Source organism: Budorcas taxicolor, chromosome 14 (genome assembly GCF_023091745.1).
Source record: "Budorcas taxicolor isolate Tak-1 chromosome 14, Takin1.1, whole genome shotgun sequence".
In the NCBI taxonomy this organism is placed as follows: domain Eukaryota; kingdom Metazoa; phylum Chordata; class Mammalia; order Artiodactyla; family Bovidae; genus Budorcas; species Budorcas taxicolor.
In genome coordinates this window covers 51,174,209-51,246,297 of record NC_068923.1, presented here as the reverse complement: position 1 = coordinate 51,246,297, position 72,089 = coordinate 51,174,209, and positions in this window count along the sequence as shown.

The following is a 72,089-nucleotide window of genomic DNA, read 5'->3' as shown; positions in this document are numbered from 1 at the left end:
TAAAGAGAAATTTTGAAAAATACAGAAATGAGACTAGAGAGAGCCCTGAGAAACAAAGTTATTCATGAAAAGTAAAGATATCAGGATAAAAGAGAGCATGGGAAGATTAAAGTTCACCCCAACATCTCTCTTTATTCAGCAAACATTTATTAAGCATATATTAAGTTCTAACCTCTGGCTAGAGGCTGAAGTTGTAAAGATGAACAAGATACAACTTCTACATTAAGGAAAATAAGATTTGGTACCTATACTGAGTACAGCCTCAAAAATATTGCTAAGATAGAATTGAGAAGCCCGAAAGAAAGGCAACCACTGTCGATCTTTTTGGACACAGAAGAAAAATCCGGATACTTATAGATTTAAGAACTGAAGATTGACTTCTGAGTAGAATTGGCAGAGTGAATCTGGGTCACAGAAACTCCTCCCAAGAGCTACTGAAAACTAAAACAAAGCTGTCAAAATCCACAAGCAGTTTCTAAACAGTGAGAAGGTCAGAGTCATAGTCTTTGGAGAGTCATAGTCTTTGGAGAGAGATGAAAGAGCTTCAGCTCCTTACCCAGCACCTATCACTTTGAAGAAACATTGGAGAGAGAAAGTGAGTTGACAAGATTGAGAAGTTTCACCCATCCCCTCTATCTGAAAGAAAACTAACGGTTTGAGTAGAGAGCAGCAATGTTGGGAAGAAATATTGAAAAAACATCATGAGAATAGAAATATCTATGAATCATTCTGGAATCTCAGCAAAGGCAGGAAGGGTACAATGCCTGAATTTCATTTTCCAGGGCGCTATATTAAACTGAGAGAATTTGTCAAAGCCAGTGAGAGTGGGTTATACCCCACCTTCAGGGAGTGGATCTTGAATATAAAACATTTGAAAGGACCCCATGAGTGATCAGACAGGGACCTTCTCAGTGGGCTCACTCCACACCCCCAGAGATGTGATATGTATAGTCTCGATCCCTAGTGCACCCTGGTGTACCTTGACTTCCTTGAGAGCAGAGATTTTGCCTCTACTTTTTGTTGTACTTGTATTCAGTTAGCCTGTTGAATATCACCCCTAGAGTCAAGAAATAGTTACCTACACTATGTTGAAACAAATAGTTGGTCTGGAGAATTCCCATTCTTAAAATATGGTGGATTTTTTTAAGTGATGTATATTTTATGCACGGAAAAGAAAAGAAATGAAAGAAAAGAATAGGAATCAGAATAGGAATAAGGAAAAGGCATAGAAATAAAGGGAAACACTGCACCGTGCAGAAAAATTACCCAAGAAATAGAAGAAACTTGCCCTTGAGAAGTTCAAGCTATAAATAAACTTAATGAAAGTGAATTCAATAAATCTGAACTCAGATATATTATTTTTAAAATGATAGGATGATAAATTGAGTATTTAAAAGTACCATTATGTATCAAGTAAATCAATTAGAACAGCAAAGAGCAAGATATCCCATAAAAACTTAAATTACTGCCTTGGATAATAGGTGAAAGATGGTAATTGTGAATGTGGAGAAAAAACACAAAATGATCAAAATCATTAGAGAAAAATGATAGACATAAAATGCCAAGAAAGATTATCTGGCAGTACAATTGATGTTTTTATGGTATAGAGCCCAGTTGCTAGATAAGAAAAAAGATTCAATGATAAAACACATAGTTAGTTCTCTTAAAGTTATATGCACCAGTTTTGAAGCCAAAGAAGATAAAAAAGTAATTTAAAATGTTAGGCAATTCAGTAAAAGCACAAAATTTAAATCGTTGGAGCACCTATTTCAATCCTCTATTTCACTTTGAAGAAAATAGGAAATTATTTGTTTAGGCGTATCCAACGCTTTCGCGACCCCATGGACTGTAGCCCACCAAGGTCCTCTGTCCATGGCATTTCCCAGGTAAGAATATTGGAGTGGGTTACCATTTTCTTCTCCAAGGGATCTTCGTGACCCAGGGATCCAACCCATGTCTCCTGCATTGGCAAGGAGATTACCACTATCCACCCGGGAAGCCCAATTATTTTTTAGGATGTCTCAAATTAGAACAAAAAATTAGATGATAAAGATTGAAGACCAACTATCTAAAACTACTGTCTCCATCAACAAAATGTAAATATCTAAAATTCAGTGACTAACCAATACATACTTAATCACAGGCTGGAACTACTGAATCGATCTGACCAATAGATTTTTTTTTAAACCTTCAAAACCAGATCAAATCCTGTTAATGGCTTGAAAATCAGATCACTGCCATCAAGTCTCTATCCCTCACCTCTTTCCACTCAGCCTAGTGTCCCATATAGATGAGAAACATAGTCATTGCTGCTAACCTAAGCACATGTCCTTTCTCTTCATGAATGTTAAGGAATTGTTTTGTGCTTAAAATAAATGAACACAAAATAATATTATTAATCATCATTTTATTTCTTACAGCTCTTGAATACTAAACTGAGATTAATGGCTTTCTACAGTACTATGTAGAATTCATATAGTGAAAGTGAAAGTCTCTCAGTCGTGTCTGACTCTTTGCAACCCCATGGACTATACAGTCCATGGACTTCCCCAGGCCAGAAGACTGGAGTGGGTAGCCTTTCCCTTCTCCAGGGGACCTTCCCAACCCAGGGGTCAAGCACAGGTCTCCCACATTGGAGGTGGATTCTTTACCAGCTGAGCCACAAGGGAAGCCCAAGAAAACTGAAGTGGGTAGCCTATCCCTTCTCCAGGGGATCCTCCTGACCCTGAAATCAAACTGGAATCTCCTGAAGTGTAGGCAGATTCTTTACCACCTGAGCTATCAGGGAAGTCATATAATACCAGTTATTAAAAAGTTGCTTAAGTGTATTGTGAGACCCAGGAGAAATACAGTTGCTATATTTGAAGATCTCAGTCTCCCGTCCTTCAAATATCAAACTAACAGTTTCCATCTAAGCTTTCACAGACCTCTGAACTGAACTTTTACTCAAGAAACCAGCCATAGCCTGTTTCATCAGCAGTGGTCTCCTTTGGCTCCCTTTTCTGAGATTTTGCCATCTGATTCCAACAGCTGTTTGTCCTTTATGAGACTTTCCTTCCCACACAGCTCAGCTGGCTCCCAGATCTTTCCAACCTTCTGCCCCGGCTCTGAATCTTTCTCTTGGCTCTCCACTGGATCCAAAGTCTGCACCTGTGTCTTTGGACCTTGGGATCTCACAGGAACTGAAGGGGAACATTTTATTTTTAATAAATACATCTTAAATTATTTTCCTGCTTCTTTTATTCCATTGCATGGGAAAAAATAACAAAGCCATGTCAAGAGAAATATGTTTTAATACCTCGAAATGACTCAATACTTAGGTAGAACTAATAATTAGATCATTTAGACAAACCGTTTCTTTTCCAAACTTTCTAAAGGGCAAAGAGGTTAAGAAGAAATGCTTCTCTTTTCTTTTATGGCTAGCCAGAGCGTCATTCATGCTTACAACTGCATGTTAGATTTTCCAGACCAATTTATGTATTATATGTATATAATACATATATCACCTAGTAGTGAGCATGGCCTGTGTCCACATAGAAGGTAATTAATTAGAGGAGATCACTCATCTACCCAACTACCCAATTCTCAAAACCCAAGCTAAGGTGTTTCAGCTCACCATTAGAACCCCAGCCCTCTCTCTTCAGAGTAAGCTTAGACAGGAATGGCAGAGCCAAAGGCAATAAAATGCAGCGATAGGAGAAATGCTGAAACAGACACCTCAAGAAATATCTTCTATTGGCTGTCAAAATTAGTTGAAAGTCCATCAACCACTTCCTAAATTTTCCTAGTTTTTGATGATTCTATCAAAACAGCATATATGAAAATATGAATGCACAATTTTTAATTTTACTGATTTGAGAAACCCAAGACTGGTGAACTGATTTTGAATCAAATTTTATCAGGCATAAGAACTACCTGGAAGGATTTTTTTTCCTTTCTTACACTTCTATTGAGATATAACTGACAAACATTGGCATGTTTAAAGTGTGCAATGATGCTCATGTATGTGTAGATTTACACATATATGAATACATGTACATATATATATATACACACACACTTACATATATGTGTCTATGCTGTGTTGTGCTTTGCCTGACTCTGTGGACTCAGCCCAGCATAGACATATATACACATATATATGGAGTGCTCTATAAGTGTCAATTAGGTTGACCTGCTTGATAATATCATTAAGACTCTGTATTCTTACAGATTTCCTTTTGTCTCTTTATTCCATGAAAATAAAGAAGAATCAAATCCCTAAAAGAAATTGTGAATTTGCCTGTCTCCTTGCTATTCTGTCAACTATGGCTTTCTATATTTTGAAATTCTGTTATTAGGCACATAAATATTTAGGATTATTATGCCCTCCTGAAGAATTTACTCTCTTTATCATTGTTATATAGTGATCTTATCCCTGGTATTATTCTTATGCTCTGAGTCTTCTTTGTCTGACATTAATATAGCCACTCCAGCTTTCTTTTTATTAGTGTTAACAGGATAAACATTTTTCCCTTTTAATCTACTTTGATCATGATAATTAAAGAAATCATGATAGACTGTATATAATTGAGTTTTGCTTTTTTTATCCATTTTTTTTGCCTTTAATTGGGATTTTTAGGCCATTTACTTTTACTGAAATTATTGAAGTTCAGTTCAGTTCAGCCTCTTAGTCATATCCAACCCATAGACTGCAGTACACCAGGCTTCCCTATCCATCACCGTCTCCCAGAGCTACTCAAACTCATGTCCATCGCGTCAGTGACGCATCCAACCGTCTCATCCTGTCATTCCCTTTGATCAAGTTTAAATACATCCTTTCACTATTTGTTTTCTTATTGTCCCATCTGTTGTTAATTTTTCCTATTTTTCACTTTCTTTAGGATTGATTGAGGATTTTCTTTTTAATGATTTTATTGAATCTCTCTTTTGTTCCAAGTAGCTATATTCTTTGTAATTTCAGGGGTTGCTTTAGAATTTATGATATAAATTTTTAACTTATCACAGTGTACCTTCAAGGGATATTATACTAATTCACATATAACGTAAGAACCTTATAATAGCATTCTTTCACTGTTCCCCTTTTGACCTCTGTGCTTGTTGTCACACATTTTATTACTATATCTTTTATGAGTAGCACAATACACTAATACAATTTATTCAAGCAATCGATTATCCTTAAATGGATATAAATATTTAAAAAGTAACTTTATATAATTTACTCTCATTGCTACAATTTTCAGAGCTCTTTTCTTTGAGTGAGTCCAGCTTGTGATTCATTCAAATCTTAGTTTTTGACTCTTAAAAATGTTTTTTGTTGTTGTTGTTGGAGCTCTCTTTTGGTACAAATTACTTAATTATTTACAAAGTACTAAAATATTTTCTTCCAAAGTCATGTTGCAGTTATTTTCTTCAGCATGGCTTCCCCAAAACAAAGATGTTATTTTCAAACTGTCTTATTTCCAATTGTTTTCTTCTCAAATAGCCCTACTTTAGATTTCCTTATAAAATTCATGGAGAAATCATACTTATAAAATTAGAGGGGAAACTCTTAAATAGGAAACTCACAAGCCTATTTCTCTCCCAAATGTCACAAGACCACAACAAATGGGAAATGTTTCAATGATTCATTGTGAAATGCCCTAAGGAATCAAAGCAGTAAGCAGTGATGTTATGCATTCCCCTGCTTAGCTCCAGGTTAACTCCCATCTTTCTTCTGAGTCTGTATTTTGCCAATAATTTTGAAGTGAAGCTCTTGTTTCAGATTACAGGTTTCCTCCCTCAGCAAACTTTGCTGCGTCTGTGCCGTATCATCAGTAGTTAATATTAAAATCCTGTCTGATTGTATAGTATCTAGTCAATTAAAAATAGTATATGTCATGGTAACTGAAAATGTAGACTATGTATCTCTAGAGAGTAGAGAAATAAGGTCCTAAGGGACCCAAAAGGAAGAGTTGTCCTCAAGAGCAATAAAATTAGGATGCAACAAGTGTTTCATGTGAGTGAAGATCAGGAGAATCAGAATGTGGGTAGTAAGTCAAGGTGACCAAAAAGACAAACTGGTTTCAAATGTGAACTGATGAAAAGGTACAAAAGCAAAAGTTTCAAAATACAGGTATTCATTTGTGATCAATCTGCTTTTTACATAGTTAGTGGATGAGAATATGCTGAGATTTATTCATTTAAATATGATTAATAATGCTCCTGAGGAATACAAGAGAAGTCAGTCAGAACCAAGTCAGAGTTCATATAGCCAGCTAATGCCAGGTTGCAACCAAATCACACATTAAACATATGCTTTCTTCGGCATTTTGCTATGTCCCAAGGGACACAGAAATTATAGTTGAGCTTAGTAGATTTAAAAAAAAAAAGGTCTTATGCATATTGTTGTTGTTCAGTTACCCAATCATGTCCGGCTCTTTGCAACCCCATGGACTGTAGCATGCCAGGCCTCCCTGTCTCTCACCATCTCCTGAAGTTTGCCCAATTCATGTCCATTGCATCGGTGATGCCATCCAGCCATCTCATCCTCTGATGCCGTCTTCTCCTTCTGCCCTCTATCTTTCCCAGCATCAGGGCCTTTTCCAATGAGTCAGCTGTTCACATCAGATAACCAAAATACTGGAGTTTCAGCTTCAGTATCGGCCCTTTCAATAACTATTCAGGGTTGCTTTCCCTTAAGACTGACTGATTTGATCGCCTTACTGTCCAAGGGAATTTCAGGAGCCTTTTCCAGCACAACTCAAAGGCATCAGTTCTTTGACATTCTGCCTTCTTTACAGTCCAGCTCTCGCATTGGTACATGACCACTGGGAAAACCATACAGACCTTTGTCAGCAAAGCAATGTTTCTGCCTTTCAACACACTGTCTAGGTTTGTCATAGTTTTCCTGCCAAGAACCAATTGTCTTCTGATTTCAAGGCTGCAGTCATCATCCACAGTGATTTTAGAGCCCAAGAAGAGGAAATCTGTCTCTACTTCCACCTTTTCCCCTTCTATTTGCCAGGAAAATATAGCAGGAGTTAAATGCTTGTCAAAAACTTTAATCAATGTTAGCCAATTTTAGTGTAATATAAATTTTGATCAATATCATATCAGAAGATTTATGGGGAAAAAGAAGTAATAGAGATTTTTTTCCAATTGAAAGCACTAAAGTGAATTTCCTGAAGGATATTGAAATGTGGGGTGATTTCACATGTGTCAAAATAGATGAGGCAGTAGGAGAAAGGCAGATGCCTACCCTTCACAGCCAACATTGTGTCATGGGCTCTCTCTACTGTATAGAACAGGAAGAACAATGGCTCCAAAATGAGAACAGGAAGAACAGTTTCCAGGAATGTGGAAATCACAGTTGGAATCCTTTGAGACATTATAAAGTTAATAAAGCTCGAATGATTGATTACAGTTGAACAGTAGTAGATTATGAATTTAAGATGAAAAGATTGAGCCTCTACTCTAAAGAAGCTTCAGTTCAGCTCAGTCACTCAGTTGTGTCCAACTCTTTGCGACCCCATGAATCACAGCATGCCAGGCCTTCCTGTCCACAACAACTCCCGGAGTTCACTCAAACTCATGTCCATCGAATTGGTGATGCCATCCAGCCATCTCATCCTCGGTCGTCCCCTTCTCCTCCTGCCCCCAATCCCTCCCAGCATCAGAGTCTTCTCCAATGAGTCAACTCTTCACATGAGGTGGCCAAAGTATTGGAGTTTCAGCTTTAGCATCAATCCTTCCAGTGAACACCCATGACTGATCTCCTTCAGAATGGACTGGTTGGATCTCCTTGCAGTCCAAGGGACTCTCAAGAGTCTTCTCCAACACCACAGTTCAAAAGCATCAATTCTTTAGTGCTCAGCTTTCTTCACAGTCCAACTCTAACATCCATACATGACCACTGGAAAAACCATAGCCTTGACTAGACAGACCTTTGTTGGCAAAGTAATGTCTCTGCTTTTTAATATGCTATCTAGGTTGGTCATAAGTTTCCTTCCAAGGAGTAAGCATCTTTTAATTTCATGGCTCCAGTCACCATCTGCAGTGATTTTGGAGCCCAAAAAAATAAAGTCTGCCACTGTTTCCACCCAGATGCCATGATCTTCGTTTTCTGAATGTTGAGATTTAAGCCAACTTTTTCACTCTCCTCTTTCACTTTCATCAAGAGGCTTTTTAGTTCCTCTTCATTTTCTGCCATAAGGGTGGTGTCATCTGCATATCTGAGGTTATTGATATTTCTCCTGGCAATCTTGATTCCAGCTTGTGTTTCTTCCAGCCCAGCGTTTCTCATGATGTACTCTGCATAGAAGTTAAATAAGAAGAGTGACAATATACAGCCTTGACGTACTCCTTTTCCTATTTGGAACCAGTCAGTTGTTCCATGTCCAGTTCTAACTGTTGCTTCGTGACCTGCATATAGGTTTCTCTAGAGGCAGGTCAGGTGGTCTGGTATTCCCATGTCTGAAGAATTTTCCACAGTTTTGCCTAGACTAAATGCTATTCTGGCTCTCATTATCAAACTTTAAAAGGAAGACCCATGAGGACCAGATCATTTCTAAGTAGCCTAACTATATATGTATGTATGCTAAGTCACTTCAGTCATGTCTGACTCTTTGTGACCCCATGGACTGTAACATGCCAGGCACCTCTGTCCATGGGACTCTCCAGGCAAGAATACTGGAGTAGGTTGCCATGCCGTCCTCTGAGGGTCTACCTGACCTAGGGATAGAACCCATCTCTTAAATATCTCCTGCATTGGCAGGCACATTTTTTTACCACTAGTGCCACGTGGGAAGCCCCAGGTATTTAGAGCAAAGCTTGGGATATATGTAAGAATACAAAAGTATCTAGCACCCAGAAAGATATTAATAAAACTCATAGTATGAATAAAATCAGAGATTATCATGTTTATTCTTAATTTTTTTTTTGATGTTCAAGCTGGTTTTATTTTTTTATGTCTTTTTTTTTAATTTTAAAATCTTTAATTCTTACATGTGTTCCCAATCAAAAAATGGGCCAAAGAACTAAATAGACATTTCTCCAAAGAAGACATACGGATGGCTAACAAACACATGAAAAGATGCTCAACATCACTCATTATCAGAGAAATGCAAATCAAAACCACAATGAGGTACCACTTCACACCAGTCAGAATGGCTGTGATCCAAAAATCTGCAAGCAATAAATGCTGGAGAGGGTGTGGAGAAAAGGGAACCCTCCTACACTGTTGGTGGGAATGCAAACTAGTACAGCCACTATGGAGAACAGTGTGGAGATTCCTTAAAAAATTGCAAATAGAACTCCCTTATGACCCAGCAATCCCACTGCTGGGCATACACACCGGGGAAACCAGAATTGAAAGAGACACATGTACCCCAATGTTCATCGCAGCACTGTTTATAATAGCCAGGACATGGAAACAACCTAGATGTCCATCAGCAGGTGAATGGATAAGAAAGCTGTGGTACATATACACAATGGAGTATTACTCAGCCGTTAAAAAGTATTCTTAATTTTTTAATGAAATTGCTGTTTTTGATAATTACCATTCATATGAATTTTATGTTGTGCTGACCTCATCTTAAAATGTGTTTAAAGTCTTAAACTTTCTGAAATTAGTGATAGTTTTTTTTAATAATTCTCATCTCTCCTTTTCTTTATGATGTCTTTCATTGCTCTATAGTTCTTTTGTCCAAAAATTCCTCTTTAGAGGTATCCATTACTTTGCAAGTGTTTTTAAAAATTTTGTTTCTATCAATAACATTGCCTGTCTTACTAACTTCATACAATAACTTCTTATTATTTAGTTGTCTAAATCACAGAATGATATAGTAGAAGCTATAACAATCTCATGCTCACATCAAACACAAATTCCATTCTTAAGCAATTGACCCACCACAGTGGTTCCCAAACTGGACTGCACACTAGAATCACTTGGAGAACCTCTTACAATATGCAGATATTGACACTCTACTCCAGATCAATTAAATCTGAATATTTTGGAGTAATTGTGTCATATTTTTTTAAAGTTCCAAGGCAATGTCCAATTCTGATTAAGATTCCTGAGCCCTAATTCTCTAGTTCTCATTTCAGAATAATAGAAGTGATAATACCTGTTCACTTTTTCCTAAGGATCAAAAGATAGAATATATGTCATGCCTCAAAACATTTAAAAGCATTTCTCATGACGAGTTTCTTGAAAAAGAGAAAACCTTTGGGAATAAGTCATTCCTCTGTTTGACAAAAGACATGAATTTTCCTCTTGTCTCCTAAAAAACATTCAAATATGTCTAAGAATAGCCAAAGCAGGGATTAATCCTTGAGAGGTGGCAGAAAATTGATAGATTGGACAGGCAGTAAGCAGTTTGGACAGCAGAGATCCAGTTGAGAATCTGAGAAAACCTTTGGATGTTTTTTCAGAAAAAATACATGGACACACACAGCAAACCTTGGCCTATGCTTCTGGGGTGTTCACATATGCCCTGAAGCCCAGCTACGGTGCAGAGCAAAAAACTTTATCCTGGATTCCAAAGTTGTGATAGCAAATCTTGTTTTGATCTTTTTGCTTCCTGAAGGCCTGAACACCGAAGGCAAATATTAAGACTTCAGGGAATTTTTCACACTTCTTTTATGGTTATTGGAATGTTGCTCAAACTAAGCTATTCATAGAATGCCTCTTTGTCTGGTAAACAAGCTCATTCCTAATGAAAAGAATTAATAAAGCATTCCTTCTCATCAGCCAGAAGGAACAAGAAATGACCTACAGAACACAGCGCTTTGCTTCTAGGGATTCCCTCAAGCTCTAGTCTTGCAATCTGTGCTGTTTTAAGTATGAGCTCTAGTCCGTGAGGAGAGTGAGCAATTCATCATACAGAAGCTTGCCCTCTGCCTTCTCTAGTCATAAAGCACACCATGCAGGCAGTTCTTTCAGCAGAAGCAACTAACAGTAGCTCATTCCCTCTCCCCCAAGACTAGCAGCAATGTGAACTATGTGTTGGCAGACCTATAGGCTTTTATGACAAGCTGTTCATGTACCACAATAACTACTGCTCTTTACTCATGGTTAAAACTTGTCATATGCTCCTTAGTAAGATTTTTCTATCATGTCGATGTATGCCACACCACCAGTGTTAACCTCTTTTCAATTTTGTGTTTAGTGCAATAGAAGACCCTTTATGACTTTTATCTCACCTAATAAAATGTTCTTATTTTCAACCAACTTGAGAAGGCAATGGCACCCCAATCCAGTACTCTTGCCTGGAAAATCCCAGGGATGGAGGAGCCTGGTGGGCTACAGTCCAAGGGGTCGCTAAGAGTCAGACACGACTGAGCAACTTCACTTTCGCTTTTCACTCTCATGCATTGGAGAAGGAAATGGCAACCCACTCCAGTGTTCTTGCCTGGAGAATCCCAGGGACGGGGGAGCCTGGTGAGCTGCCGTCTATGGGGTCGCACAGAGTCAGACACAACTGAAGTGACTTAGTAGTAGTAGTAGTGTGTCTAATTAAGTATTTTCTTTCTAAAAGAGTCTCCTTCAAAAGAGTAAAAGCTGTATCAACACCTAATGACATAAAATGAATAATGCTGAGCATCTGGTATTCAAGGCCAGATGGATCTAGCAGTATGTTGGCAAATGTTTAACAACCAGCTTTCTGGACGAACCATCTCTAGCCCTGACTTGTAGCACTTGACAATTTCCATGGTGTAAATACTCCCCTCCATCGTGGCTGAGTTTAAGCCACCAAAATGATGTCAGCTGTTTAATAAAATTTTCAAAAATTCAACAGCTCTCTCAAGCCAATACCAGCCAACTCTAGCACATCATTGTATTAATCGAATCCAATGTCCTACCTCATCTTCCCATATTTGCTTGAAGAATTTTTCCATTTCCCCCCCACCCTGGAGAATTCCATGAAATTCTTTTGCCAATTCTGCTTTGCCCATTCCACTTATGCAACTAGAAATCCTACTTGTCTCATCATCAAGACATTGTTTTATGCTTCCAGGTGAATTGAAATCCTCTCTGTTCTGATGTCACCTTACATTTTATGTTACATTTCATTATCCATTTGCATTAATTTTATTGGTACAAATCTTATTTTCCCTAAACGCTGTGTACACTTTGACAGCAGGATCCATGTCTAATTAATCTGCAGAGTTCTTAAAATACCTAGAAAATTGTCTTGTTCATAATAGATGCAACACATATCTTTGTGGTTTTTTTAAATTTACTGTGTATTTTATTTTATTTTTTTAGTCTCATTTTGTATTAGGATATAGCCAACTAACAATGCTGTGGTAGTTTCAGGTTAACAGCCAACATATACATGTATCCATTCTCCCCCTAATTCGCCTCCCATCCAGGCTGGCACATAACATTAGGTAGAGCTCCCTGTGATATACAAAAGATCACTATTGGTCATCCATTTTGAATATAGCAGTGTGTACGTGACCTTCCCAAACTCCCTAACTATCCCTTCCCCCTAGCAAACATAAGTTTGTTTTCTAAGTCTGTGAGTCTCTTTCTGTTTCATAAGTTCATTTGTATTATTTCTTTTTAGGTTCCACATATAAAGGAAATAATATGATATTTCTCCTTTTCTGTCTAACTTAATGACACTCTCTGGGTCCATTCATGTCGCTGCAAATGGCATTATTTAATTCTCTTTAATGGCTGAGCAATATCCCACCGTGTATCTGTACCATATCTTCTTTATCCAGGCCTCTTTCAATGGACATTTAGGTTGCTTCCATGTCTTAGCCATTGTAAACCATGCTGCAATGATAACTGGGGTGCATGTATCCTTTCGGATCATGTGCTTTTCCAGATATATGCCCAGGAGTGGTATTGCAGGGTCATATGGTAGCTCTATTTTTAATTTTTTAAGGAACCTCCATACTTTTCTCATGGTGACTGTACCAATTTACATTCCCACCAAGAGTGTAGGAGGGTTCCCTTCTCTCCGCAGCCTCTTAAGCATTTGTTGGTGGATTTTTTTGATGATAACCATTCTGACCTGTGTGAGGTGATATCCTACTGTAGTTTTCATTTGCATTTCTCTAATAACTAGAGATGTTGAACATCTTTTCATGTGCCTATTGGCCATCTGTATATCCCCTTTGGAGAAATGTCAGTTCAGGTCTTCTGCCCATTTTTGAGTGAGCTGTTTGTTCTAAGGCTGTTAAGCATCATAAGCTGTTTATAAATTTTGGAGACTAATCCTTTATTGGTCACATCATTTGCAAATATTTTCTCCCAGTCCATATGTTGTCTTTTAATTTTGTTTATTGTTTCCTTTGCTGAGTTTAGGTAGGTCCCATTTGTTTATTTTTGTTTTTATTTCCATTATTCTGGGAGATAGATTAAAAAAAAACCACATATATTTCTTAAACAAGCATAAGTATGCAAACTTTTCCTGGAGGAGGGCATGACACCTATTCTGATATTCTTGCCTGGAGAATCCCGATGGACAGAGGAGCCTGGTGGGCTACAGTCCATGGGGTTGCAAAGAGTCAAATATGACTGAGCAATTAAGCAGAGCACATGCAAAATTTTAACTACTGTGAGACATGGTAAAAAATATAACATTGACAATTTTGAACATTAAATATAAGCTAAAATTTTGAAGTTTAATTATATAGGATAAATTGAAGTCTAATGAATCCTGAGTAAAATAAAACTGAAACTGTGTTGTTATACCATTTGACTAACTAGAAAAATAATAAAACCTACTCAAATAATTTTTAAAAATATAAAACTTTGGTATAAAAAATAATATCAGTGTGAAACCCCAAAATGAAAGTAGTCAGCACAAAATACAATAAATATACTAAGGAACTCAAAAATGAGACTTTGTCTTGTCATTTCATTCAATACTATATATTATATATAAAATAATATTTAAATAAATGATGCATAAATATTTGTATAAATTATATATTTCCTGAAAATTCCTATTTCAACAATTAAAATGCCTAATACATTTGGAGACAGGTTATATAATTTTGTCAAAACAGTTCAAATTAAATAAAACTGAATTTTAGAAGTCAACTTATGTAGAAAACTCTTGCATTTTTAGTAATAGGTTAATCAAGTCTCTTGTTTCTGTTCTTTTTATTTCTTCTGTCTTACCTTCAACAAAATTGATTTTTCACTTTTGAAAAATCTACTTTATTGAAATCAAAGTTAAAACTCTTACCAAGATCCAGTCAAATTAATTTTGCTCCTTTGAATCTTATTATAACAAGAGTTTAGACTGATGGCATTAGCTAAAACAGAAAATAATTTTTCACCATAACAACCACTGAAATGTTGAGAAGAGAAAACAAAGCAAACGAAAACCTTGGAAATAAATATTTCATCCAGAAGAAATGTTGATTTGGCCAATGATGAAAATATTATATTTTTATATCACATATTAATTCAGCATATTAATATTTTGAGCCTAGACAATCTATATTAAGCCCTATAATGCTGCCTTTCAATAAAGGGTTAAATTCCAAGGCAATGATCCTAATGTAGTTAAAAGAATTAAAGTTGGAGCATTTCAGAAGAGATGATTTACAATGTTTGAAATGTCTTTGTGAAAAATATTTTGTGTACGCTTCAGGCATTTCCAAGAATTCTCTTTTGCATAGCTTATTTGAGGAAAATTTCAGCAATCTAGTAGATATTTGGGCCTCTGAATTATTTATTGATTTACATTTATCTGGAAAGAAAAGTTTACAGTTTTAATGTATTTATTATGCTACATTTACTCTTCCTCTTTTGGATTTACATCTTTGAAATTCAGTACCCTTTTTTAAAAAAATGTTGTTTCTAGAGTTTTTGAGATATAATTGGCATATAGTATTATATAAGCCTCAGGTATACAACACAATGATTTAATATATGTATATACTACAAAATGATTACCCCAGTAAGTCTAATTAACATCCATCATTTCATAAGATCTACTCTCTTAGCAACTTTTTAAAATAAGTGAATGTGTGTGGTGTTAGAAAGTGATCTAGTTTCATTTTTTTACAAGTGGTTGACCAGTTTTCCCAGCACCACTCGTTAAAGAGATTGTCTTTACTCCATTGTATATTCTTGCCTCGTTTGTCAAAGATAAGGTGTCCATATGTGTGTGGATTTATCTCTGGGCTTTCTATTTTGTTCCATTGATCTATATTTCTGTCTTTGTTCCAATACCATACTGTCTTGATGACTGTGGCTTTGTAGTAGAGCCTGAAGTCAGGCAAGCTGATTCCTCCAGTTCCATTCTTCTTTCTCAAGATTGCTTTGGCTATTCGGGGTTTTTTGTATTTCCATACAAATCTTGAAATTATTTGTTCTAGTTCTGTGAAAAATACCGCTGGTAGCTTGAGAGGGATTTCATTGAATTTGTAGAATGCTTTGGGTAGTATACTCTTTTTCACTATATTGATTCTTTCTAACACCACACACAAAAATAAACTCAAAATGGATTAAAGATCTAAATGTAAGACCAGATACTATAAAACGCCTAGAGGAGAACATAGGCAAAACACTCTCTGACATAAATCACAGCAGGATCCTCTCTGATCCACCCCCCAGCAAAAATAAACAAATGGGATCTAATTAAAATTAAAAGCTTCTGCTCAACAAAGGAAAACATAAGCAAGGTGAAAAGACAGCCTTCTGAATGGGAGAAAATAATAGCAAATGAAGCAACTGACAAACAACTAATCTCAAAAATATACAAGCAACTTATGCAGCTCAATTCCAGAAAAATAAACGACCCAATCAAAAAATGGGCCAAAGAACTAAATAGACATTTCTCCAAAGAAGACATACGGATGGCTAGCAAACACATGAAAAGATGCTCAACATCACTCATTATCAGAGAAATGCAAATCAAAACCACAATGAGGTACCACTTCACACCAGTCAGAATGTTTGCGATCCAAAAATCTGCAAGCAATAAATGCTGGAGAGGGTGTGAAGAAAAGGGAACCCTCCTACACTGTTGGTGGGAATGCAAACTAGTACAGCCACTATGGAGAACAGTGTGGAGATTCCTTTAAAAATTGAAAATAGAACTGCCTTATGACCCAGCAATCCCACTGCTGGGTATACACACTGAGGAAACCAGAATTGAAAGAGACACATGTACCCCAATGATCATTGCAGCACTGTTTATAATAGCCAGGACATGAAAACAACCTAGATGTCCATCAGCAGATGAATGGATAAGAAAGCTGTGGTACATATACACAATGGAGTATTACTCAGCCATTAAAAAGAATACATTTGAATCAGTTCTAATGAGATGGATGAAACTGGAGACTATTATACAGAGTGACGTAAGCCAGAAAGAAAAACACCAATACAGTATACTAACACATATATATGGAATTTAGAAAGATGGAAATGATGACCCTGTATGCGAGACAGCAAAAGAGACACAGATGTGTAGAGCGGACTTTTGGACTCTGAGGGAGAGGGAGAGGGTGGGATAATTTGGGAGAATGGCATTGAAACATGTATACTATCATGTAAGAAATGAATCTCCAGTCTATGTTCAATGCAGGATACAGGATGCTTGGGGCTGGTGCACAGGGATGACCGAGAGAGATGTTATGGGGAGGGAGGTGGGAGGGGAGTTCATATTTGGGAACGCATGTACACCCGTGGTGTATTCATGTCAATGTATGGCAAAACCAATACAGTATTGTAAAATGAAGTAAAAATAAAAATTTAATAAAAAAAATAAGTGAATGATGTATATCTTTATTTTATTACTTATCTAGATATTGCTATGTGTGTGAAAGTCACTCAATCATGTCCAACTCTGCAATCCCATGGACTATAGCCTGCTATGCTCCTCTGTCCATAAAATTCTCCAGGCAAGAATATACTGGAGTTTATTACCATTCCCTTCTCCAGGGCATCTTCCTGACCCAGGGAATGAACCCAGGTCTCCTGCATTGCAGGCAGATTCTTTACCCTCTGAACCACTATGGAAAACTACACTTTGCCATACCATCAACCAAACAGGTCCTCCATAATAATATTTGTGTCTTTGATATTTTATTGATTTGCAGTCATATAAAAATCAGTTTTGTGCATGCTAAGTCACTTCAGTCACGTCTGACTCGTTGCGACGCTATGGACTATAGCGGTATTTTAATATTTCATTAGATAAATGTATCAAAGTAGAAAGACAGAACATGTTTTACTTTACAGTTTGTTTGATTTGATTGATTGCTTCTTACTATTTAGACATTCAGAGACTGGAGCTCCACTTGTGATTTTGCCCTGGGCCCCACCCATATTGGGGTTGCGCCTGTTACTATGGAGGCTGAGGGAATTGAAGAGCGTCTTGAGTCTGCACACAAAAGGAACAACAGCCAGTCTAGCAAGTATTCTGATATTTTGATCAGGCCTGGGCCTGGCATGCTGCGATTCATAGGGTCGCAAAGAGTCAGACGCGACTGAGCGACTGAACTGAACTGAGCTTTAAATCTGAAATAAGAAATAGAAATAGCATAAAGTCAAGTTAGAAGTTTCCCAGAAACAATGCTAAACATTGTTCCATCATTGGAAAAGAGCACCCTGCCATACTGCTAAGTATTAAGTGGAGGGATTCGGAAAATGCAGGGTCAGCATGGCCATGGCAGGGAGAAGATCCTGGCCACAGGATCTTCTTATTCTGACTATTAGAACATGAAATCAATGGACTCTGAGCTCCCACTCTGGAGAAAAATGTAGTGGCCCTCTCCAGTGGGGTTGCATCCTCCTTCCTAGTACAATGTTGTACTACTCTGATTTTGAAAAGGGCCAGACAACATAACGGTGTCTGTCCTGTAGTTCCCATTTCTGATTAGCAGTGAACCAAGACCCCTGAAGAGTATGTCTACAGAAAGCTACAGACAAAACATGGAGGCCACCTGCCTACATTGGGCTTCCCTTGTGGCTCAGCTGGTAAAGGATCTTCTGCGATGTAGGAGACTTGGGTGCGATCCCTGGGTTTCGAAGATCCCTTGGAGAAGGGAAAGGCTACCCACTCCACTATTCTGGCCTGGAGAATTCCATGGACTGTGTAGTCCATTGGGTCACAAAGAGTTGGACACGACTGAGTGACTTTCACTTTCACCTGCCTAGGTTAATGATATCACCTTCAATTATTCAAGTTGGTACTGAAAATCAACTGAGTAAAGATGAAACCTTAGGGAACACAGAAAGTAACCTAGGTTCTACTTCCAGTTTCTAGTTTCTATATTAACTAGCTGTGCAATGTTCGATGATTTCTTTTTACACCCCTAAACTTTTATTTTTTTATATTTATATATTGTGAAATGATCACCAAAGTAAGTCTAGTTAACATCTGTCACAATATGCAGTTAGGGAATTTTTTTTCTTGTGATGAGAACTTTTAAAATCTACCTTCTTTCACAGGCAACATAGTATTGTCACTGTAAGGCAAGTGAGTGCAGCGTAAAAGAGAGCGAGCCAGGCAGTCAGGTGAAAAAAGAAATTTATTAGAGGGAAATGTGAGGGTGACTGGCCCTTAAGGAGAACCAGTGTCTTCCCTTTCTGACAGGGGTTTCTCTTGTACCCCGCCAATGAAAAGTTCTCTGAGTTCAGTTCAGTTCACTCAGTTGTGCCCGACTCTTTGTGACTCCAGGAGCTGCAGCATGCCAGGCCTCCCTGTCCAGTGCCAACTCACACCCAAACTCATGTCCATTGAGATGATGATGCCATCCAACCATCTCATCCTCTGTCATCCCCTTCTCCTGCTCTCAATCTTTCCCAGCATCAGGGTCTTTTCAAATGAGTCAGCTCTTCTCATCAGGTGGCCAAAATGCTGGAGTTTTAGCTTCAACATCAGTCCTTCCAGTGAACACCCAGGACTGATCTCCTTTAGAATGGACTGGTTGTATCTCCTTGCAGTCCAAGGGACTCTCAAGAGTCTTCTCCAACACCACAGTTCAAAAGCATCAATTCTTCAGTGCTCAGCTTTCTTCACAGTCCAACTCTCACATCCATACATGACTACTGGAAAAACCATAGCCTTGACTAGATGGACTTTTGTGGTAAACTAATGTCTCTGCTTTTGTATATGCTGTCTAGGTTGGTCATAACTGTCCTTCCAAGGAGTAAGCATCTTTTAATTTCATGGCTGCAGTCACCATCTGCAGTGATTTTGGAGTCCCCAGAAATAAAGTGTGACACTATTTGCACTGTTTCCCCATCTATTTCCCATGAAGTGATGGGACCAGATGCCATGATCTTCATTTTCTGAATGTTGAGCTTTAAGCCAGCTTTTTCACTCTCCTGACTTTCATCAAAAGGCTCTTTAGTTCTTCTTCACTTTCTGCCATAAGGGTGGTATCATCTGCATATCTGAGGTGATTGATATTTCTCTCAGCAATCTTGATTCCAGTTTGTGCTTCTTCCAGTCCAGCGTTTCTCATGATGTACTCTGCATATAAGTTAAATAAGCAGGGTGACGATATACAGCCTTGGTGTACTCCTTTTCCTGTTTGGAACCAGTCTGTTGTTGCATGTCCAGTTCTCACTGTTGCTTCCTGGCCTGCATACAGGTTTTTCAAGTTCTCTGAAGAGATGGTTAATTTTTAGCCTGTAGTTGAGTCCGGCCGTCACATAGCTGGAAGTCTGGAATCTGGTGGTCTCGTAGCCTTGAGAAGGTAGGCACCAGTGAGAAAACAGAATGTTGTTTGGGCAATTTGGTCAGTCTCAAGGATCACTGTGATTTTATTCTTTGTTTGTGGGTCAACATAATGAGCCATTTATACTATGAGCCCCTATCTAGGCCCTATCAGTCACCATGCTGCAAATTACATCCCCAAGACTTTATTATTTTATAACTCGAAGTTTGTACCTTCACACTTCCTTTACTCACTTCACCCATACCACACCGCCTTGCCTCTTGTGCCTGATTGCTAAGTCACTTCAGTCATGTCCAAGTCTTCGCCACCCCATGGACTGTAGTCTGTCAGGCTACATGCAAGAATACTGGAGAGGGTTGCCATACCCTCCTCCAGGGCATCTTCCCAACTCAAGGATCTAATCCACATCTCTCATATTCTCCTACATTGGCAGGTGGGTTCTTTATCACAAGCATTACCTGGGAAGCACCCCCTGCATCTAGAAACCACCAATTTCTTCTCTGTGCCTGTGAGCTTGTTGACTGTTGGGGTTTTTGTTTTTTGTTTTTTTAATCCAGATATTGAGATTGTATATTTGTCTTTCTTTATCAGACATTTTTCCCTGGTGGCTCAGACGGTAAAGCGTCTGCCTACAATGCAGGAGACCTGGGTTCGATCCCTGGGTTGGGAAGATCCCCTGGAGAAGGAAATGGCAACCCACTCCAGTATTCTTGCCTGGAGAATCCCATGGATAGAGGAGCCTGGTGGGCTGCAGTTCATGGGGTTGCAAAGAGTCGGACACGACTGAGCAGAAACTTTATCAGACTTTTTTCACTTAGCATAATGCCCTCAAGGTCCATTCACGTTGTCATGATAGGATTGTCTCTTTTTTTTGATATTCCAAATATCAAATGGAATATTTGATAATATTCTATTACATGTGTATGTATATGTATACACACACCCCACATTTTTTTTTAAATCTGTTCATCCCTCTATGGACACAAGTTGTTTCCATGGCTTGGCTATTGTAAATAAAGCTACAATGAACATGGAGGGAGGTATTATAGATATCTTTTCAAGTTAGTGTTTTCATTTTTTCAGAAAAATACTCAAAAGTAGAGCTGCTGGATCATATGATCCTCCTGTTTTTTTTATTTTTTGAGGTGCTTCCATACTGTTTTCCTTAGTGGCTGTATCAATTCACATTTCCACCAATAAAGCTCAAGCATTTCCTTACTCCACATCCTCCCCAGCTCTCATTACCTCTTGTCTCTTTGATGCTAGCCATTTTCACAGTTGTGTGGTGCTATCTCATTATGGTTTTGATTTGCATTTCCCTGATGATTGGTGATTCATGTACAGTTACATCTGTGTGCAAAAATGTCCCCTCAGACACTCTGTTCATTTTTAATTAGATTGTGGAGACAGAGAATTGTTTTGTTTTGTTTTGCCATTAAGTCCTATGAGTTCTTTATATATTCTGGATATCAACCACTTACCAGATAAATGCTTTGCAAATATTTTCTCCCATTAAGTAGATTGCTTTTTCATTTTGTTGATGATTTGCTTTGCTGTGAAGAAATATTTTGGTTTGATGTAGTCTCAGTTGTTCATTTTTGTTTTTGTTACCTTTGCTTTTGATGCCAGATCCCCCCCAAAAAATTTATATATATATATATAATCATCAAAAATTACAGCTTATGATTCCAACTGCTTTTGTTTTCTAAAAGTTTTATGGTTTCAGGCCTTAAATTCAAACCTTTAATCCACTTTCAGTTAAGTAAGTTACCAGTATCATTCTTCTGTATATGATTGTCCTGTTTCTCTACTTGTGGAATAACCCACCCTTTCTCCATTGTATATTCTTGCCTCCTTTGTCATAAGTTAATTGGCAATATATTCATGTGTTTCTTTCTGAGCTCTCTGTTCTGTTTCATTTATCTATTTTTATGCAAATGCCATAATGTTTTGGTTACTGTAGCTTTGTAATTCAGTTGAAAATCAGGGAATGTGATACCTCCAGCCTTGTTGTTCTTTCTCAAGATTGCTTTGGCTATTGGGGATCTTTTGCATTTCCATACAAATTTTTGGGTTGTCCTATTTCTGTGAAAAATGGCATTGGAATTTTGGTAGAGATTTTTATTGATTCTATCAGTAGATTGCTTTGGTTAGTATAGGCATTTGAACAATATGAATCATCCCAATTCATAAGCATGAAACATCTTTCCATTTATGTATTCTTTAATTTCCATCATTAATGTCTTACAGTTTTCAATATGGAGATCATTTTTACCTCCTTCATTAAATTCGCTTCTATTATGCTATTCTTTTGTTGCAATTAAAAACATTTTTTTTCTTAATCTCTCTCTCTGATAGTTTGTTATTAGTGTATAGAAATGTGACAGATTTCTGGGTATTGAGATTGTATCCTGTAACTTTGCTGAATTCATTTATAAGTTCTAACAGTTTTTGATAGATCCTTACCTATCAAATAGATAATTAGCAGGTGTTATATTATCATGATATAATATCAGATATTATCTGACACACTATCATGGCATGATAATAATATCAGATATTATCTGACATGATAATATCTTGTCATCTAAAAATAATGACAGTTTTGCTTATTCCTTTCCAATTTGGATGCCTTTTTTTTCTTTTTCTTGCCCAGTTGCTCTGACTAGGACTTTCAATAGTGTGTTGGATAAAAGTGATGAGAGTGGACATTTTTGTCTTGTTCTGGAACAATTTTTCACCATTGAGTATGTGTTATCTGTGGGATTATCATATCTGGCTTTCACTATGTTGAAGTACATTCAGTCAATACTCACTTTGTTGCGAGTTTTTATTATAATAGGTGTTGAACTTTGTCCAAACCTTTTTCTTCATCTATTGAAATAATCTTAAATTTTTTGCTTTCATTTTGGTAACATGGTGTCTCACATTGACTGATTTGGAGATGTTGAACCATTCTTACATCCCTGGAGTAAGTCTCACTTGATCATGTTTTATGATCTTCTTAATGTATTGTTGAATTCAGTTTGGTAGTATTTTATAGAGGATTTTTGCATCTATGTTCATCAGGGATATTGGTCTATAATTTCTTTTTGTTGTGGAGGCCTATCTGGTTTTGATATAAAGGTATTGCTGGCCTGGTAAGGTGAGTTTGGAAGTGTTTCTTCTTTTCAATTTTTTGGAAGAGTTAGAGATGGATTGATATTCATTCTTCACTGAGTGTTTGGTGGAACTCACCAGTGATGCCATCTGGTTCTAGACTTTTGTTTCTGGGAATGTTAATTGAAGTATGGTTAATTTACAATGCTGTGTTAGTTCTGGTGTATAGAAAAGTGATTCATTTATACATATTTTATATATATTCTTTTTCAGATTCTTTTCCCATATAAGTTGTTACAAAATATTGAGTATAGTTCCCTGTGCTATGTATTAGGTCCTTGTTGCTTATCTATTTTATATATAGTAGTATATATGTGTTATTCCCAGATTCCTAATTTATCCCTACCCTCTTTCCCCTTTGATAACTATAATTTTGCTTTCTAAGTCTGTTTCTTATTTAAAATAAGTTTATCTGTATTATTTTTTTAAGATTCCATGTATAAAGTGAAACACATATTTTTCTCTCTCTGATTGACTTCACTCAATATGATCATCTCTAGATCCACCTATGTTGCTGCAAAAGGCAATATTTCATTCTTTTTATGGCTGAGTAATACTCCGTTTTGTGTGTGTTTGTGTGCATGTGTGTGTGTGTATATTACATCTTTATCCATTCATCCATTGATGGACACTTTGGGTTTTGTCTATATCTTGGCTATTGTAGACAATGCTAAATGAACTTTGAGGTGCATATATCTTTTTAAAGAAGTGTTTTCATTTTCTTCAGGTAGATACCCAACCGTGGAATTGCTGAATCATGTAGTAGCTATGTTTTTAATTTTTTGAGGAAACTCCATACTGTTTTCAGTGGTGGCTGTACCAATTTACATTCCCAGTGTTGATTTGAAACAAATAGATTGCCAGATATTTATCCAGCAAAGAAGGATTTACTGGGAATCAGCAGAGAATTGTAATTCAGGGTCTGCAGTCAAGGCCAGCTACATGCACATCCCCACATGCCAAAGGAAGCAGAGAATTTTTATAGAAAGGAATAGGATGTTGGGAGAGTTATACTAAATAAAGAGTTCATGGCTTATCATTGGCTGAGTCCTTGTCAGGAGAAGAGAAGATTGTCTTATCACAGGGCATGAAAGCTCCCCATTCTGATCTCCCAATGCTATTTAATTTAAATTTCTGTTTATTAATATTTTATACCACCAACAGTACAGGGGAGTTTTCTTTTCCCTACATACACTGAAAAAGAATGGAAGAAAAATAAATGAAAGAGAGAAAGAAGAAGGCAGCATGTATCAGCTTAGTAAGTCAAAAGAAAAGTACAGAAGATGGTGCCTGCTGACTGGCACATAAAAAAAAATAGTATCTGCCAGAGAGGGAAACAAAAGTACCTGCCAGCTTCAGGAAGGGAGAGGGAGATCAGGATGATGGTGCCCACCAGCTTCCATCACAGAGATTATCCCAGCAGGCCTCTGCCACTCAATACCTTAAAATTAACAAATGAGTCTCTTTCCCGTAAAGTCCAGGCACTTTTCAAAGGGCTGTTTCTAGCAGGGCCCTGGGGTGGGTAAGTCTACAAACAAGTCCTTTAAAGAGTTCTCAGTTTGCACAGTGCTGCAGTTCTCATGGGCAGAAGTTCCATTGATCTTTAAAGCAGATGTGTTAGAGGCTCATCCTTAAGTGCCAGTTTGGCACTTAAGTAGTGGTGGCTAATGTGAGGTAGCCCTCACTTCTTGGGGAGAAGCTCTGATTTTGAGTTTCTTCTAGATTGTGGGTTACCGCAGCAGGAGTTGGGTTTATGGCTGCGTCCTAGTCTTGCCTAGCCACCGTATGTGGTTTCCCTCTCAACTGTCCAGTGTGAAGGGGTTCCATGACAGTTCTTAGGTTCCTTCAGAAGATACTGTTCCATACATAGCTATAGATTCAGTCTGTCTGTGAGAGGATAAGTTCAGGATTTTTCTACATTTCCATCTTGAATCAGAACTAGAAACTTTCATGGATACAACACAGTAGTGTTAACTATTGCCATATTGTACATTACACCCCCAGAATGTATTTCTTATACAGAGAAGATTGTACCTTTTGACCACCTTCACCAAATTCCGCTACTTCCTTCAACCACACATCTGAGTTTTGTTTTATGATATAGATTTTAGATTTCACATATAAATAAGATCATACAGTACTTGCTTTTCTGTCTGACTTTTTTGACTAGGCATAATTGCCTCAAGATCCACCTGTACAGCAGGACTTCCTTCTTTATATGAATAGACGTATATCACGTTTTCTTTAACCATTCATCCATTGATGAACACTTAGGATTGTATGTCTTGGGAACTATAAATAATGGTGCAGTGAACTTAGAGGTGCAGATATTTGGGACAGATTTTATTTCCTCCAAATATATTCTCAGGAATGAAATTGCTGTATCATATGGTAGTTCTACTTTTAATTTTTTAGGAACCTCCATTTTATCCTCCATAGTAGCTGTACCAATTTACATTCACACCAACAATGAACAAATGTTCCTTTTTCTTCACATGCTCAGCATTTGTTATCCTTGTCTTTTGATGACAGCCATTTAACAGGTGTTAAGTGTTGTCTCTCATGAAGCCTTCTCTTTTATACCTAAATTCTAGATTATCTACAGTATTTTATCATTGGAATTTTTCACAGAATAACATAATTAGCTCTGTACTCCTGGCATGGGAAATCATGAAAGGCTGGAGCAGACATTTTCTGTAATGTACACAGACAATTATAAAACCCAGACTGACTGAAGGGTAAAATAAATTGAGGCAAAAAAAGTAGAGAAGAGCAGTTATAAATAATCATGTCACAGAGAAAGTAACTTTGATTCTTGACAGCCTCCAGTTCCTAATGCCAATCCCTTGTGAAACAGATGGTCTTCCTTGAGTCTGATGAGGTCGTTCTCTTGAATAAATTTTTGCCTCTCCCCTCAATTAAAAAAAAATGTTTAAGCCAATCTGAACAAATTTCTGTGATTTACAAGAAGTTCAGTGTGGCAAATATATCAAAATTATTACACGTATATGTATAACACAATCAAAGTTCTAAAATAATTTTCAAAAATTAATTTCCAAAGAACATTAGAAATAGATCTTAATATATTTAGAGAAACTGTAATTACCACTTAACAAAATCCTCAATTTTGAGGTACTTTACCTCTCTCTTTATCTCCAAAAGGCTAACAAAATAAAGTAATAAAATTTGAAAGACTAAATCCTTAGTGAGAACTTGACCTTACCCGTTAAGAAAATGACACATTTCCTCTCTCAATTAGTTTTTCTAATGGTGGTTCTGTTTTCAATATGATATTTAAGGAAAGGACATAACTTAGTGACTCAATTCTAAGTGACTAAAGTCCAAGTTAGATGAAAATTGGACACATGACAAAGTGACCCAAACAAGTAGAAAGCCATGGGAAAGAAACAGAAAGAATGAGCTGAGAGAGCTAGCAGTAATAGAATGGAAGCATAAGTAGGTGGATATGTGATCATAAGGAGGGAATGGAGAATTCTTAGGGAATATTCAAAACTCGGGGGACAAATTAGGATGAATATTTTTCTGGAAAAGAAGATCAAAAACACAGATGGTAGACAAGATGGTCTTGTTTCTTTGAGAAATGGACTCTGGTTTAATATATAGAATCCTCTGAGACTGGGGGGGGAAATTAGTAGAATGGGAAATACATAGTTAACACAGGCAGGGATTTTAAGTAAAATGTCTGCCACCTGTTACATGATGCAGCTTAACAAGATTTCATGGGACTTTTTTCAGACATCTAGCAAAGACATTCTATTTGAACTGTTTCATGGGAGCTACCATGAGCAGCCTCACAACGAGAAAGCATTCTTCATAGTAGTTGAAATTCATTTTTGGTAATTTAAGTATTTTTTCTGAAAAATCCATAGTTTTTCACATGCATGTGCTGTGTTCTTAGTTGCTCAGTTGCATCTGATTCTTTGCAACCCAATAGAGTGTAGCCAGACAACTCTGTTGATGGGATTCTCCAGGTAGGAATACTGGAGTGGGCTGCCATACCCTCCTCCAGGGGATCTTCCCAACCCAAGGACCAAACCCAGGTCTCCCACATTTCAGGCGGATTCTTTACCATCTGAGCCACCAGGGAAGCCCTTTCACATATATATTCTATGGAAAATTAATACCTTAAAAATAATTTTAGTTCAGCTCAGTTCAGTCGCTCAGTCATGTCCGACTCTTTGCAACCCTGTGAACCACAGCACGCCAGGCATCCCTGTCCATCACCAACTCCCAGAGTTCACCCAAACCCATGTCCATTGAGTTGGTGATGCCATCCAACCATCTCATCCTCTGCCATCCCCTTTTCCTCCTGCCCTCAATCTTTCCCAGCATCAGGGTCTTTTCAAAAGAGTCAGCTCTTTGCATCAGGTGGCCAAAGTATTGGAGCTTCAGCCTCTGTATCAGTCCTTCCAATAAACACCCAGAACTGATTTCCTTTAGGATGGACTGATTGGATCTCCTTGCAGTCCAAGGGACCCTCAAGAGTCTTCTCCAGCACCACAGTTCAAAATCATCAATTTTTAGGTGCTCAGCTTTCTTTACAGTTCAACTCTCACGTCCATACATGACCACTGGAAAAACCATAGCTTTGACTAGACGGACCTTTGTTGGCAAAGTAATGTCTCTGCTTTTGAATATGCTATCTAGATTGGTCATAACTTTCCTTCCAAGGAGTGAGTGTCTTTTAATTTCATGGCTGCAATCACCATCTGCAGTGATTCTGGAGCCCAAAAACATAAAGTCAGCCACTGGCTGTTTCCACTGTTTCCCCATCTATTAGCCATGAAGTGATGGGACTAGATGCCATGATCTTCGTTTTCTGAATGTTGAGCTTTAAGCCAACTTTTTCACTCTCCTCTTTCACTTTCATCAAGATGCTTTTGAGTTCCTCTTCACTTTCTGCCATAAGGCTGGTGTCATCTGCATATCTGACGTTATTGACATTTCTCCCAGCAATCTTGATTCCAGCTTGTACTTCTTCCAGCCCAGCGTTTCTCAGGATGTACTCTTCATATAAGTTAAATAAGCAGGGTGACGATATGCAGCCTTGACGTACTCCTTTTCCTATTTGGAACCAGTCTGTTGTTGCATGTCCAGTTCTAACTGTTGCTTCCTGACCTGCAGACAGGTTTCTCAAGAAGCAGGTCAATAAAGCAGAAATAAAGCAATAAAGCAGAAATAGATGTTTTTCTGGAACTCTCTTGCTTTTTCAATGATCCAGCGGATGTTGGCAATTTAATCTCTGGTTCCTCTGCCTTTTCTAAAACCAGCTTGAACATCTGGAAGTTCACGGTTCACATATTGCTGAAGCCTGGCTTGGAGAATTTTGAGCATTACATCTTTTATACATCAAAGCAGTCTTAAGAGACCCTACCCATAACTTCTTACCATATCATGAAATTTATTCCAAATCTCTCTTTACACTATTGGTTGCCATTCAGAATATATCCAGAGAAGTTAACTTAAAATCAGTATACCCTATGTGTGCTCATAAAGAATTCATTACCCACAGATTTTTTTTCCTTAATATTATCACCAAATCTATTTATGGGAGCTTTCCCAGTGGCTCAGACAGTAAAGAATCTGCCTGCAATGTAGGAGCCCTGGGTTCGATCCCTGGATCAGGAAGATCCCTTGGAGAAGGGAACAGCTACCCCCTCCAGTATTTTTGCTTGAAAATGGTATGGACAGAGGAGCCTGACAGAGTACAGTCCGTGGGATCTCAGAGAGTCGGACATGACTGAGTAACTAACACTTTCACTTTTCACTTTTCATCTGTTTATTCAGTTCAGTTTACTTGCTCAGTCATGCCCGACTCTTTGCAACCCCATGAACCTCAGCACGCCAGGCCTCCCTGTCCATCACCAACTCCCGCAGTCCCCTCAAACCCATGTCCATTGAGTCAGTGATGCCATCCAACCATCTCATCCTCTGTCGTCCCCTTCTCCTCCTGCCCTCAATCTTTCCCAGCATCAGGATCTTTTCACTGGGCACCTACTGACCTGGGGAGTTCATCTTTCAGTGTCGTATCTTTTTGCTTTTTCATACAGTTCATGGGGTTCTCGAGGCAAGAATACTGAAGTGGTTTGCCATTCCCTTCTCCACTGGATCACATTCTGTCAGACCTCTCCACCATGACCCATCATCTTGGGTGGCCCTACATGGCATGGCTTAGTTTTGTATCTGATACAAATTAGTCAAGAACAGAAAACCTACATGTGCAGTTTTGTACTTCTTCTAATGAACTATGTCATTTCACGCATATACATCTTTGTTTATAAGATTATGCTTATAGAAGAATCTGTATCAACACCACCTTCATTTCCTTCTGTCTGGTAACAACACCTACTCAGATCACTTTCTTTAGAAATTCTTTCCTGTCTTCTACAACTGAATGATCACTTAATGCCTCCTTGGTTAATTGTATCCTTTTCACACACATTTGCAGTAGGTTGCTTTTTACATGTTTATTTCCATATACACAGACCATATAAAATCATAAACTTTTAGAAGGCAGATATATTATTTACATTTGTTTATACTAAGTCTGTTAATACTAGCACAGTGCTTCATAGATGTTCTACAAATGCTACTAAGTGAATATATATATATATATATATATATATATATATATATATATATAACTTCATTATTTGTCAAACACATCATCACATTTTGACCTATAATACAGCTAACTAGGAAAGATACTTTTCATGTTGACAGAAAAATGAAAGCTCAAAATGTTATCTCCTGTCCAAGGTCCCAGGGTTAATATGAAGCGTTTTGCAATTATCCCAATGCAAACTCCCTCCCTCCCTCTCTCTCAGCTCTGTTCAGTTCAGCTCAGTCGCTCAGTCATGTCCAACTCTTTGCGACCCCATGAATCGCAGCACACCAGGCCTCCCTGTCCATCACCCTCTCTGTCACACACACACAAATTGTTTCTCATTGTTCTAAACCACCTCTCATTGGAGGGTTATATACTTTTTTAAGTTGTCTTTCTTTTCATTGCAAATGGTTTGGACACAGCTGGCTGTATGTTATCTCCTACATACATTTGGATCTGTAAACATGCCTTTTAACCCTACATTTAAAGTCAGCCTTGCAGGTTCCAACCAGTCACATGTCCATGAATTAATCTCCATGTAACTTTGCATGCTACATTGTCTCATATGTATGAAGGATGCGTACTCCAACCCAGAATGCTTCATCTGCTTTGTTTTGACTTTTGGTTTGTTTAGAATTTGCAACAGATGGTTTCTTTGTTTCCACTCTAAGTTGAATTCCATGTGCCATATAAGAGAAAAGAGATCCCAAGACATGGTTCTTAGTTTTATTAACAGATCCAGCACAAAACAAACAAAGTTCATATTCCTGAATCAGAGCTTAAGCTTTGACCAAAGACTGTGTCTTAAGTAATGAAGATTTGTTTTAGAAAGTAATAAATAAGAAATGTCTCAACATATGAAAACCATTTCATTATATAAGTGGAAGTTAAACTGTGCTTCACCCAAATAAACGTATGCCATACTGACCTTAACTGATTGTGGTGGGTACACAGAGAGAGAATCATTAGCAAATTACTTTGAAAGAAAAAAAGTTCTTTATGACAACTTTCTCCCTGGAACCTGGTGTAATTTGTCCCATGAGAATGAAGAGATAAAGAACAAATCTTGGATTTGCTGATCCAAGTAATATTCTGTAGATTTGTGTTTAGAGGCAAATTCCCAACTAACAACCCAAGATTATCAGAAGTGTTTAGTTGTCTGAAATTTAAGGCTGAAGCACGAACTAGAAAACTTAATATGAAAGGGTTCATTTGTTATTTTCTCCTTTTAAATGTTTTCTCTGCTTAAACCTCACCCTAAGACATGCAACTGATAATGGGAAAGAGAAAAAGTAAAAAGCAAAAAGAGTGGATAAGTATGCCTCAAATTAAGAATATCCAATTCAAAAAATTGGTGGGAAAGCATTCAAAACAGGTAAATTAGAGGGCTTGATTTGCTTTTCAAGTAAATTTTCTTTTTTACTCTGTTAAATACTTTAATTGGAGGAGAATTGCTTTACAATGTTGTGTTAGTTTCTGCTGTACAACAATGCAATTCAGCCACAATTATACATACATCACCTCTTTCTTGAGCCTCCCTCCTCTCCCCCAACAAGTGAATTTTCTAAAGAATTAATCCTTAAATTACTATTCCTCTAGTAGATTTAAACACAAAGTTCTATTGACTTAGGTTTTTTGGTATAGGAATATACTCATTGAATAACGTGAAATCCGTAGAGAATATGAGCAAAGAAGCAAGAATAACGGCAACAATTTAGAAATTTTATGGACATGAATTGCTAATGCTCCCATATGTTTCTGTCATTTATCTACCCCAAGTATGAAAGCATATTACAAAGAAAAAAATACCTACTCAAAAAATTTCTCATCTGTGAGCCTTCCCTGGTGATTGAGAGATTAAGAATCTGCATGCCAGATGGGTTCGATCCCTGGTGTGAGAAGATCCCGCACGCCATGGAGTGATAAGCCCATGCACCCACAACTACAGAAGCCCATGTGCCTACAGCCTGAGCTCTGTAACAGGAGAAGACACCCCAGTGAGAAGCCCCTCTCACTGCAGCTAGAGAAAGCCCATGTGGAGCAATGAAGACCCAGCACAGCCAAAAACTAAAAACAAATAAAAAGATCTCTCAGTTGAGACAGCTTAGATAATAAATCTAAAAACAAAATAAGAAAAAAATATTTGCACTTAAGAATTTCCTTAAATAAGTGGCACCCCAGATCCATGATCTTGCTGAGAGAAACCAAAATCTATGCTAGGATGCTTGGCCTTTAAAATAAAACAAAAACACCCAAAATCCACTTATCCCTGAAACATTAGTTTCTTTAAAAGTATATCCCACCCCCCCCCCCCAAAAAAAGGTCTGAAATAAATACTAAGCTGAAATAAAATTACTAGGCTGTCTGTCAGTTTCTCTCTTCCTTCCCTTCCCTCCAGTCTTAGAAACTGTATTTCCAAATGGAGCCTAGACCATGTACTGTGTGCCCTTCATCTTTCTATCAGATTCTTCTGTGGTAACTCAACTTAATTACCATCTCTCATACATAAAATCATGAAACTCTTCCCCAGACACTGATTTATCTTTATAACTACTATATTTCCTTTATAATTGCTGACCATTCTTTTTACCTTTATCCAAAGATCAATAACCTATGACCAGTAGCCTAAATTCTACCTTCTATCTCTTTGTACATGAAGTCTTACAGAAACACAGGCTGGGCTGTTGGTTCATGGATTTTCTATGGCTTATTTCACACAACAATGGCAGAGTTAAATAGTTTCAGCAAGGACTTTGTAGCCCACAAGGTCTAAAATACTTTCTATCTAGTCCTTCACAGGATAGTCTTGAGCCCTTAGAAATCAAACATCCTGAAAGAGTGGTCTAGACACTGGTCCTACTTCTGTACCTCTCATCAGTCTTCCACCCACTGTGCCCTGGTTTCCATGACAACCCTTCAAAAGTAACACTACATTAAAAACATCAATACCCTTCTTCTTGAGACTCCAGAACTAAATCCTCTTGTTTCTGAACCTAAATTTTAAGCACCCTTTTATCTCTGGCTTCTGTTATTCTTCTCATTCCTCAGTGCCATTATTTTCTTTTTTTGTGGGGGAGGGGGCACATGCCACAGGGCATGAAGGACCTTAGTTCTTGGACCAGGGATCGAACCCACATCCCCTGCATTGGAAGCACAGAGCCTCAACCACTGGTCGGCCAGGGAAGTTCATCAGTGTCATTATTTTATTTTATTTTTTTCTGTTGCTGTCTTCTTTCTGTATAGTCTAGTTCTGGTCAATCTTATCTATTTTAATGACTTTGATTGTTGAGTCTATGTGGACAATTTCAAATTACTCTCAGCCCTGATCTGCCTCTCAAGCTCAACTTTGGTTAAGTCAACAGGACACTGAACATCACATGGAAAATTCTAAATGTCAAACAGAACATTTTGTTCTCTTGTAATCCCTACTTCCTCTTAATGATATTACTGATCGCCTAGTTCCCAAGGCTAGAAATTTTGGAAATATCACGCTCTTTCATTCTGACCATCTAAATGCTTACTAAACACCATGACACTGATCTATTCTGCATGCACAACTGCTTTTACTCCTATTGCCCCTTTCCTTCCCACAGCCTCGCCTGCAGCTTTTCCCGGGGTGGTTGTGGAGTCTCCTTATGGTCTCATGCCTCCTCTAAGACAGACTATGTGTGCTTCCCATTCTAGTCTTCCTATAACACAGTTTAGTTTACAGCCCTCTCCTGACACTTTTTTTGTTGCCTAATAAATGAAATCCCAAGTCCTTAACTGCATTAGTCAGAGTCCCAGCAGGAAATAGATGACACAAACTGAGGAGAGTTCTAAAAAAATTTTACTAAGTGTGGAAGGAATGTAAGGAAACCAACCAAGTGTAATGTAGAAACTTAAACCTAGCAAGAATGGAAAACCTCACTGTTTCTAATCCTGAAAAGGCAAGAGGAAGGAGAAATCACCAGAACCTAGACTTAGTAATATGTACAAAGGGCTGCTTTACATGTGACCTTTTGTAGAGAGACTCAAGCTGTAGGGAAGGAACCCAGAGAATAAATCCCTGACATCACTCCCCTCCCCCATGCTAATCACCCCCAGTACTTCCTGTTGGCTGAACCCAAATAGAACCCAGAGACCAGAACAGAACAATCCATACACTGCAGCTTCCAGGGGCAAAGAATAAACAAAACTAGAATGTGGATTTGGAGGGAAAATATCCAGCACATTATCTTAATATCAGATGGCATTCTGATCTAGCCATTTTACTTTATTCACCATCGATCCCCTTTATACTTTCTTTAATGAAGACAAACTATCTTCTCTAAATATTGAGGTTTTTTCCCCCTCTGTAGCTTTTCTCCTTAAGTTCAAACTTTAAAATCAAATTCTATCATCTTCCCATATCACCAGAAACTTAGATGCCATTAGATGTGAATTTCCTTACAGCCTAACAGCTCTGCTTCCAAACTTGCCCATCATTTTGGTATGTTATATGGATGGGGTCAGTTCTTCACTGCCTCCACATCTCTGTGGTGCCCTTGTTCTCTGATACTGGGCTAGACATGTGACCCATATGGGGGCAATAGAATAAGGTAGAAGTAGCAATGCCCCACAACCTGTGTATCTTGTTTGTGCTTATGTGCCTCTACTATGTCACTGTGAGAAGGACTTGCCTGGTCTTTCCTACTACCAGGAAGAAACCAAGACAAGTGTGGAGGAGAGCCAACACGCAGACACGTGACTGGGCCAACTGAGCCACAGATGCAGGAGAGACCCAGGCCAAAACCAGCTGGACCCTGCAGCTGCATGAAAAATAATTGGTTTTTTTTATGCACCACAAGTTTTGAGGCTGTTTGCTAAACATCAAGTAATACAGTGAATATATGTTCTAACCACCTTTTCTACTGTCTTAGAAATGTCTCTGCTCCTCCCCAGTGTTAACCCATCCAGCTCTGTCCTCAGTCCCATGTGTAACCATTTCTTTTCAAGCCATTACACTAGAAAAAAAAAATCATTTTTGTTTTCTATTGTCTTTAACGTCTCCTTCTCCACTGGTTATTTTCTCCTTAATCTTCAAAGATAGCAACCTAACCCACACAAAACTTAAACTTCCGAACTGTGACAGGCAGAATTTCTAAGATGACCTCTAATGTCCCAAGCTTTTTGTATAATCTCCCATCTGTGTATGGAAGAGACCTGTGACCTGTGGACCAAGGACCCATTTATGTTATACAGTTGACTTTAAGAAAGGAAGATTATCCTTGGTGGGCATGACCTAATCAGATGATCTTTTAAAATTAAGGGAGCTCTTCCATGAAAAAGGGATTTGAAGTGAGAGAGACCTAATGTATGAATTCTCTATTACTGGCTCTGAAGATGGAGAAGACCACATAGCTAGGAGCTAAGAATGGCCCCTGCCTAATAGCCAACAAGACAAGAAGGACCTTAGTCCTTCAACCACGAGAACTTCAATTCTGACAACCTGAGTGACCTTAGAAGTAGATCCTTCTCCAGAGCATCCAGAAAGAAATGCAACCCAGCCAATGCCCTGATTCACAATTGAAAGAAAGAATAGAAAGCTCATTCAATCTCCACCTTGCCTCCTGACTTTCAGAACTATGAGATAATAAGTGCGGCAATTAAAAACTAATACACTTCTCAACTTCCCAGGTTTAAAATGTGATCATGAAAACTGCTAACATTTTTACACGCAACACTTAACTACAGACCAGGTACAATTCTGTTTTTTACATACAAAATAATACGTTATTTCTCATAACCATGACTACTGCCATTTTCCAGATGTGAAATTTGAAGTTCAAAGGGGTTACTAACTTGCCCAAGGACACAGCTACCAAATGCAGAGCAGAGATTCAAATCTAGGCATTCTGGTTTTTAAATCTATACTCAAAACCCTTATATTCCTCTCTCTCCTTCCCCGCTTAACTATTTACACATGTACCACCAGATTGAGAGAAGGAAATGGCAGCCCACTCTGGTGTTCTTGCCTGGAGAATCCCAGGGATGGAGGAGCCTGGTGGGTTGCCATCTATGGGGTCACACAGAGTCAGACACGACTGAAGTGACTTAGCAGCATCAGCACCACCACCACCAGACTGCAGATTTTGCCCTCAAATCTCTACTGAAATTTATCTGGCAGAAACATAGGATATCACTTTCAAATCAAAAATAATACTTCTCATCCATTATCTTAAGTTCCTCATGGTATTTAGCGTTGTTTATCACTTTCTCCTTTTTAAAACTGTAAATTTTGATTGTCTTCGTGCCGTGAAAATGCTTTGTGTCTGACACCACTTCCTTTACTCACCTGGTAAGTGCTGCTGTTACTCATGTTTATCCCTCAGGAATTTCTTGAATGCCTGAACTTCTTTCCTGACCTTAGCTGCTGTTTTGTACCTGTGGTAGCTACCTAGTATGTCTTTGTCTCCAGAATTCAGGGCTCACTTTTCCAGGAAGCATTTTAGACAAACATAATTTGATGTACCAGCCAAAACACATGATATTCAAGATACCCAAAAGCCCCTTTTATCTACCCAAACGTCACTCTCATCTGCACCACTTCATCTTGCATCGTTCCCCAGCCCCCTCCTTTTGAACCTATGGATTTCCTGTCTTTTCATGACTCTTAGTTTTTTCTCAGAACCTGTTCTGTTCTTACCTCTAAATGATGGTCCACTTCAAAACTCCAACTTCCCCAGAATAATTTCCCCAAGATGTATCTTCAAGACCCTTAATTCTATTAGGTGAGTGTCTATAAAACATTCAGATAAACTAATTTCTTCAAAAATGATAACTAGCTACCATCCTCCAAGTTAGCCACACATTAAGAAAATAATAAAATTCAGCCTTCCCATTAAACATCCCAAAGAAAGAAAAAGGATGCTAAGTTTTAATAAAGTAGAGATGTATTTGCGGAGACAAAGAATCTTTAGTATGTGGTTCTGAAATCAACCTCAGTGATTCATTTGCAGCTTGCCTTATCCAACAGTCCAGCAAGACTAAGCAGCCTAGAGCTTGGAATTCAGCTTCAGATATGCCCATCTGTGCTAAGTTGCCTCAGTCTTATCTGACTCTTTGCAACCCTATGGACTGTAGCCTGCCAGGCTCCTCTGTCCATGGGATTTCCCAGGCAAGAATAGTGGAGTGGGTTGCTGTAACTTCTCCTCGGGATCTTCTTGATCCATAGATTGGACCTGTGTCTCTTACGTCTCCTGCTTTGGCAGGTGGGTTCTTTACCACTAGAGCCACCTGGGAAACCCTAGATATCCCCAGATCCCTGATCTCTTTTATCTTGTTACAGCCACTATGAAGAAGGCTAACTGAGATGAGTTAAACCCAAACTTATGTCTATTGCCACCTGGTAATAAAAGTTTGAAATCACTTTTTCCATTTGTAGTTCCAGGGACATCTCTGCCCTCTCAGAATTCTCTATGTCTGGTATCAGGCCTAAAAGCATATATCTAATTTTTTAAATGAAATTACTTGAGATGTGGTTCAAGTTATTTTCTCAGTGCTCAGATATGCCACTGTGATAAATGCAGTGAAGTCATTGCTTTTACTTCTGGCCTTCCCCCAGTGCACCCACATGCTCATTCTATACTGCCAAAGGAAGAGAATCCACATCCTCCCGTAACAGCAAACTCTTGACGGCTCAGAATCCTTGGGCTGTGGCTGCATGTCTCAAGAGAATGCTGTCCCTCAAGATACATAATAAACTGAAACCAATATTGGTGTGTGCTGTGCTAAGCCACCTCAGTCATATCTTTGCAACCCCATGGACTATAGCCTGCCAGGCTCCCTTGTCCAAGGGATTCTCCAGGCAAGAATACTGGAGCGGGTTGCCATGCCCTCCTCCAGGGGTTCTTCCTAACCCAGGGTTCAAAGCCAGGTCTCTTACATGACGTGCACTGGCAGGTGGGTTCTTTACCACTAGCACCACCTGAGAAGTCCCATATTGGCTCCTGCACTTTTAATACTACCACTACTAATAATAAGATTGGTGAAAGTAGTATTAAAAGTGCAGGAACCCAAATTAGTAAACCATGGACATAAACTGGTGTAAGCTCATTCATTCTTTCAGAGCCTCGGGTGAGCACTTGGTATATGACAACACATTGACCAATGAATAAAATTTTTTTAAACAATTATTAAAGATTGTAATTGTGCAGTATTGAGAAGTATAGAACAAAATGCAATTATCGGAGGACAATTCCTCTACAATATCATGTTGGCCTCTGCCACACATCACAATGTGAATTAAATGTTAACCAAATGCTTTCAAAGGACTCTAAATCACTACTTGACTCTAAGAAATTTCCAACTCTGTAGGAAGTAAGCTAAGGAGCTACAGGCTGAGGATTCTAATTGATAATCTGTCCTTACTGAAAAATTATAATATTTAGGTTCTTTTTTCACTTTCTCTCACAAACATCTTTTTGAAGTACAGTAAAAAAGGGAGAGAGGGAACAACTAAAAGAAGTATATAAGACAAGCCAAGATATTGTAATGAGGTTGTCTTAAAATTCAGAAAACAATATATTTTCTTTATTGTAATCCAAACGAAGTACTGGATTCTAGTCCTATGTCTATTATTTATTAGCCCAGTGATCTCATCCATAAAATAAGCCCCATCTATTAAAACAGATTGATAATAATAGTTCACAGTCTTACTAGGAAAAAATGAGGTCATGGAAGTGAGAACATTTTAATCCTCTGTAAAGCACTCTACAAATGAATGGCATTATTATTATTATTGGTTAACCCAAAAGCAGTATAATCTGCGTACCTGTCAAAAGTTAAGGACTACAGAACAGTCCTGTTGTACTACCCAAGAACAACACAAACTAGAGTGATTATGGCTGGGCAAGTTTGATTTTTTACATCAGTGGGAAAGATTTTTAAAGTCAGATTTCCTTTCCACTTCATCAAAGTATAGCTGAATTGAATGGTAATGGAGTAGTTAATTCTTTTGTTTGTTTGTTTGTTTGTTTTTGTTTGTTTTAAATTTTTATTTTTACTTTATTTTACTTTACAATACTGTATTGGTTTTGCCATACATTGACATGAATCCACCACGGGTGTACATGAGTTCCCAATCCTGAACCCCCCTCCCACCTCCCACCCCATATCATCTCTCTGGATCATCCCCGTGCACCAGCCCCAAGCATCCTGTATCCTGCATCAAACATAGACTGGCGATTCGTTTCTTACATGATAGTATACATGTTTCAATGCCATTCTCCCAAATCATCCCACCCTCTCCCTCTCCCTCAGAGTCCAAAAGTCCGCTCTACACATCTGTGTCTCTTTTGCTGTCTCGCATACAGGGTCATCATTACCATCTTTCTAAATTCCATATATATGCGTTAGTATACTGTATTGGTGTTTTTCTTTCTGGCTTACTTCACTCTGTATAATCAGCTCCAGATTCATCCATCTCATTAAAACTGATTCAAATGTATTCTTTTTAATGGCTGGAGTAGTTAATTCTAATCCACACTTTAAGTTACTGCCTAACTGAGGTCAGTTGTAATAATACTCTTGAATGTACAGATAGGAAATTTTGGTTTCTGAGTTGATGTTGCCTGCACACCTTGTTTAAGCCTCCATTCCTGTCTCTCAGTCCCCTACTTGCCACATAAACATCTCCCACTTTAGAAGGGACTAAAATCAGAAGCACATTCTATGTTCCCAGCGTCAAGTCTAAAACCATCTGAGAAGCTCAATACTCATCTTCACAGTTTCACTTTCAATTTGACCTTCAGTCCTCCGGGGCACCCATCCTCAATTATGCTTCAGACTCTTTTCCCCATTTTTTACCTAGATCACCTGTCCAGGTCAGTTCTGACCTCAGAATCCCTTCATAGCACATGCCAGTTGGCAATGGCCTTCCTTCTGGATGACAGCAGACTCGGGAGTGAACCTGAGCAGGTCAGCCAAGCTACATGAATGGTGTTGCTAAGTGGTACTCATGGTTTTCACGAAAAACTCATCTTATTCAGTCTCCCCTACCCCAACTTCTGGGTTTCCCAGTTAGCTCAGTGGTTAAAAGAAAAAAAAAAATCCACTGCCAATGTAGGAGAGATGCAGTTCGTTTCTTGGGTCAGGAAGATCCCCTGGAGAAGGAAACGGCAACCCACTCCAATATTGCCTGGGAAATCCCATGGATAGAGGAGCCTAGTGGGGCTATAGTCCAAGGGGTCGCAAAAAGTCAGACACGACTTAGCAACGACAATGACAACAACACCCCAACTTCTGCTTCCCTGTGCTTTTCCCAGTCCTCTGTATGCACTTGTTGCATACACACTGTTACAGCCAAAGTACACAGGTGGCCACAGAATTTCCCTCTGTTGACGTGGGCTTTCTGCAAGCTTAACCCCAAGGCCAATGTCTATCTGCCAAAACACTGTAAAGCCTCCAAGCTAAGGGTGAGGTCATAACTCTTTTGTTTCCCTTATGAGATAAACCACATCAAGCCTTCCTGACCCGCCCTTTTGGCCTACACTTGTAAGTTACATTCAGGCTTCTCTCTGCCAGAGGTATTGGTGTCAGATGCTGGCTTGGGGAGAGTGGATCCTGTAAGCTTGCCTCATCAGTAGGCTTTGAGGAATTACCCCAGGGAGCCAGATATTTACTTGCGGCTAGCTTGTTTTTCACAATTATTGTCCTCCTGAGAACATCCAGGATTTCAGCCTCAGAGATAAGACAGCTCTGTCTCTCACTGGCTGTACTCAGTGCTGACAGTCCTAGGGAAAGCAGAGGACAGTATGGCCATCCCCTCCACCACCTACTAGTCACCTGAGGCAATGCTTCTAAGTGATGCCTGAAAATCTAAAGGGATCTCTTCTGTTTTAATGACTATCTTTTATTGTGATTTATATTGTTAACTTATTATTGTGGGCAATTCTGTCACAAGCTTTCTCTTTTTCCTGACTTCTTTACTGCCCTGCCTTGGGTTCACCATTGTTAAGTATTGCTGCTGTCAGAACAGGGAACATCCCTGTGCTTTGAATGAATGGATGTGATCTCACCCCAGTTCACCTGTGATCTGATGTACCAAGTTCATAACATGGGGCCTGAGTACACTGAGGTCACTCAGAGGCACTTGGACGCAAAATATATACCTCGATGGCTCTTGTAGTTCCAAACTAACACAATCCTCCGAGAGATTAAATGCTGCTTCAAATAGTACTGCATGTCCAGAGACTTTTGTTTTCTTTGGAAAGTAATTTGAAGAAGTTCTGGATATATTCCCTGCTTAATACACTGGCTTAGGGCAGAAGCTGTTAGTTTAGAGAGAGCCCCAAATAAATATTTAGGTTTCTTAAAGAAGTAATGTTCCCCAGTTAATAAAAGGAAATGACAAGGGCTCCTCGGTAATCCAGATTTAGCTTAATTCCCAGGTAAACGTTTACAGAGGTTCTAGAACTCCTTTGTATAACAATATTTATGGAATATTTATCATGTGCTAGACATTGTTTTACATGTTTTATATGTATTACCTCATTTAATTCTCAAAAAAATCCTCTTAAGTTACCATAACAGTTTTAATGGATAGGTACTGCCATTGCTCCATTTTACAGATGAGAAAACTGAGAAGTTGGGTTAAATAAGGGGTCAACTTACATACTTAGCAAATATGAAATCAGGATTTGAATTACAGAAAGGCTGAGTCAAGAGTTAGCCCACTTAACTAAGCCATACCTTTGCTCATTCCATTGACTTTTCATACCAGTCCCTCGGCTAACAGTGGAGTACCAGATGGCATAGATTTTTCTTCCTTGAGGCCAAAGATAACCCACTGGATTCAGAAACATTAATAGTAGGGAAGCAAGATTCTTTCCATAGTCCAATCAATGAATGCCATGGGTGCTAAAAATAGGAGAAACCGATAGGTATGGTTTTATTTTTAGTAGAAATTTATAAACTCAAAATTTATCATAGCACCCAGTCATAATTGCTGTTTTCTTCATATGAAAAAAATAACTTCTTTCACTTTACCCCAGCAATGTTTAAATATCACAGTCCCTATAGTGAAATATCTTTACTCTCAGCTTCAGATTGTTTCTATATTATTCACCAAGACTAAAATTACCAGGCTGGAGATCAAAGGAGGGCACAGTGTGTGCCTCACACAAGCTGAGAAGACCAGAGATCAAGAACCCTCCTAAAACAGTCAGAGGGTATTGATTTCCACCAACAGGGCCTGCTAGCTCAGTTGGTAAAGAATCTGCCTGCAATGCAGGAGACCCTGATTCGATTCCTGGGTCAGGAAGATCCCCTGGAAAAGGGAAAGGCTACCCACTCCAGTATTCTTCGGCTTCCCTTGTGGCTCAGCTGGTAAAGAATCTGCCTGCAATGAGGGAGATCTGGGTTCAATCCCTGGGTTGGGAAGGTCCCCTGGAGAAAGAAAAGGCTACCCCACTCCAGTATTCTGGCCTGGAGAATTCCAGGGACTCTATAGTCCATGGGGTCACAAAGAGTCAGACATGGCTGAGCAACTTTCACTTCACTTTCCACCAACAAATATCCTCAGAGTTCCTTCACAAATAAAAGACTGTCTCCCAGGAGTGGTGAAGAGGATCCCAAGCAGTCTTTACTCTCTCACTTCGTTCATTTTTTTAATTTAGTTCATTTTTTAACTTAGAGTATAGTTGATATACAATATTGTATTAGTTTCTGCTGTACAGCAGTGGCTCAGTTACACATACAGCCACTGTTTCTATTACCAATATAGGTCATTACAGTGTACTGACTAGAGTTCCCTGTACTATACAGTAGGTTCTTATTAGTTCTCTATTTTATACATAGTAGTGTATATATCAGTCCCAGTCTTCCAGTTTATCCCTCCTACTTCCCCTTGCTTTCCCCCCTGGTACCGATAAGTTTGTTTTTACATCTGACTCTCACTCCATTCTTGAAGAGATCCATCACATGTGAGAGAGGCAGGGAGAATGGGATACTTTGTTTGTATGAAAGTGTAAAATTTCTTACTGTAGGAAATCCTAGAATAATCCCAGGAAAAGATTTATCATATTGTGATCTAAACTTATTAGGAATTCTTTTTTAATCTTTTGTGGTATGCTGGTTTTATGCCAGGTACTGGGCATACCTAAGAATATGTAAACAAATCCCAAAGAGTATTTTTATTGTATATTATATGTATTGAAATGTTCAGCTTCAGCTTCTTCAGCATTATTTGTCAGGTCATAGACTTGGATTACTGTGATATTGAATGGTTTGCCTTGGAAATGAACAGAGATCATTCTGTCATTCTTGAGATTGCATCACACTCTTTTGTTGACTATGATGGCTGCTTCATTTCTTCTAAGGGATTCTTGCCCACAGTAGTAGATATGATCATCTGAGTTAAATTCCATTCCAGTCCATTTTATTTCGCTGATTCCTAAAATATCGATGTTCACGCTTTCCATCTCCTGTTTGACCACTTCCAATTTGCCTTGATTCATGGACCTAACTTCATATGAAATATTTCTCTTTACAGCATCAGATTTTACTTCCATCACCAGTCACATCCACAATTGGGTGTTGTTTTTGTTCTGGCTCCATCTCTTCATTCTTTCTGGAGTTAGTTCTCCATTGATCTCCAGTAGCATATTGAGCACCTACTGACCTGGGGAGTTCATCTTTCAGTGTCCTATCTTTTTGTCTTTTCATACTGTTCACAGGGTTCTCAAGGCAAAAATACTGAAGTGGCTTGCCATTCCCTTCTCCAGTGGACCATTTGCTGAAATCTCCACCATGACCTGTCTATCTTGGGTGGCCCTACACGGCATGGCTGATAGTTTCCTTGACTTAGACAAAGCTGTGGTGCATGTGATCAGATTAGTTCAGTTCAGTTCAGTTCAGTAGCTCAGTCATGTCCGACTCTTTGCGACCCCCCCACGAATCGCAGCACGCCAGGACTCCCTGTCCATCACCAACTCCCGGAGTTCACTCAGATTCACGTCCATCGAGTCAGTGATGCCATCCAGCCATCTCATCCTCTGTCATCCCCTTCTCCTCCTGCTCCCAATCCCTTCCAGCAACAGAGTCTTTTCCAATGAGTCAACTCTTCGCATGAGGTGGCCAAAGTAGTGGAGTTTCAGCTTTAGCATCATTCCTTCCAAAGAAATCCCAGGGCTGATCTCCTTCAGAATGGACTGGTTGGATCTCCTTGCAGTCCAAGGGACTCTCAAGAGTCTTCTCCAACACCACAGTTCAAATGCATCAATGCTTCGGTGCTCAGCTTTCTTCACAGTCCAACTCTCCTATCCATACACGACTACTCAAAAAACCATAGCCTTGACTAGACAGATTTTGTGGGCAAAGTAATGTCTCTGCTTTTGAATATGCTGTCTAGGTTGGTCATAACTTTTCTTCCAAGGAGTAAGCATCTTTTAATTTCATGGCTGCAATCACCATCTGCAGTGATTTTGGAGCCCCCAAAACATAAAGTCTGACAATGTTTCCACTGTTTCCCCATCTATTTCCCATGAAGTGATGGGACTGGATGCCATGATCTTCGTTTTCTGAATGTTGAGATTTAAGCCAACTTTTTCACTCTCCTCTTTCACTTTCATCAAGAGGCTTTTTAATTCCTCTTCCCTTCCTGCCATAAGGGTGGTGTCATCTGCATATCTGAGGTGATTGATATTTCTCCCGACAATCTTGATTCCAGCTTGTGTTTCTTCCAGTCCAGCGTTTCTCATGATGTACTCTGCATAGAAGTTAAATAAGCAGGGTGACAATATACAGCCTTGATGTACTCCTTTTCCTATTTGGAACCAGTCTGTTGTTCCATGTCCAATTCTAACTGTTGTTTCCTGACCTGTTTACAGATTTCTCAAGAGGCAGGTCAGGTGGTCTGGTATTCCCATCTCTTGAAGAATTTTCCACAGTTTATTGTGATCCACACAGTCAAAGACTTTGGCATAGTCAATAAAGCAGAAATAGATGTTTTTCTGGAACTCTCTTGCTTTTTCAATGATCCAGCAGATGTTGGCAATTTGATCTCTGGTTCCTCTGCCTTTTCTAAAACTAGCTTGAACATCAGGAAGTTCACGGTTCATGTATTGCTTAAGCCTGGCTTGGAGAATTTTGAGCATTACTTTACTAGCATGTGAGATGAGTGCAATTGTGCAGTAGTTTGAGCATTCTTTGGCATTGCCTTTCTTTGGGATTGGAATGAAAACTGACCTTTTCCAGTCCTGTGGCCACTGCTGAGTTTTCCAAATTTGCTGGCATATTAAGTGCAGCACTTTCACAGCATCATCTTTCAGGATTTGAAACAGCTCAACTGGAATTCCATCACCTCCACTAGCTTTGTTCGTAGTGATGCTTTCTAAGGCCCACTTGACTTCACTTTCCAGGATGTCTGGCTCTAGGTGAGTGATCACACCATCATGATTATCTGGGTCGTGATGATCTTTTTTGTACAGTTCTTCTGTATATTCTTGCCACCTGTTCGTAATATCTTCTGTTTCTGTTAGGTCCAGACCATTTCTATCCTTTATCAAGCCCATCTTTGCATGAAATGTTCCCTTGCTATCTCTCATTTTCTTAAAGAGATCTCTAGTCTTTCCCATTCTGTTCTTTTCCTCTATTTCTTTGCATTGATCGCTGAAGAAGGCTTTCTTATCTCTTCTTGGTATTCTTTGAAATTCTGCATTCAGATGCTTATATCTTTCCTTTGTTCCTTTGCTTTTTGCTTCTCTTTTCACAGCTATTTGTAAGGCCTCCCCAGAGAGCTATTTTGCTTTTTTGCATTTCTTTTCCATGGGGATGGTCTTGATCCCTGTCTCCTGTACAATGTCAGGAACCTCATTCCATAGTTCATCAGGCACTCTGTCTATCAGATCTAGGCCCTTAAATCTATTTCTCACTTCCAGTGTATAATCATAAGGGATTTGATTTAGGTCATACCTGAATGGTCTGGCGGTTTTTCCTACTTTCTTCAATTTAGAACTCCAGCCTTGGCTCAGAGGTTAAAGCATATGCCTCCAGTGTGGGAAACCCGGGTTCGATCCCTGGGTCGGGAAGATCCCCTGGAGAAGGAAATGGCAACCCACTCCAGTATTCTTGCCTGGAGAATCCCATGGACAGAGGAGCTTGGTAGGCTACAGTCCACGGGGTCACAAAGGGTCGGACACGACTGAGTGACTTCACTTTCACTTTCACTTTCTTCAATTTAAGTCTGAATTTGGTAATAAGGAGTTCATGATCTGAGCCACAGTCAGCTTCAGTCTGTCTGCCCTCTGGTGGAGAAGGATAAGAGGCTTATGGAAGCTTCCTGATGGGAGAGACTGAGGGTCTTGTTCTGATGGGTGGGGCCATGCTCAGTAAATTTTTAATCCAATTTTCTGTTGAAGGGCAGGGCTGTGTTCCCTCCCTGTTATTTGACCTGAGGCCAAACACTATGGTAGAGGTAGTGAAGATAATGGTGGCCTCCTTCAAAAGGTCCCATACATGCACTGCTGCACTCAGTGCCCTCAACCCTGCAGCAGGCCACCACCAACCCACGCCTCCACTGGAGACTCCTGGACACTCACAGGCGAGTCTGAGTCAGTCTCTTGTGGGCTCACTGCTCCTTTCTCCTGGGTCCTGGTGCACACAAGGTTCTGTTTGGGCCCTCCCAGAGTCTTTTTCCCCGGTCCTGTGTAAGTTCTGGTGGCTCTATGGTGGGGTTATTGGCAACCTCCTCCAAGAGGGCTTATGCCATACCCAGGTCTACTGTACCCAGAGCCCCTGCCCCTGCAGCAGTCCACTGCTGACACGTACCTCCTCAGGAGACACCCAGACACAGTTCTGTCTCGGTCTCTGGGGTCTCTGGGTCCTGGTGTGCATAAGGTATGTATGAGCCCTCTGAGCCTCACTGGTGGGTATGGGGTTTGATTCTAAATGCTTTTTCCCACCTCCTACCATCTTGCTGGGGCTTCTCCTTTGCCCTTGGATGTGGGGTATCTCCTCAAAGTCACTCCAGCACCAAGCAGCTGCCACTCCAGTGCCTACCATCTTGCTGGGGCTTCTCTGCCCTTGGACGTGGGGAATCTCCTCAAAGTTGCTCCAACGCCATGCAGCCACTGCTCCAGCACCACTTTTTCATTATAGGGGACTGGAATGCAAAAGTAGGAAGTCAAAAAATACCTGGAGTAATGGGCATATTTGGCCTTGGAGTACAGAATGAAGCACGGCAAAGGCTAACAGTTTTGCCAAGAGAACGCACTGGTGATGGCAAATAGGCTCTTCCAACAACATGAGAAAAGACTACACATGGACATTCCCAGATGGTCAGCACCAAAATCAGATTGATTATATTGTTTGCAGCCAAAGATGGAGAAGCTCTATACAGTCAGCAAAAACAAGACTGGGAGCTGATTATGGCTCAGATCATGAACTCCTTATTGCCAAATTCAGACTTAAATTGAAGAAAGCAGGGAAAACCACTAGGCCATTTAGTATGACCTAAATCAAATCCCTGACTATACACTAGCAGTGACAAATAGATTCAAGGAATTAGATCTGATAGAGGGCCTGAAGAACTATGAACAGAGATTCGTGACATTGTACAGGAGGCAGGGATCAAGCCCATCCCCAAGACAAAGAAATGCAAAAGGGCAAAATGGTTGTCTGAGGAGGCCTTACAAATAGCTGTGAAAAGAAGAGAAGTGAAAGGCAAAGGAGAAAAGGAAAGATACACTCATTTGAATGCAGACTTCCAAAGAAGAGCATGGAGAGATAAGAAAGCCTTCCTCAGTGATCAAAGAAATAGAGGAAAACAATAGAATGGGAAAGAGTATAGATCTCTTCAAGAAAATCAGAGATACCAAGGGAACATTTCATGCAAAGATGGGCACAATAAAGGACAGAAATTATATATATGGACCTAACAGAAGCAGAAGATATTAAAAAGAGGTGGCAAGAATCCAAAGATCTATACAAAAAAGATCTTCACAATCCAGATAATCACGATGGTGTGATCACTCACCTAGAGCCAGACATCCTGGAATGTAAAGTCCAGTGGGCCTTAGAAAGCATACTACAAACAAAGCTAGTGGAGGTGATGGAATCCCAGTTGAGCCATTTCAAATCCTAAAAGATGATGCTGTGAAAGTGCTACACTCAATATGCCAGCAAATTGGGAAAAGGCAGCAGTGGCCAGAGGACTGGAAAAGGTCAGTTTTCATTCCAATCCCAAAAAAAGGCAAGGCCAAAGAATGCTAGACTACTGCACAATTGTACTCATCTCACAAGGTAGCAAAGTAATGCTCAAAAATCTCCAAGCCAGGCTTCAGCATTACATGAACCATAAACTTATAGATGTTCAATCTGGATTTAGAAAAGGCAGAGGAACCAGAGATCAAGTTGCCAATATCTGTTGGATCATGGAAAAAGCAAGAGAGGTCCATAAAAACATGTAGGTCTGCTTTATTGACTATGCCAAAGCCTTTGACTGTGTGGATCACAACAAACTCTGGGAAATTCTTCAAGAGATGGGAATACCAGACCACCTGACCTGCCTTCTGAGAAATCTGTATGCAGGTCAAGAAGCAACAGTTAGAACTGGGACATGGAACAACAGACTGGTTTGGAAAAGGAGTACATCAAGGCTGTATATTTTCACACTGCTTATTTAACTTATATGCAGAGTACATCATGAGAAATGCTGGACTGGATGAAGCACAAGCTGGAATCAAGACTGCTTGGAGAAATATCAATAACCTCAGATACACAGATGACACCACCCTTATGGCAGAAAGTGAAGAAGAACTAAAGAGCCTCTTGATGAAAGTGAAAGAGGAGAGTGAAAATGTTGGCTTAAAACTCAACTTCAGAAAACTAAGATCATGGCATCTGGTTCCATCACTTCATGGCAAATAGAAGGGGAAACCGTGGAAACAATGACAGACTTTATTTTGGGGGGGCTCCACAATCACTGCAGATGATGATTGCAGCCATGAAATTAAGATACTTGCTCCTTGGAAGGAAAGTTATGACAAACCTAGATAGCTTATTAAAAAGCAGAGATATTACTTTGCCAACAAAGGTCTGTCTAGTCAAAGCTTTGGTTTTTCCAGTGGTCATGTATAGATGTGAAAGTTGGACTATAAATAAAGCTGAGCAATGAAGAATTGATGCTTTTGAACTGTGGTGTTGGAGAAGACTCTTGAGAGTCCCTTGGACTGCAAGGAGATTCAACCAGTCCATCCTAAAAGAAATCAGTCCTGAATATTCATTGGAAGGATTGATGCTCAAGCTGAAACTCCAGTACTTTGGCCCCATGATGTGAAAGGCTGACTCATTTGAAAAGACCCTGATGCTGGGACAGAGTCAAGACAGGAGAAGAAGGGGATGATAGAAGATGAGATGGTTGATGTCATAACCGACTCAATAGACATGAGTTTGAGTAAGCTTCAGGAGTTGCTGATGGACAGGGAGGCCTGGCTATAGTCTATGGGATCACAAAGATGCAGACACAGATGAGCATCTGAACTGAACTGACATGTATAGAATATTTTATTCAATTTATTAATTGAATATATGTATTGAATTGAATATATAGTATATATTTATTTTTATTTTCATTGATGAAAAATATATTTTTTCATTTTGTTGATGGTTTCCTTCACTGTGCAGAAGATTATAATTTGGTGTAGTTCCACTCATTTGTTTTTGCTGTTCTTTTTTGTGTCAGATTCAAATATCAAAACCTACATCAAGGAATTTACTGCTTCCTTTTCCTTTGAGAAATTTAAAGGTTTCAGGTTTTACTCTCAAGTCTTTAATCCACCTTGAGTTAATGTTTAGGTATGGCGTAGAATGGTCCAGTTTTATTCTTTTGCATGTGGCTGTCCAATTTTCCCAATACCACTTATTATTGGCTCCTTTGCCATAAATGAATTGACCATATATGGGTGGACTTATTTCTGGGCTCTCTATTCTGTTCCACTGATCTCTATGTCTGTGTTATGCCAGTCCTATACTGTTTGAATTACTATGTTGTTGTTCAGCCGCTCAGTTGTGTCTGACTATTCGAAACCCCATGGACTGCAGCATGCCAGGCTTCCCTGTCCTTCACCACCTACCACAGCTTGCTCAAACTCATGTCCATTGAGTTGGTGATGCCATCCAACCATCTCATCCTCTGTCATCCCCTTCTCCTCTTGCCTTCAATCTTTCCCAGCATCAGAGTCTTTTCTAATGAGTTGGCTCTTAGAATTGCTATCAGTTCAGTTCAGTTCAGTCACTCAGTCATGTCCGACTCTTTGCGACCCCATGAATCGCAGCACACCAGGCCTCCCTATCCAACACCAACTCCTGGAGTTCACTCAGATTCACGTCCATCCAGTCAGTGATGCGATCCAGCTATCTCATCCTCTGTCATCCCCTTCTCCTCCTGCCCCCAATCCCCCCCAGCATCAGAGCCTTTTCCAATGAGTCAACTCTTCACATGAGGTAGCCAAAGTACTGGAGTTTCAGCTTTAGCATCAATCCTTCCAAAGTACACCCAGAACTGATCTCCTTCAGAATGGACTGGTTGGATCTCCTTGCAGTCCAAGGGACTCTCAAGAGTCTTCTCCAACACCACAGTTCAAAAGCATCAATTCTTCAGCACTCAGCTTTCTTCACAGTCCAACTCTCACATCCATACATGACCACTGGAAAAACTGTAGCGTTGACTAGATGGACATTTGTTGACAAAGTAATGTCTCTGCTTTTGAATATGTTATCTAGGTTGGTCATAAGTTTCCTTCCAAGGAGTAAGCGTCTTTTAATTTCATGGCTGCAATCACCATCTGCAGTGATTTTGGAGCCCCCCAAGTTAAAGTCTGACAATGTTTCCACTGTTTCCCCATCTATTTCCATGAAGTGATGGGACCAGATGCCATGATCTTCGTTTTCTGAATGTTGAGCTGTAGGCCAACTTTTTCACTCTCCTCTTTCACTTTCATCAAGAGGCTTTTTAGTTCCTCTTCACTTTCTGCCATAAGGGTGGTGTCATCTGCATACCTGAGGTTATTGTAATATAGTTTAAAATCATAAAGCATGATGCCATGAATCTTCTTTCTCAAAACTGCTTCAGCTCTTCAGGGTCTTATCTGGTTTCATTGTTGTTTTTTGGTCACTAAGTCACGTCTGACTCTTTGCAACCCAATGGCCTGCAGCATGCCAGGCTTCCCTGTCCTTCACCATCTCCCAGAGTTTGCTCAAACTCATGTCCATTAAGTCAGTGATGCCATCCAACCGTGTAGTCCTCTGTCACCCCTTTCTCCTCTTGCTCTCAACCATTCCCAGCATCAGGGTCTTTTCCAATAGTTGGTTCTATGCATCAGGTGGCCAAAGTATTGGAGCTTCAGCTTCAGCACCACACTTTCCAATGAATATTCAGGGTTGATTTCCTTTAGGATTGACTAGTTTGATATCCTTGCTGTCCAAATGCAGATTTTATAATTTTTTTAAATTCTACTTCTCTGAAGTGTCATTAGCACTTTGATGGAGATTGCATTGAATCTGTAGATGGTTTGAGTACATTGAACATGTTAACAACATTGATTCTTCCAATCTGTGAGAATGGAATATCTATTGACTTGTATTTTGCTTAATTTTAATCATTAATGTCTTGTAGTTTTCAATATGCAAGTGTCTCACCACTTTGGTTAAAATATTTCTAGGTATTTTTTGAATGTTGTTATAAATGGGATTGTTTTCTTGATTTCTCTTTCTGAAGGTTTGTTAGTTTATGGAAACATGACAGATTTTTGTGTATTGATCTTGTAGCCTGCCACTTTACTGAATTTATTTATTATTTCTAACAGTTTTTAATGGGGTCTTTAAGGTTTTCTATATGTAATTTCACTTCATCTGCAAATAGTAATAGTTTTATTATGTTTTTATAAATGAAATGAGATTGAAATAACAGATAAATTTGTATACAAAGTGGGTTAGGTACTATCCCATTCCTGCCTGTTTTTAAAGCCATTTGCACTTCACATATCCTCTATCTTCTGTTGTTTATTATATTTCCCACTAAACTCTTAAGCAGGGGGGCCTGTTCATCTCTGAGTACTAGACTTTGCACAACATTCAGCATCTAGTGAGTGCTCAGTAAACATTTTGTAATGACATGTTTGTGTCCCCCCAAAATTCATATAATTGAATCCTTAACCCTTAATGAAATGGTATTTGGAAGTGGGACCTTTGGGATGTAATTTAGGTTTATATGAGGTCATGAGGGTGGGGTCCTCTGATAGGATTAGAGTCTTTATAAGAAGATGAGACATCAGTTTCCTGCTTCCCTCTCCCCTCTTCCTTCTCTCCACCATTTGAGGGTACAACAAGAAGAATGCTGTCTGTAAGCCAGGAAAAGGGTCCTTACCAGGACTCTAATAGGCTGGTACCTTGATCTTGGATTTCTTATTCTCTAGAATTGTGAGAAATAACTGTTTTATGTTTAAGTCCCAGTCTATGGTATTTTGCTATAGCAGCCTCATCAGGCTGCGTCTGTATTCACTTATTGTCAATGAATGAATAAACAGTAGCTTCTGAAGAGCTAGGTGAAAAATGGAGATGAAGATAACTATGATTATTTCTAAATGATGGCCAAGAAAATGCTTCAGTTCCTTGCTCCTGCTTCTCTACCCTGAAAATAATACTATATGCATCCTTTGAAATACTGAATTGTAGGAAAGAAAGTGTCCAATCTGAATTTTAAAAGAATCTTCAAAGTAGTCATTCATATAAAGAAGAAAATGGTGGCGGGTGTTTAGGACAAGATGTAATGAAATGGTAACATTTATTTACAAGTTCATCAGTCTTTGTTTAGTCTAAGCCAAAACATTTTTCTGTTTTATTTTCAAATGGATCCCTTTTGTTAACTAAACATTTTAAATAACATTTGAAAAATTACTTTGAGTCTGCTTATTCATGAGATTTGTTCCTCATGAACCAGCCTGATAGTTATTGCATCTAGGGACCTACTAACAAGAACCACACATCAAATGGACAGAGGAGAGTGAGCACATGGCTCTACTGTTTATTGTAGATGAAAAGCATTTGATTTGTTTACTTTGATTAATCAGTATATTATAGCTTTCCATAGAGTTGTGCAGAGTGGTCATTCCCAATGTACAGACAGTGATGAAAAAATATTTAAGTGACTTAGGGTCATATACTATGATGCCCAGTCAACATATATTTATTGCTTTAAATGTTTTTCTTTCTCTTAAATTAACTAAAAACAGTTTTGGAAAAAAAAAAAAAAACTCCAGAGACATTTTCTGGCTCATCAGCACAAGGGCAGCCTAGGACCTACTGTCAGAAATGTCATAGGAAGTTTATATTCATTGTTCTGTAATTTGGATCAACTAACTAGAATAACACAGGGGACTTTTTCAAATAGGATAGAATGGCCAAAGCTATCTGTTGAGTAGAGAATTTTAGAATTCATGTTTATCATGTTGAATAGAGAATTATTTCCCTTTGGAGTTAAAATAACGCAAATAAAGAGACCTTGTTTCCAAGTTGAACTCAGATCTGCTCATCTGACATACAGCAAAGCCAATCTACTGACACTGGGTGAAAGAAAGTACAGTGTTTATTGCAGTGTGCCAAGCAAGAAGAACGGGCAGCTCACACTCAAAAGACCTGAACTCCTCAATGGCTTCCAGTTCTAAGACATTGTTAAGACAGAAGGTTGTAGGATGCATGATTAGCTCATGAAGAATTTTGTGATTGGTTAGTGGTGAGGTAGCAGGGTGCTATTTCAGGAATCTTGATCATCAATCTTCTGATTCCTATCAGTCTAGGGCCTGCATGTTTGAGGTGAGCAGTTTTTATTTGGTTGGGATCTAATTCCCACGTAAACAAGTTCAGAATGTATGTCAGACATTGTTATCTGTTTTCCTCAAGAAGAAATGGGGTCTTACAACCCTATCCACAGTTTGACTTGTTGCCTATTTATCTCTTTCCTTGTTGGATTGCCTCTTTTTTCGTATTTCTCCCTCTTAGTAAATGATTAACTGGTTGAACTTGTCCTTTGGAACTCAAGAGAGGCCTAAGAGACTAAAGCTTTTTTCACTAATGAAGAGATAGGAGACAGAGAGGGGTTTGTTCTTGGGTGTCCCACAGGGCCCTGCTTGGTTTCGCCTTCAGAGTACAAGAGGAAAAAACCCTGTTCCAGTGCCCTGCCCTTTCCTCCCCTGAAAGTAGGAAGATAGCTTGCTTGAAAAATAAATGAATGAATGAAGAACTAACCTGAAGCTAGAAACTTCTGGAACCATAGGTAATGAAACACCTTATCTCTTTCTTGAATCAACCCAAGAAAACAGACTTAAGAAATTAGTTAAAGGAAGGGGACAGGACAATCAGTTGAGATAGTGCACAAAAGGAAGAACTATGTCAGACATGCTTTCTCTTTCCTCATCATTTTGGTCCTTTTTACCCTTGAAGAGAATTTTCTCCCCATCAGTGATTTTTACTCTATGTACTGAGTCAGGAAATATTGAAAGTAAGGTGAATAGACTGTTGGTAAGATGATGGTTATTTCCATTATTAACAATGGAAAGTCACATAGAAGGAAGGAAATATAATGTCTTTTTATGAGCTTAAGTATATATGATGCAGCTATTCAACAAATCTATGTGATTTAATATTTAAATTTTTGAAGGCATTATGCCAGAGTGAAACACTGCCAGGCTATTTTCCAACACTGTGAAAAATGAAACAGACAGATTTCTATTTGAACTGTGGTGTTGGAGAAGAGTCTTGAGAGTCCCTTGGACTGCAAGGAGATCCAACCAGTCCATTCTAAAGGAGATCAGTCCTGGGTGTTCTTTGGAAGGACTGATGCTAAAGCTGACACTCCAGCACTTTGGTCACCTTATGCGAAGAGTTGGCTCATTGGAAAAGACTCTGATGCTGGGAGGGATTGGGGGCAGGAGGAGAAAGGGACGACAGAGGATGAGATGGCTGGATGGCATCACCGACTCGATAGATGTGAGTCTGAGTGGACTCTGGGAGTTGGTGATGGACAGGGAGGCCTGGCGTGCTGCAATTCATGGGGTTGCAAAGAGTCGGACACGACTGAGCAACTGAACTGAACTGAACTGAAACAAGGTGTAACATAATGTAGGTATATTTTTGTAATAAGAGGATGCTGCATGTAGTGGAATAATGCCTCTGACACTTGGCAAAGCCAGAGGAGTGATTTATGTTCATGTTACCTTATACCTGGTACCTAGGCCCTCAGTCAAACGTATCATCTGTTTAAAAAACAGAGGGGCACATAAGTGGGAAGAATTCTCTCCTCCCTCTTCTTTGATCTTCATTTAGTTTCACTACACAAGTCAGCAGCCATTTAAGAATTCACTGTACTAAGAATGAGGGAGAGTTAAAATGGAAAGTGAAGGTTCAGTTTTTCTCAAAGGAGTTTAAAAATAATGGAATTAAAAGGACAAATGTAAATGCAGTATTTTTGCTTTCATCAGCTAAGCAACTACAAAGACAACTGTACAGGTAGAGAAAGCAGCAAGCACCTGCAAAGGAACAGATGAGAACTGAACTACTGAAGAAAACCTTCTCAAGGTGGGGAGAAAAAGGCAAAGAGAGAAGAGATTAGGTTGACTCTTTTGAGTCTGGATTCAATAAGGAACTATGTAACTATATAAAATGGATGTCACAGGTTCTTGCATGTGTTAGGCACTCAATAAATAATATAGACTATAAATGCCGTGTTATCAACTTCTCAGTTACTCCACTACACCACTCAGATAGCCTCAGACTGCTGATTGTTGACTCATACTGCCATCCACTGGAGCACTTGACTCACCTTAACTCCCATGCTAGTTTCAAGGTCTGCTCCGTGGTGCCATGCAAAGTCAGTCTATTTTTCACTGCACGATAATAACTCCATAATGTCTTATTGTCAATCTTCCTACACTTCAGCAGAAGAACTTAGTCTCCTTTGTCCACTGATGTATCCTAAGCACATGGAACAGTGACCAGCAGTCACAGTTCTCAACCAGGGTAACTTGCTTGGTCAGTGAAGCAACCACCTTGATCAAACTCTCCTGTGAAGAGTACATCTCACAGTCAAATATACAGTGATGATGCATGTTGAATAACAATGTTTAAATAGTGAAGATTACAAGGATAAGATAAAAAGGAACCCATAAGTCACATCCTCCTTAGACCATGATTGTTAGATGCATTGTAAATAAACACTCTCTGCCCCTTCAGGATCCACAAATAGTTACTAGTCCTACTCTTTACAGCATGTAAAGTTGATTCACTTTCTTCATGCACATGGTTAATCAATCATGAGGTAAGAACCTTAACTCCACTCCCAGAGCCTCAAAAAAATTTATTCTCTAAACTATTTAATAATAATGTTTTAAGCAAAAATAATCATGTACTCCTCTCTAATGGAAAGGCAGTTTGCCACCATCTGTCTTTAAGAGTGCTGATAAAAATTAACACCAGAAAATACCTATCCCACTCTATACATCACAGATTCCTCCAGTGGGCAAAAACCTAAAGAAAAGAAAATTTTTACACTATTATCCATCATTTTAAGGAATATCAGTACATGCTGGGCACATAAAGAATGTAACTTCACTGTTTGCTAGATGATGTTTTCAGGAGGGTGGGAGGGGGCTGTTCCTTATACAAATTAACAAAAAAGATTCTAAGGAAAGAAACTGATCATTAATTAGAACAAAGGGATATCATAAGAGAAGTATTTGCTCACAATGTGTTAATTCTAAATGTCCACTGTTTAATTTTTGCCAGCCTTGTAGACCATTAGTTTGTATTCCTCCATTGTTTAACATGGGTTTTCCTGGTGGCTCAGAGGGTAATGAATCCACCTATAATGCAGGAGACCCAGGTTTGATCCCTGAATCAAGAAGATGCCCTGGAGAAGGAAATGGCAACCCACTCCAGTATTCTTACCTGGGGAAATTCCATGGACAGAGAAGCCTAGCAAGCTATAGTCTGTAAGGTCGCAAAGAGTTGGACACCCTGGGTGACTAACACTTTCACTTTCTTCACATATTGTTTAATATGTCACAAGTTTTTATTTCATATTCAGTGGCACATACAACTATTGATAACCTAATTACAATAAAAGTTCTGATATCTGTGCTGAGTCCTGAACTGAATCAACCTAATGCATTTATGACTTTCAAAATTCCAGATCATTTAGACTCGTTATCATTCGGCCTGCAGAGGTGCCTGAACATAATCAAGAATTAGCAAGATCATTATTTCCTGCTACAGGTATGACTGCTCTAAGAAAGGAAATGTCACTTTCTCTGAGTTCTTACAGATTCTGACTCCATGAATTCACCCTCTCTTTTCCTTCTCACTACCGCTTTCTGAAGGGTTTCCCAGGTGGCACTAGTGGTAAAGAATCCACTTTTAAATGCAGGAGACACAAGAGACTTGGATTCATTCCCTAGGTTGGGAAGATTCCCCCAGAGGAAGACATGGCAACCCACTCCAGTATTCTTGCCTGGGAAAGCCTATAGACAGAGGAGCCTGATGGGCTACAGTCCATGGGGTTGCAAAGAGTCAGACACGACTGAGCTGACTGAGCACGCACACCTCTTTCCTAATTCAAACCACCATCATCTCTTGCCTAGAACACTGCAACCTCTTGTAACATATTCTCCTTGTTTCTAGTCTTGCGCCTTCAAAACGTTCTCTACATTGCAACCAGAGAAATATTTCTAAGAGAAAAACCTGACCCTCTCCCTTACTTAAATTCCTTCAAATTCTTCCTACTCTAAGCCCCTCAAGTAGCTGGCATGGCCCTGGATGACTAGGTCCCTGCTTGTTAGCCCCACTGCCTTTATGCTGCGGTCCATAGACTACCAGTTCCTAAAAATCCTGCACTTCTTTTTGTCTCCAGATCACCATTCAAGTAATTCTCTTTACCTAGACCATCTTCTCCCTGCCTCAACCTAATCATCCCCCTTTAAGAGTTAATCCCTACTCTGCCTTTAGCTCTCAGCTGGGTCTTCATTTTCTCCTGACCATCTCAGGTCTGAGTTCAATTGCCCACTTCTGCATTCTCAAGAATATCCCAAACTTCTATGATCACAGTGCATCTTATATTTTCAACGTTCACTTCTCTGTATCTTGCACTAGATCTTGAGCTCCATGGAGGAAAATGTTATTTCTATTTCACCATGAAACCTGTAGAGCTTAGCAATGTACTTAATAATATTTGTTGAGAGAATCAATGATGGATGAAAAAATAGAAAACAAAGGAAGTCCAATTTCACAGGACTCACAAAGTACCCTGCCATTCAAACTCAGGTCTGTTTGTCCCCAAACCTATGCTGCTTTTCACTGTACCATAGTACTGAAATCAGTCATCAGTCCATCCACTGGGACGGGACTAGCTATTAGGAGTAGATCAATCTTCAGGCTTTGAGAACAGGAAATCCACTGAGCAGACAGGGGAAGGGTAGCCTCTAGAGCAGGTGGTGGTATCTGAGTTTTCAGTCCATGGGAAAGAAAAAGGTCCTGAAAAATGGCCAAAGCCAGAATGTTAAAGGGTCCCAAAAGTCTGAGGTTCTGGTTGGAGGTTATATTTGGAAATATCTTGCATGCATGTGGGATGGTAGGACCTCCTCTTCTAGCTTGGAGCCAGAATCCAAGCTATAGATCCAGCTATGGAGCCAGGCTGAGTTGCAGTGTCTCCTCTTTCATATATAATTCTGTTGATTTGACCACCTCCTTTTTCTCTATGTTAGCCTATCTAATTGTTTGTCAGTGTCTTAGGGGAGAGCAATGCATGGCTCCAATCTTAAAGGAGCCAGAATGACAGGCAATCCTTTGAAAGAGAAATGGGGGAACAGAGGAACAAGGCAGAGACCCAGAGGTGAGAATTTATAAAGAAACTAAAGATTTGGTAGCTAGAACAATACCTTTCCTTTCTTCTGTTTACAGTTAATATTTTCTCTACACTGTATCCCCACTGAATATCAGATATGCCTGTATTAGAATACTCTTAATTTCATCATAGTTTAAGCAATTTTCATCATTATTGATATTCCTGCTTATAGACTTCATATACTCTAAGTCCTGAAGAGCACATATGTGCGTATAAACATATACACACTGTCCATGTTAAAAATTTCAACAACCCTACCACAACCACCCACTAGTCCCATCTTGTTAGTTGCTCAGTCATGTCCTACTCTTTGTGACCCCATGACTGTAGCCTGCCAGGCTCCTCTGTCCATGGGAACCTCCAGGCAAGAATATTGGAGTGGGTTGCCATTTCCTTCTCCAGGGGATCTTCCCAATGCAGGGATTGGACCCAGGTCTTCTGCACTGCAAGCAGATTCTCTACTCTCTGAGGCACCAGGGTTCAGTCCCTTCTTAGGTAAACACTACTCAGAAATTTTTCCATGAGATATGATCCTTTTAATGTGCTGCTGAATTCAGTGTGCTAGTATTTTGTTGAGAATTTTTACATCTACATTCATCAGGGATATTGATTGGTCTATAAATTTCTTGTAGTATCTTTACCTGGCTTTATTATTTAGGGTAATGCTATCCTTGTAAAATAAGTTTGGGGATGTTCCCCCCTCTTTGATTTTTTTTAATGAGTTTAAGAGAGACTGGCATTAATTTATCTTCAAATAGTTGATAAAATTTACCAGCAAAGCCATGTGGTCCTGAGATTTGCTTTGTTGGGAGACTTTTGATTAGTGATAACAATCTTGTTACTAGTAATTGGTCTGTTCAGATTTTCTATTTCTACCTGATTCCATTTTGATAGGTTATATGTTTCTAAGAACTTATTCCTTTCTTATGGTTTGTAGGCATACTAGCTGTTTATGATCCTTTTATCTCTTTGGGTATCATTTGCAATGTCTCCTCTTTCATTTAGTTTTCTTGACTTGACTACTTCCTTTTTTTTCTTTGTTAGTCTAGTTAATTGTCAATATTATCTTTTCAGAGAACCAACTCTTAATTCTGTTAATATTTTCTTTGTTTTCATGCTATTTCATTTATTTCTAGTTCTAATCTTTATCATTTTCTTTCTTCTGAATTTGGAGTTTTTTTCTACTTACTTGAGGTGTAAAGTTCAGTTCAGTTCAGTTCAGTCACTCAGTTGTGTCTGACTCTTTGCAACCCCATGAACGGCAGCACCCCAGGCCTCCCTGTCCATCACCATCTCCCGGAGTTCACTCAAACTCACGTCCATCGAGTCAGTGATGCCATCCAGCCATCTCATCCTCTGTCGTCCCCTTCTCCTCCTGCCCCCAACCCCCCCCCCCCCAGTATCAGAGTCTTTTCCAATGAGTCAACTCTTCTCATGAGGTGACCAAAGTACTGGAGTGTCAGCTTTAGCATCAGTCCTTCCAAGGAACACCCAGGACTGATCTCCTTTAGAATGGACTGGTTGGATCTCCTTGCAGTCCAAGGGACTCTCAAGAGTCTTCTCCAACACCACAGCTCAAAAACATCAATTCTTCGGCGCTCAGCCTTCTTCACAGTCCAACTCTCACATCCATACATGACCACTGGAAAAACCATAGCCTTGACTAGACGGACCTTAGTCGGCAAAGTAATATCTCTGCTTTTGAATATGCTATCTAGGTTGGTCGTAACTTTTCTTCCAAGGAGTAAGCATCTTTTAATTTCATGGCTGCAGTCACCATCTGCAGTGATTTTGGAGCCCAAAAAAATAAAGTCTGACACTGTTTCCTCTTTCACTTTCACCAAGAGGCTTTTTAGCTCCTCTTCACTTTCTGCCATAAGGGTGGTGTCATCTGCATATCTGAGGTTATTGATATTTGTCCCGGCAAAATGAAGATCATGGCATCTGGTCCCATCACTTCATGGGAAATAGATGAGGAAACAGTGGACACAGTGTCAGAGTATTTTTTGGGCTCCAAAATCACTGCAGATGGTGATTGCAGCCACGAAATTAAAAGACGCTTACTCCTTGGAAGAAAAGTTATGATCAACCTAGATAGTATATTCAAAAGCAGAGACATTACTTTGCCGACTAAGGTCCGTCTAGTCAAGGTTATGGTTTTTCCTGTGGTCATGTATGGATGTGAGAGTTGGACTGTGAAGAAGGCTGAGCACCGAAGAATTGATGCTTTTGAACTGTGGTGTTGGAGAAGACTCTTGAGAGTCCCTTGGACTGCAAGGAGATCCAACCAGTCCATTCTGAAGGAGATCAACCCTGGAATTTCTTTGGAAGGAATGATGCTAAAGCTGAAACTCCAGTACTTTGGCCACCTCATGCGAAGAGTTGACTCATTGTAAAATACTCTGATACTGGGAGGGATTGGGGGCAGGAGAAGAAGGGGACAACTGAGGATGAGATGGCTGGATGGCATCACGGACTCGATGGATGTGAGTCTGGGTGAACTCCGGGAGATGGTGATAAACAGGGAGGCCTGGCATGCTGCGATTCATGGGGTCGCAAATAGTTGGACACGACTGAGCGACTGAACTGAACTGAACGGAACTGAACTGACACTGTTTCCACTGTTTTGCCATCTATTTCCCATGAAGTGATGGGACCAGATGCCATGATCTTCGTTTTCTGAATGTTGAGCTTTAAGCCAACTTTTTCACTCTCCTCTTTCACTTTCATCAAGAGGCTTTTGAGTTCCTCTTCACTTTCTGCCATAAGGGTGGTGTCATCTGCATATCTGAGGTTATTGATATTTCTCCTGGCAATCTTGATTCCAGCTTGTGCTTCTTCCAGCCCAGCATTATTTCTAATTTCTTAATGTATTAATTTAGAGCTCTAAAATTCCCTCTTAAACAGCTTTCTCTGCATTTCATAATTTTTGGTAAATCTTGTTTCCAATTCCCTTGTCTCAAGATAACTTTTATGTCCACTTTTAATTCCTTTTTTTGATCCACTGGTTTTTCAGAAGAGTGCTATCTAATTTTCATGGATTTATGAACCATCTAGCTTTCTTCCTGTCGTTGAATTCCAGTTTCACACCACTGTAAATAAGCTTCTCAGGTGAGGTGACTCAGTGGTAAAGAATTTACCTGCCAAAGAAGGAGCTGCAAGAGATTGGCTTGATCCTCGAGTCAGGAAGATCCCTGAAAGAGGAAAAAGCAACTCATTCCAGTGTTTGCTGGGATAATCCCCTTGGACAGAGGAACCTGGCAGACTATATATAATCCATGGGGTAGCAAAGAGTCAGACACAGCTGAGCACACAAGCACACACCATTGTAAGTACACTCAGCATGACTTCAAATCCTTGATTCCTTACATTGATATCTGCGCCTTTGAGCAAGCAGTCTCCTCTTCCAGACTTTACAGGCTTGCTTTGGCACAGTCAGTTCTTTACCAGTCAGCTCAGCTTTGGATTCTAAAGGTCAGTAGGCACTGCCCTTGGAAAGGACACTGAGCTCACTATCACGGGCTCTGGTTTTGGGTGAGGCCTCTGCCTGAGTTCTGACATGGGATTGGCACTAGCTGGAAACAGCTGTAAGAGACTGGTGGCTTAGCTCCCTGCCTAAGCAAAGCTGTAGGATGGGTTCAACTGTTGTCCAGACTCTGGTCAGGCTTCACCAATGATCAGAACTGGGCACTATGCTCAGCAGTAGGCAGAGCTGTGCCTGCATGAGGCAGCAGAAACATCCCCAAGGCCAGAAAGGCTCATGTTTGTGGACTCAAATCACAACTGCACACCAAAAGCACACTACATTTCCTGTCCTGATGGGACCACTCATTTTGTCCTGCAAATGGGGAGAAAGAACCACTAGCTTTACTCTCTGCTCAAGCACCACTGTGAGTGGTCTATAGAATAGGGTACACGGCTTCCCTGGTACTCTAATTAGGTTCCCTGTTCAGGCAGGCTGAGGGCTGGATTCAACCATGGGCAGAACTACAAATCAGTTTCTCTGCCTGGTAGAATCAGGTCTGATTCTGAAGGCCGTGCTCCCAAGCTCTATGCCATAATGCCTCAGGCCATAATAAATATAAAATAAATAAATAAACATTCGCTTGTGCAAATTCATGTTTAAAACCAAGTATCGTGTCTTGCATGAAACCTTTATGAGAGTGAAAAGTCATTCAACAAAGAGGAAAAAATGACAAAGGCCATAGAACTGAGAAAGTACCGCAGAGGATAGATAATAAAAGGCAGGTGGAGGGAGTGGTGGGGAAGACGACTAGAAAGGCAGGCTCTACTCGGGTCACAGGGACCATGAGGGTCAGTATAAAAAGGAATACATTGGCGGGAAATCACTATGGGCTGTGATTGTAGCATGACATCAGCATGTCCTTAGGAAGAAGCAGTGGGGAATAGAGTAGAAAGAGAGGTCAGTGTAGATAAGAGCTATTTTGCCATGATCCCAAAGAAAGGAAATTTAGAACTGAGCAAGATAAAGACATTAAGAGCAAAGATTCAGCCTGGGAGATGTTTGGAAATAAATTGAGGAGTTCAACTGCTGGGGAGTTGTGAGAAATAGAAAGCAGTCTAAAATGATGGCAAGGGTTAGAATCTGACTGACAGAGAGAATGTGAGGTTATAAACCAGGATGACCAAAAAGCAGAAAGGGATCAAAAGGAAGATAATGAGTTCAATTTTGGAAACTTCTATTTAAAGTATGAACATACAAGTGGATTGCAGTGGTGAAGTCTAGGATAGTCACCAACATACCATCTCTTATTACAGCAGGAGATAAATAGAAAATAAGAATAATCAAAGATGCAAATATTTAATGCCTACTCTGTGTCAGTCCTCTGTTAGGTACTTATAGCCTATGATAAAAACTGGCACAAGCTGAAGTTCATGGTAATTGCTAAAGGTGACAATGAGAGCTAAGAGCAATGAACATTAATTGATTTCCATCACTCTTGATGTCTCCATAAAGACATTTGGAGAAAAGCACCAGAGAAGAGCTCAGTGTTACTTAACTCTCCAGGCTTCTCATGGTGTCAGAATGCCCTGACCCTGTCTCACTTCTGTTCAACTTTTTTATCAAAAACTAAGATAAAGGCATTGACAACAGCTTATCAAATATGGAGCAAATATAAAATTCCTTAGTTGGGGAGGGTGGGTTGGCAAAACCAGAATTCAGAAGTATCTCAAGTGACCAAAATAACAGAAGCCCAAGAGATATTGTTAAATGATAAATGTTTGGAAACTTGGTAATATTTCACTTGAAAAATAGACCTGAGGTTTTCACTGAACCCTAAATTTAATATAAAAAAAAAATCAACGTGTAAACCTGGGCCACATTAATAAAAGTCAAGTTTCAAAATCTTGGCAGAAAAAAAATCCATCATCGTTTTTACTGGTCAGGACACATCTGAGTAGTTGACTAAACTTTAGATATTAGATTTTTAAAGAGAAACTGGGAAACAAGCAAAATAAAGAGAATAGCAAGAAAAAGGAAGTGTGTGAAAAATTATAGCATGTGTAAAAAGAGCTAGAGAACAAAGTATATTCTCCCAGAAAAGACTCAAAGGGGAGAAGGGACTTAGTATTGTCTTCAAGGATTTTATGGATGGTGATGTGGAAGGGTAGGTGAGCGTTGGTCAAACTGACCCAGAAAGCAGAACTAGATGAAATCAGCTGGTACATTTCGCTTTGTTTAAGAACGAACTTCCTAAAAAGTACAACTGTTAGATAAAATGGGCTCTGGTGCAAGCAACTCTACTGCCATTGTCCTGCATGTATCTCTGCTGTGGAGGGAAGCCAGATACCATGTGGGAGTTTGGTTACAACAACCTTGTGTGTAAGACAATGGCCCTGCACCTTCCAGAAAATTTTAGGAATCATGACTTTCTGCAAGTGAAGGGGTGTATTGAATTTGTACAATGAAGTGAAAGAAAATTCAGAGTTTAGAATCTGGGATTTGAGTCTTGATTTTGAGAATTTAAGCTGCGTTATTTTACAAGACTCCGTTTCCTCATGTAAAATGATATGATGACAGTCCCTGCCTAACTTTATTCTTATGAGAGGATTAGATGAGACAGTGTATGTGAAGTACCCTGCATTGTTTTTGAAAAGATGTGATAAATTGCTAGTTTTAATTTTAAATAACTGTCCAAAATTAGTCTCAAATCTCCTAACTGGGAAATTGAAACCATTCTGCCCTCATTAAACTTATATTCCAGAGAAAAATGGGTTTCTTCTGCTCTGTTCAAACCAAACATCTTTTAAAAAATCAAGTAAATAACATGATTTCAGGCAGTAATTAAAACCTTGTGTAAATGATTTTTTCCCATAAGTCATTGAGGACCCATTTCTGGATTTTTCCTACTGCTATACATCTTATCTCACTATAACTTACCAATTGCTACCCCAAAAAGGAACAATAGTTGAATATCTTTATGTGCACGAGAAGAGTTTATATGTAGAATCTATTTTTCTATTACCATAAGTACCACATTTTTCCATTTAGTCAGTTTTGGCATTGATGTTTTATAATGTGCTTATAAAGATCAGGTCTCAGACACAGTGCTGACTTGAAGTCATTCTGGTTTTTCCTCTTTCCCTTAGAATTACCTTGCTTCTTTAATGTTTTCCAGACTGAAGTAGCTTTTCAAAAAAAGGGAGTAAGGGCTCCAATACTGGTTTGCTCATAGCAGATCCCATACTAAGACAAGCTGTCGAGCCAGCAATGGGTGCCAAGACTGTGATGCAAGATCTTTGCATATACTTTCTCCAGCAAATTCCAACTCCTTTTCTGCTGTTTCCAGTGCACAAGTCGCTTGCCAAATATTTCTAATATACTGCTGTCTTGTTTATCTGTCAATTGGAGATAGCTGTATTTTACCATAGGGGTCAATGGGTGACCTCAAACTCCAAAGTTAAACAAGTATTTAATCTTCTAGTTGAAAGATACAGAATTAAAATGCAATTTGAGAGTATAGTGTCAGCATCAACCAAATACCCAAATGCATTAATGCCCTTTCAAGTGGCAGAGGTAATCATTCATGTTTAGATTTAGTCCTATGATTATAAATAGCAAGAGGAGTAAAATTATAATCAAAATACTAACTAAAATCATGATAAGTGAAGTCGCTCAGTCGTGTCCGACTCTTTGCGACCCCATGGACTGTAGCCCACCAGGCTCCTCCATCCATGGGATTCTCCAGGCAGGAGCACTGGAGTGGGCTGCCATCGCCTTCTCCGGATACTAGTACATAATCTCTTTCCGGGAAGCACAGTTAGGTGTTGTGTTGTGTTTTTTGCTTTGCTTTGCTGTGGACTTCATCGCTCATCTTGGAATAAAAAAAAGAGAGAGAGAGATAAATGTGAAACGATTATATTCTTCCAAATATCTAGCAACTATCTAATTTTTTTCCAGTCAGTGCAAGCTTTCAAAGTTTCTATCCTTTAGGGAATTAACTTGGTTTAATGGAATGATGAATTCCATTCATAGGAGTCTATATACCTGTATTCTATATACCTGTATTCTTGGAGAAGGCAATGGCACCCCACTCCAGTACTCCTGCCTGGGAAATCCCATAGATGGAGGAGCCTGGTGGGCTACAGTCCATGGGGTCGCTAAGAGTCGGACATGACTGAGTGACTTCACTTTCACTTTTCATTTTCATGCTTTGGAGAAGGAAATGGAAACCCATTCTAGTATTCTTGCCTGGAGAATCTCAGGGACAGAGGAGCCTGGTGGGCTTCCGTCTATGGAGTCGCACAGAGTTGGACATGACTGACACGACTTAGCAGCAGCAGCAGTAGCATACCTGTATTCTATTCTGAAGTCTGTTCAGTAACTGTGTAAATGTGTGTAAGTACCTTGATCCCTCTACGACTAAATTTCTCATCTATATACTGAGGGAGTAGGTTAGTTTATTTACAAACTCCCCACCAGCTTAAATGGTCTAGGGTTTCTCTCATTGGGATTTCTTGATAACCTGCTGAAAATAAAAATTTAAGTGATTATTTCAAATTAATACCCGTTATCTAAATAAGCCAAATTTGAGAGAAAGGAGAAAAAATCTTTTGCAGTTGGTACAGGTCAAAATGAAGCCAAATACAGAGAATTTAAACCATATAGGCATCAAATAAAATAAACAGTATCCACTTTCAGCAGAAGCTTGTCTGTCTACCTAACTACTTAAGTGAATGAGATAACATACAGAGTACATCTCTTCCTAAGAGAACTAGATTCACAACTGAAATCTGATTGATTATATTCTTTGCAGCCAAAGATGGAGAAGCTCTATACAGTCAACAGAAACAAGACCAGGAGCTGACTGTGGCTCAGATCATGAACTCCTTATCGCCAAATTCAAACTGAAATTGAAGAAAGTAGGGAAAACCGCTAGACCATTCAGGTATGACCTAAATCAAATCCCTTATGATTATACACTGGAAGTGAGAAATAGATTTAAGGGCTTAGATCTGATAGATAGAGTGCCTGATGAACTATGGAATGAGGTTCGTGACATTGTACAGGAGACAGGGATCAAGACCATCCCCATGGAAAAGAAATGCAGAAAGCAAAATGGCTGTCTGGGGAGGCCTTACAAATAGCTGTGAAAAGAAGAGAGGTGAAAAGCAAAGGAACAAAGGAAAGATATAAGCATCTGAATGCAGAGTTCCAGAGAATAGCAAGAAGAGATAAGAAGGCCTTCTTCAGCGATCAATGCAAAGAAATAGAGGAAAAGAACAGAATGGGAAAGACTAGAGATCTCTTCAAGAAAATGAGAGATGCCAAGGGAACATTTCATGCAAAGATGGGCTCAATAAAGGACAGAAATGGTCTGCACCTAACAGAAGCAGAAGATATTAAGAACAGGTGGCAAGAATACACAGAACTGTACAAAAAAACATCTTCATGACCCAGATAATCACGATGGTGTGATCACTCATCTAGAACCAGATATCCTGGAATGTGAATTCAAGTGGACCTTAGAAAGCATCACTTCACACAAAGCTAGTGGAGGTGATGGAATTCCAGTTGAGCTGTTTAAAATCCTGAAAGATGATGCTGTGAAAGTGCTGCACTCAATATGCCAACAAATTTGGAAAACTCAGCAGTGGCCACAGGACTGGAAAAGGTCAGTTTTCATTCCAATTCCAAAGAAAGGCAATGCCAAAGAATGCTCAAACTACTGCACAATTGCACTCATCTCACATGCTAGTAAAGTAATGCTCAAAATTCTCCAAGCCAGGCTTCAGAAATACGTGAACCGTGAACTTCCTGATGTTCAAGCTGGTTTTAGAAAAGGCAGAGGAACCAGAGATCAAATTGCCAACATCTGCTGGATCATGGAAAAAGCAAGAGAGTTCCAGAAAAACATCTATTTCTGCTTTATTGACTATGCCAAAGCCTTTGACTGTGTGGATCACAATAAACTGGAAAATTCTAAGAGAGATGGGAATACCAGACCACCTGACCTGCCTCTTGAGGAATCTGTCTGCAGGTCAGGAAGCAAGAGTTAGAACTGGACATGGAACAGCAGACTGGTTCCAAATAGGAAAAGGAGTACGTCAAGGCTGTATATTGTCACCCTGCTTATTTAACTTCTATGCAGAGTACATCATGAGAAACACTGGACTGGAAGAAACACAAGCTGGAATCAAGATTGCCAGGAGAAATATCAATCACCTCAGATATGCAGATGACACCACCCTTATGGCAGAAAGTGAAGAGGAGCTCAAAAGCCTCTTGATGAAAGTGAAAGAGGAGAGTGAAAAAGTTGGCCTAAAGCTCAACATTCAGAAAATGAAGATCATGGCATCTGGTCCCATCACTTCATGGGAAATAGATGGCAAAACAGTGGAAACAGTGTCAGACTTTATTTTGGGGGCTCTAATATCACTGCAGATGGTGACTGGAGCCATGAAATTAAAAGACGCTTACTCCTTGGAAGAAAAGTTATGATCAACCTAGATAGCATATTCAAAAGCAGAGACGTTACTCTGCCAACAACCATAGCCAACAACCTCTAGTCAAGGCTATGGTTTTTCGAGTAGTCATGTATGGATGTGAGAGTTGGACTGTGAAGAAGGCTGAGCACCAAAGAATTGATGCTTTTGAACTGTGGTGTTGGAGAAGACTCTTGAGAGTCCCTTGGACTGCAAGGAGATCCAACCAGTCCATTCTGAAGGAGATCAACCCTGGGATTTCTTTGGAAGGAATGATGCTAAAGCTGAAACTCCAATACTTTGGCCACCTCATGAGAAGAGTTGACTCATTGGAAAAGACTCTGATGCTGGGAGGGATTGGGGGCAGGAGGAAAGGGGACCACCGAGGATGAGATGGCTGGATGGCATCACTGACTTGATGGACGTGAGTCTGAGTGAACTCCTGGAGATGGTGATGGACAGGGAGGCCTGGCGTGCTGCGATTCATGGGGTTGCAAAGAATCGGACATGACTGAGCGACTGAACTGAACTGACATGATACTTACCTTAAATGATGCTATTTAAATAATCCTCCAAAATAGCTCTCTTTCATGCATATTATGAAGGAAGCATCTACCAAGATTTTTCCGACTGCCATATCTTTTAAAACACCAATTATATCTTCATCTGAATAGCACTTTCTGTTTTTATAAAGAGCTTGGCTACATATGAGGGCTTCCCTGGTGGCTCAGTGATAAAGAATCTGCCTGCAATGCAGGAGATGCAGGATGGATCCCTGGGTCAGGGAAGATCCCCTGGAGTCCATGGGGTTGCAAGAGTAGGACACTACTAGGCAATTAAACAGCCACAGCAACTTGCTACATATTACATCATTATTCCCAGTGATCATCCAGTGAAGTAAGTTGTCTTATCAACCCCATTTGCCAGCTGAGGAATTTGAGATTCAGAGAAATTAAGAACGATAGGGTATGAATAGCAAACCTTTAAATATCTTGAGGTTTCAGGCTCTTCAGGAAGTATGTTGCTTCCTTAATGCTCCCCCTTTCTTTCTTCCTAATATCTTCCATATAAAATCTTTCAACAATATCTATTGAGTGCCTATGAATTGGGCATTGTATAAGGTGATGGGTTGGTAAAAAAGAAAATAATATATGAACCCAACCGCATAACATTATGAGGGCTTCCCTGGTGGTGCAGAGGTTAAAGCATCTGCCTGCAATGTGGATGGTTTAATAGTTTCAGTGAGCATCAGAAAACATCTCCCTACTCCATTCTTGATTTGGGGGCAGTAACTATGCATCCTTTCTTCCTACCCACCCCCATCATACATAATTCAAGAATTTTAAGCAACTATTTTGCTAACGAAATTAACTAGCATATTTCATTGAAAACCTCTGAAATATTTGGTTTCTTTGTTACTTCAACCTAAAAGATTGAGGCAATCAAATGGTTTGGACACCATCTAGCATCTTGATTTTGTGCCTCTGTTCAATCTACAACTATGAATTGGTTGGTAGATCAATCAAACTGTTATCATTTAGCCAGTGCTATTATCTATAATTATCTCATGCTGTTAAATAAATCAACAAATACTTATTGGGAATGTGGGATTAAGACAACAGGTGAAGTACAGATGTTTATTTAATGTTTACTTAAGTTGAAGCCCATGATGTTTCCCTTGCCTCTGAAAATAAGTTCTTTGCTCTTTGTTCACTATTAATCAAATAATCAGTTCATTTTTAAGCTGTTGACTAATTTACACTATTTTGGTGAGGGGAAATAGTAGTGTTCAAAAAGTATTTATTCTACAAGATAGCACACATTTTTAAATGTTAGTGATTAAACAATAACTTCAAAGATGTTATAAGATTTCTGGCCTCATCATCTTTCTGTATATCTGGAGCTAGTGTTTCAGATAGAATTATGCTTCTTGTTTACAGTGTGTAGACTCTTTGGAGAAAATCTAGCCCCTTGAAGAAACAAAACTAGAACAGGTTATTCTCTTAATACAACCAAATGGGCCAAAAATGACCTAATTTCTCCATAAGAGAGTCCAACAGTAATAACTTCCAAAAGATTTGCTTGCCAAAAAAAAGTTTTGGTTTTTAAAAACTTTTCTTAATATTATCTTCTCTGAATATATCTAAAATATAAATTGATTTATAGCCAGTAAGTGTAGAATTTGTCTATAATCTAAATCTAACTTTAAGGGCTGGAAAAGTTTGGAATAACAGTATTTTTTGATAGATCTAAAATATTTTTCCCTCCAACAGTACACATCCATTTACTAAAATAGTCACATCAGCATAACTTACTAGTCTAAGGCTTGAGTTACTCAAGCCAGTAACAACAAAAGTCAATTTTATTCCAAATAGAACTGTTGTCACCATAAAGGAAGTTGTGCATGTGAGTGATAAACCATGGTTCAGTCAATGCTACCTGCTCTTAGAGATACGACAATAGAAAGGGCTTATTATTTTCATGTAACTTTGAATCTACTAATTATTTCTGAAATGAGAAGTCACCATAATTTATGAGACGATTATCTTTTAGCATCTTCAGAATAGGCTATGGTATAAAAGTTCACTCTGATAATCAAGTTGTTGTATCAAGGAAATATTTACATCATCTTTTATATGCCTTTTACTCTTCACAGCAAAAACTTAAGACTTCTAAACTAAGTATATTCAATTGAAATAAAAGGTAGAGTGGGAAAGAAAAAGGATGGCATCCTTAATTATTAATATATTTGATACTCAAAAAAAAAAAAAAAGGCCAACCTAACACACCATGTATTCGCCAGTTTTTCCAAATCCAAAAGCATTAGATCAGAATATGACCGTTTAGGCAGCCTGGTTCATGGAAAGACATTGCAACAGCCCTTCATCAGAAGAGTCCACTCCTGATTACTGATTATAAGCCAGCAACAAATAGGAAAATGAGCAAATTTCAGTGTCTAGGCTCTATGAAGCAAACAGAATTTCAAGAGACTGTTACTAGGCCTGGCTCCCTCATCAGTCCTTACCTTAGTCAGTCAATGGCCTTGCCCAGCTCTAACTATGACGGTTGGCACAGGTGGTTCTATTTGACACTTTTTTTGGCCAACTTCTAAATATAATTCCAAAATAAATAGACACCGAGAATGTATTCACTTTTAAACTACTCAGAGATAGTATTTCAGCTAATCAATAATTTTTAGCACTCTCCAGAACATTCCTTGTATTTTGGTTATGTAAGCATTACATACATGTCATTATTCAGGTAGTAAAAGTGAGAAAGTTGTCCAAACTGTAACTTGAAGCTTATGAACAGAAATGTTCTCAGGGTAAGAATATGGAAGACATTCACTGAATTACAGTAAATATACAGCTAGGTATTTGGGAGTTTTGTTTAATTTTCAGAAAAAAAAAATTAGAACATTCTAGAAGTGTTTATTTTCTCCTGTCTTTCACCTCCACTCCTTTTAAGTATGAGAGCCTGGTGAGGTAGGACACCTCATTTGTGTACTCTGATGGTCTGTAACATATGCATCACCACAATTCCCAAATAAAAGTTTATCTGAGATTTCAAAGCAGAAGTTTACATAACCCAGCCCTTCTTTTCTAACGTAATGGAAAGAAAACCCTCTCTGTCAATGTTCAAAAACTTCCCCAGGTGAAAGTTATGCCAGAATTAGTAAATGTTAATCATCTTGAGAACAGGGGCTATATCTTGTCTATGTGTGTATCTCAGGGCCTTGTCTAATGCCTGCCACCTTATAAATACTCAGGAAATATTTACAATTGAATAGAGAGA